General features: G+C 36.7%; 1 non-coding gene across 1 annotated transcript; it reads left to right on the top strand.

Moving 5' to 3' along the window:
- The first annotated feature begins 44,043 nt into the window (after nucleotides 1-44,043).
- On the top strand, nucleotides 44,044-44,150 carry LOC121203835 (small nucleolar RNA R71). The gene has a single exon (XR_005898770.1). It is a non-coding gene; the product is annotated as a small nucleolar RNA R71 (small nucleolar RNA).
- Nucleotides 44,151-72,089: the final 27,939 nt, after the last annotated feature.

Here is a 72,089-nt window from a genome sequence, read left to right as displayed (position 1 = left end):
TCTGGATATCATTCCTGATACTCGAATACAATTACAGCATGTTTACTAACCATACATCGATCGATTCATTAATCCCACACAAATTACATAATCCCTTTTCGTTAATCCACAAGATTCCTATAACCATTCGGCTACAAGTAAATACCTTACTTATTTATTTTACCATGTAATTCAAGTAGAATCGTCAAGTCACGAGTTAATTATTATGCTCATAGACAAATAATTGCCTTATTAAATCGTGAGCTAAATTTCATTACTCAAAGACTTACCTCGGATGTTGTCGAACGATTTCAACGGCTATTCGATCACTTTTTCCTTTCCCTTATCCAACTTTGATCCTCTAAGCTCTTGAGCTAAATCAAACAAATTTACTTCTCAATCAAACACATACATACAGCAACCATATACATTTCAAAAACCAATTCATTCGTATCATTTGTCCATATATTAGCTTTTAGCATATTTGGTCATTAGAGCGACCTATTTAACTTTCAAGCATTCATTTCTAATTTTAATTAAACAATGCCGAATGCCATTAACTACTAATGCCACACACACATATGCATAAAATTCATCCATACATAACCTATAGCTCATTCGGTCATTCATCTCTCAAACCTATCAAAGCTTCATATCAAACTTCCATGGCCGAATACACATATAAGCACATAATGCACATTTAGCATTTTTATTTACTTCATGATACATTCGACCTTGGCATAATTTCATTAAAAATCCCTATTAGCGACTTCACCAATCAATTATATCATCTACTTAATATTTCATAACTTATCATCCTAGATGAATATTATTTATTCAAGTTCATCATCTTCATATTCAGCATTAGCATCAAATATAATAGCCAATTCTTCCCACTTTGAATCTATGCATCCATTTAATCATAGTTTGTTCAAGCACTCATACAACAAGATTCATCCAATTTAACAAGAAACAAAAACTTTATTCCTCCATAGCTACAATGGCCGAAAGATCTAGACATCTCAATACCGAAATTTCTAACATGGGTTGCCTAAAGAATTTGGTAGGGAGTTCAAATTTATCTAACATTTCAAGTAACTTAACACATCCATATAGCTAACATGCTAGTAGTATCAAGGCATCAACTAAAATTTTGAAGCCTCTTAGCCGAATCCTAACTCTCCAATAACCCCAATTTCATCCATGAGATAAATAGAAGTAGGCTAACCCTCCAAAGGATGTGTAAACCTCCAAAAGCAACATTGAACATACCTTAATCTAAAGAACCACCTTGGCCGAACTTCCCCTCTTCTTCTTCCTTCAATTCACGGCAATGGAACCTAGCTAATTTTTTTGTTTCTCCCCTACTAACCACTATTATTTTATTACCCATGTTCTTTATTTTATTATTTCTAACATAAAACACTAACATAAAATGTTTATAATACATTTTAACCCATAGCATGGCCAGCCACTACTTGTCATAGGTGGAAATTTGACATGCAAACCCATTATTTTCATAACATGCACTAATAGATCCTTATAGATTAACCCATCACATTTCAAAAGTGTCACACATAAGTCCTATTAACTAAATTCACATGTAATTGACCAAATCGAAGCTCAAAACTTTCACACACTCATATTCACATATTTTAGACAATAAATATTATACTCAAATACTTCGGTGACTCGGTTTAGCGGTCCCGAAACCACTTTCCAACTAGGGTCAATTTAGGGCTGTCACAAATAATCTTAACCCTAACTTTGTCTTGGATCTTTTTGAGGTACATCCTTCATTCTAAGAGTATTTATTTTACTCTTTTTGCTCGACATTTGAATATATATTTTTCTCTCTTTTCTTTGAATCAAAATGAAGAACAGGTACATCTTTTTGAATTTTTCCTCAAAGTTTGATCATCAAGACAAGTATAATTAAGTTTGGTGCAAAAATAGGATGAAACTTAAAAAGATGTTAATATGGCTTATGATTTAGGTGAATAGTAATAAAAGAGGCTTGAAGACTCAAACTAAGGTTTGAAGGGTTAGATTTATATGGTATGCTTGAAAAACTCAAATGATCCAAAGAAAATGTGCCTAAATCATGTTTAGATTCTTATGCCTCCTAGGATTTCGCCTCAATAAAGTTACTAAATTAATTTTAAATACTTAAACCTTCATGCATGTCTATTTCCAAGGAAATTAAATTTTCATGGCAAAGATTACATAAGACCTAAGAACACATAAGCATTACATAACTTGAGATAACATAAAAAAAACTTAGATAAAATCAAAAATCATACTTGTATTTGAGCTAACTTATGAACAAATATTTTCTTTGGACATCATTTTATTTCAGCATAATTATGTGTAAACATTGAAACATACTTAAGAAAAATTAAAATTTATGCAAATATTTCCCTACCCCCTTAAGAAGAAGTACTTTCCTCATTGTGTAAACAAAGTAATGAATGAGGCCTGAACACTAGGTAGGATAGCAAGAAAAGAGAGGTAAGTTATGAAGACTGCTTAAGTACTAAGTCTTTTTTAAAAATCCAATCCTAGGCACATGTTCATTCACATTACCACATTACCTTGCATTTTATATATATATATAGAAGAGGCCTTGAGCTTAATTTATTCATATCTGCAATTTCCTACTTATTGTGCGACAGCAAAATACTAACTAAAAATATAAATGCCTAAAAAAAATACTAAGAAAAAAAATTTCCCCCCCTTTCAGTCGTGTCATCTTCCATGTCTTTCTCCTTTTCCTTATTAGTTTTACTAGATTCCACAAGTTCTTCTTGCCATGACTCGAAGATATGATCTGGAAACTCAGGAACAAAATAGTTAGAGATATTATTAAAAGTATTTCATATGGAATCATCTCTAATTTTTGCATATCTCCAATAAGTGTATTGTTGGTTATGCATGAATTTCCACATATCTATAATAACTGAAAATTTTGATTTCTTCAAAGTGTTCGAAGAAGTAGGCACTGAAATGGTCAACTCAGGATTAACACTTGGCTATATTGGTTCAGCAACATATGGTTCCATCCTCGATTTAAGGTTGTTTGGTTCTTCTCGAGATTTTGTTTCTTCTGTTTCATTTACTGAGTCAGCTTCCAGTTTAGATTTGGTTGATGACTCATTATATTTTAGTTTGTTCTATTCATTGGCTAAATCTGGTTCAATAGTTCAACATTTTTCACTAACCTCTCAAGATTATGTCTTGTTATGCAACCTTTAACATAACGGCCCGTTAGGTTTGCTTTTGATTTAACTTGGGCCCTCAAGCAAAGTGAAGTAATCAATGATGGAAAATAGGCACTTCTTGCCTTTTTCCTAGCATAATCTTAAATTTCCTTGAGTATAATTTCCCAAAATTGATAGACCTCTTTGTCATAATTGCATATAACAAAAGCATTCATTTGATCTAGATGGTGGAACTATGTGAGATAGGTATGAAATTATATTAAACAAAGTAGAACCATACCTTAGCCACTGGGTTTAAATACTCCATTCGGCAAGAATGATTACCATACTTCTTTATTATCTATCGGGATCCCGAATTTGTAACAACATTAGTACTTGTTGAAGAAAATCTTAATTGATATTCGTCATCATGGCAGAGTACTCATCTTCTTAAATATCAGGTAAGTTAAACAAATCGTTAATGGACTTAGAATTGAGGGGTACCTTCTTTTCGCAAACAAGAACTTTATTAGTATCTGATATGGTCAAATTGGCATAGAACTCTGGCACTAATTCCTCTTCAGACATTGATTGTGCATCATAGAATTAATTCTAATTTAAGGCATCAATTATTTTTTTGAATTGACAACAACATAATGATCTTGTCCAAATTGAAACCTTTTCTTCGGCATCATGGGTTGATTTTTGAAGATGGAATCAAATATTTCCCTCGCTTCCTCATCTTGAATCATTGGATTTTTAGAATAAGTTTTAAAAGATCTAGTTCTTTTGCAAGACATGGTAACTTTTCCCAAAAATTTAGGCAAGGAGAGAAGAAGAAATCTTTAACCTTTTAAGGTGACTAGGGTTTGCGATTCCAAAATGGTATGGTGACAAGAGATTTTTTATGGAAAAAAAGGGTTAGTTGTGACGGTTTCTATTGCACTAAGATTGCCTTGAATTTCGGGCCTAGAAGTATTAGGTCTTGAGCATGGGAATAGTTGGGACGCAGCACATATATGATTAGTTGTGCAGGAAGTGACACAAGTGTGCATTTGCTTCAGTGTTTAAGTGTTCTAGGAAGTGTTGGAAAAGTCCTGAGTTCAAGCCTTGCCTTGTGCAAAATTTTGTTTTTACTTGAATAAACCCTGCCTCTAGTCAGTAGGTTTCTTAAATAAATGTGGGTATTTCATGACATAAAGGGCCTACTGGTCTATGGGATAAGTGGCGTGTTACCTATGCTAGAGGACTGAGATTCGAGTCCTGGTGAGTGAAGTGGAGTGTTTTATTTTGCTGTTGGCCATGGGAGAGCTCTAGTTTGACCGAAACTTGAGTGTTTGAAGAATGTGGGGAGTTGTGGCTGAATTTTAGGAGAATCTTAAGGAATTTCAATTGTTAGGGGGATTTGGATAGTGTTTTATGGATGAAAATTTGGATAGAAGAAGTTGTCTGGAATTAAAATTGGTAGGTGGAGTGATGTAAGGAGATTTCCATGGAATGGATCAAGGGAAGAGGAGTGTGTGCTGAAATAAGGTTCTTGCTTCTCAGGTTCGACTTTGGTTGGTATGCTCATTTTCCTTTTTCGATTTCTACCAATTGTTATTTTTTGGCTTTTTGTCACTTCTTTGTTGTGTAACCGAATATCTTTTCTTCCTTTCTCTACCCTTTCTTTCCTAATCGTTTCGTTTACCATCTCTTCTCCTTGTGTTCACTGCCGATTACCCTTCTTTTCTCTTTTCTCTCAACATTCTCCTCTTGACAATCCTTCATCTTAATACTTTAACCATTTACGACATCTCTCTCAACTCTCTTCTTATTATCCATCCATCTTGATACTTGGGCTAGTTAAGGTATCTCTCCCTCTTTTCATTTTGTTTCCGATTGTTGTGCTTGTTCTTGACCAATCGGTGGGTGCATGTTTCTTCTCTGTTCTCTTTTTCTCTATATTCTAGTATTCCTGCTAACATTCTTCTTGTTGCCGTTCATGGCTAGGGTTGTATTGGCACTAGCCTCTGTCTCGGTAGTAGTGTTTGTGTTTGACTGGCGTTGGGGTAAAAGCTAATTACTCCTTTCCTAGTGTGGCACATTCGGTAAGTGTTGTGTGGTTAATACAATGTGTTGGTTATGATCATTACATGGTTTGGGTTTTTAAGCCTTGGTTGTATGGCACGATACCTCATAAAGGGATTCGGTATCAGCCTCTTGCAACAGATTAAGTGGGTCATCCTCAGTCGATCGATCTAGGCAAGTGTTAAGAAACCGTGTTAATGAATGTTATAGAAGGGATGGTTGAATCTTATTGTCAAGGGAACTAATGGTGTATTGTGTTTAAATCTAGGTTTGGAGCGCTTGTGGTCCTTTCGTACATTTTCGTAGACAAGGTGTGTAAAACACTACCTCTACTCGTAAATCGACAAAAACCGAAATAAGAGACTGCCGGTGCCACACGAATGTGTGCTCGCTCATGTCGTAGTTCGAAAAAGAAAACATGGGCATTGGATCGTAGAGGCCACCATGAGCAATTTCATGGGCTTAGGTCGTTTTGGGCAATGTTAGGCCAAATGGGTCGTGTGGGCCTCACGGGCATGTTGGCCCTACACGGGTAAACCACATGGACATGTGGAGAAGATTGGACCAGGCTGTATAGTTCACATGGCCAAGGCCATTTTTGGGCTTGTGGGCCATACGGGTTTGTGGGCCTACATGGGCCTACACTATGGGCCTTGGGCTCATTTTCACTGTTTAACTATTAAGGTTGCACATGTAACAGCCCAATTTAGACCCTAATCAGAATAGTGGTTTTAGGACCACGAATCCGAGTCTAAAAAATATTTAAAAATTATTTTTTGTGTTTATTTTGTGTGAATTTATATTTGTGAAATTTTTGTACTTTAATTTTGTCGTTTAGGTGTCTGATTAAATAAAAGGACTTAATCGTGTAAAGTACAAATTTAAGGGTTTAATGTTTAAAGGCCGAATTTCTATTGTCTTATTAAATGTGAGGTATCTAAGGTGTAATTAGACCATAGGATTATAGTGCTACGGCTATGACCTTAGTTATGTGTTTTAATTATTTATTATCAAAGGGTAAAAATGTAAATTGGTTAATAAACTTATATTAATTAAAACCAAGCTATTATATTCATTATATTCCTTTGTTCATCCACTGAATATGAAAACCAAAGAAAAGAATAAAAGAAAGCTAGGTTTGGCCAACTTCCAAGCTTGATTCAAGGTCCATTTTTACTCGGTTTTTGATCATTTCTACATTTTTGAGATCGTTGCTTCGAGTACTACAAAACCCAAGCTTTAATTTTTTATTTTGATGAATATTTTAAGTTATCCCATTGTTGATAGCCTGTGATTTTTGTTGTTTGATGAAATATGAAAGATATGCTTTAGATTAACATATTTTGTATTGGAGTTTCTGATGATTTTGAGTAATTAGGACTAAATTGAAAAAAAATAATTTGAGGGACTAAAATGTGAAATAAATGAAATATATGGGCTTGTATGAACACTAGGAATTTTCAACCAAACATGGGTATCTTGAAATTTTGAATGTTTTGTGTTTTGTGCAAAAGGGACTAAATTATAAAAAGTGTAAATGTTAAAGGTAAAATGGTAATTTGACCATTTATGTGATTTTTGACCAAATTGAATGAAAATATGATTGAATGAGCTTAATTCGAATATGTTTAGATGAAGAACCAAAGAAATCAAATTTTGATCGAGGAAAAACGAAAGTTGTCGACTAGCAACCCTGTCTCGTTTTATAATGTCCGAGGTAAGTTTATAGGTAAATAGAGGTTGTTAAATTTTCAATATATCTGATTAATAGATAGTTATATTGATTAAGAGTATATTACGAATCGATATTGAGAATGAAAATAATCTATGCTTGATGATAAGTAATGAATAAGTTTAGTATTTAAAGTGATGACATGAATTATATATGTTAAAATGTTGATTGTTTGTATATTAATTACAAGTCTATATTCGGCTAAATGAAATATGTATGTGATATTAAAATGTGAATCATGGTTAAATGTATATATATAATTGAATATTTAATGATAATGTGACTTTGGTTATAAATGATAATTTTGTTAATGAACTTATGTATAATTTGGCCGATTTTTGAAGTTGAAACCTGGAAGTATTTGTGGCATCGATATGTGACTCTGATATATGTGTGCGAGTAAGTCCACATTTTATATGTTGGCATCGATATGTGACTCTGATATATGTGTGCGAGTAAGTCCACATTTTATATGTTGGCATCGATATGTGACTCTGATATATGTGTGCGAGTAAGTCCATGTTTTATACGTTGGCATCAATATGTGACCCGATATATATGTGTGAGTAAGTCCACATTTTCTACGTTGGTATCAATATGTGACTCTGATATATATGTGTGAGTAATACCACATTTAATACGTTGGCATCGATATGTGATTCTGATATATGTGTACAAGTAAAACCCTGTATGAGATAGTGGCATCATTATGTGAATATATGTAAGACCACGTCTGGGACATCAGCATTGTTCGACATGTGTGATTGTCCGAGTATTCTATTCAATTCCAAATGGTTCAACGGACAAAGGTAAGTTATGATCGAATGTGTGAAACGGGTTAAATGATTAGGTATGAAATATTTGATTACCTAATTGAAAGTAAGGTAAGTTTATTACTTGATATTAAATGCAAATACTATATATGACGTAAATGTAAGTGGATTCATGTAGTATTTTCGATTATATGCTATGTATAAGAATGAGTTGTTAAAGTTAGATTTATGAGTATATGTAAGTTATTCTATGAATATTCTATTATATGGTGTTAATATGCCTTTGAAACCAAATGATACTTTGAGTATATATTTATGTACTTTCGGTTAATATAAGGTTTATTATAAAAGCATAGGATATATATATAATATGTTAAATGTGGGATTAAAGGTAGTTATGATAGTATATTATGGTTTGACTTACATGAATTGATAATGTCTTGAATTGTTATTTTGCTTATGACTTACTAAGCTATAAAAGCTTACTCTATGTGTAAGCTCGTTTTTGTTTTATAGATTTTGGGTCAAGTTACAAGCTCGGGGATCGTCAGCAAGTTTATCACACTATCGACCGTTTTCGGTATTTTATAAGTTGTCTTTTGGAACTATGGCATGTATAGGCTGGAACATATTTGAATATGCTAAATTTTGGTTGTGTATATAACCCATGCGAAAATGGCTAATATTTTGCCTTTAAACTTTGGTTTATGTTCACTTTGGTTTTATAATTACGAGCCATGTCTGTATAATATTTGTGTTAGATATTACGTGTACTATAAGATGGTTGCTCACTATGTCCTTATTCGGTTGGATATGCTTTGATTAAGTATTCATTGAGTTTAATGTATGGTTCAAATAATGATATTTTGTATATGTTATTAGATTTTATTAAATTATATTACATTATGACTCGACAAATGTGATTAAAATAGGCAAATTTAACAAGTTTGTATTCGATCATGGCTTGTTAAACGTTTTCATTATTATATTTTATAATATGAATATTGATTTGATTGTTTGAAGTTCTTAGGTTGTAAAATGAATAAGTCAAGTTGTAAGTGTGTAATTGTTAAACTAAATTTGCATTCGGCTACTGCATTGATTAATAACCAAATGAATAATAATTTGTGCGATAGTAAATCAAGAAATAGTATGTGTTTTGATTTGAAGTATAAGTGTCTAACTTGATATTAAATGAATATCAAATATGTTATGACTTGTTTTAAATAATTATTTGTAATAGATTTCATATATTTCATTTGTGTATAGAATATAATGTGCGATTAAAGTGTAATAAAGTTTGAATGTCTACATATTTTTATAAGTTGAATTAAAGGTATATTCTATTATGTATTATTAGTAATTGCAACAACTATTGATGTTAAATAATGGTTCTTAAAAGTTTATACAAGTGTACTCATGTGAATGTTTCGATTTGTGCTTTGAACGATGATACCTCATAACCCTAATTCGGTGATGGATAGGGGTTAGGGGTGTTACAGCACGGGTCACCCAAGACGACTATGGACCTACTGTTGGGTCGGTAAGCACACCTCGGCCCCAGATTTTATAAATGTCTATTATGCCCTATGAGGTAAAATGACTATTATGCCCTTATGAGATGTATGACTGTATTGAGCATGCCATTTTATATATGTTGCATACATGCATGATATTATGATATGTTTCATGGGGATGGGTTGTTATGATTGGAGGAAGTGTACTATACTGGTAGCCCTGCTGCAATTTCTATTTAGTGCTGCAACCGGTGCTATTTTTGGTGTGTAGGGATGGGTGGGTTGATTTTATCCCCACATGGTGTGTAGGGCTGGACAGAGTGGTGTGTAGAGGCTGGTTGGGTAGGATTTCTGAGTGCATATCTATACTGTTTCTAATGGGACAAGGCCCAAACACATGACTGTTTCTGTATTGAGATGGGCTAAAGCCCAAACTGATTTTGTCACTGTTCTAAAAAGGGCTTAGGCCCAGACTGTGTTTGTTTTCTGATTGTTTGCTTATATGGGATTACACACTGAGTTTTCGTAAACTCACCCATCTGTTTTAACTGTACAGGTAATCCCCAGTCTTAGGCGGATAAGTGCTGCGAAGGACTCAAAGGTGGTCATACAACCGCTCTTGCTCCCATATTTGATTTTTAATTATAAGTAATTTAATTTGGGTATTTGTTATGTAATAGGGCCTCTTTAAATTTTTAACTTTTAATTTGGGGTTTTATTTATTTTGATTCGTATCCCTTAGTAGTAGGATACGGGTTTCAAAAGGATAAACATTTTTCAGAGCACCATGTTTACGCAAACTATTTTAAAACCTTTCGCACAAACAATGTTTTAAAAAGTAATAACAATTTAATATGATTAACATTTTTCTAAAAGACTTGAGTTTTAACATTGAATGAGACATCCTAAATCTTTGTTAAAACCACAAAGAGGTTTAATATAGAAAGGGCTTTTCAACGAAATTATATTTTTTAAAAAACACTTCAATGTGACATCACCAGATTCGGCCATAATGTCTAGGTCAGTTTTGGGGTGTTACACAGCAACAGGAGGGTTTTGCGACAGAAAGGAAAAATTGGGGAGAACTTTTAAGATTTGAGGCTGATGACAAAAAGAAAGAAAGTAGGTGGCTAGGTTTGAAGCTAATTGCTTGAATGGTGTCAAAAATATGATGGTAAAGAGGCGTTTATATAGTAGTAGATTAAGGTAAATTTGTAGCAAAAATTTAGCTAAAAGTGGGTTACTTGTTCAGCAAGGCACGGAGGGAAGACAAAAAGGCGACAAATTTAGGGTTTTGAGGGACCTTTTGGACAAAAATAGGTGGGTAATTTCCTCCTCTTCATTGTTCCTAGCCTCGAGCCCAAACTGTACTTAAGAATTAAACTGATCATAAGAAAATAAACTGATTGGTACTTAGGCCAATTCGACCCTCTTATTAAACATAAAGAAATTAAATTAAAATTGAAAATAAAAATTCTTTTTGGGCCACTTAGAAAATTTTATTCTCGAAAAATTACATCAAATTAAATTCCTAGGAAAGGTTAAAGGGGTCACAAATGGTCCTGCTTAAGTCTCAATCTCCTTAGACAAAATTAATTTACTGCAATAATTCAAGGAAAATAGTTTCTAAATATGACATTTATTAAAAATAAAAATAAGAAAAATTAAAGGTTTTTTTAAATTGAACGAGGTTTCAACTCGCTTAACTTCACCATCCCAATAGTTATTGAGACATTGATCATTAACTATAAATGTACCCCTCTTATTGTATTATAATTCTACTAATCCACATGGATACACTTTGTGGATGTTGTAAGGTCCAGTCCATGAGGATTTGAGCTTCCCAGGAAATAACCTTAGCCCCGAATTAAACAACAAAACTTTTGACCTTCTTTGAATTCATGAGGTTGTATACGGTTGTTATGCCAACTCTTAGTCTTTTATTTATACATCTTGACATTCTCGTATGAAAATAACCTAAATTTCTCCAACTCGTCAAGATATAACATTCTTCTCTCACCGTCTTGCTTTAGGTCCAAATTTAGTTGTTTCAAAGCCCAGTGAGTTTATTTTTCAACTCAAGCGGCAAATGACATGCTTTTCCAAAGACTAACGATAAAGAGTCATTCCTAATGGTGTCTTAAATGTTGTTTGGTAGGCCTATAGAGCATCATCGAGTCTATGAGACCAATCTTTTCTATTAGGGTGCACCTCCCTCTTAAGGATTCCTTTGATCTCACAATTTACTTGTTCAACTTGCCCATTTGACTATGGATGATAGGTAGTGGGAATTTTTTGTCTCACGTTATACTTGTCAAGCAACCACTTAAGCCATTTGTTAGAGATCCTTCATCAACAATTATAGCTCTCGGAGTCCTAAACTGTGTAAACACATGCTTATGTAAGAATCGCATAACAACTTTAGCATCATTTGTTGGATATGGCTCGGCTTCAACCCACTTGGATACATAATCCATAGCTACTAAGATATACCTGTTACTATAAAAAGAAGGAAACAGGCCTAAAAAATTAATGCCCTATATGTTAAATAGTTCTACCTCTAGAATGTTTGTCAAGGGCATCTCGTTTCTTCTTGATATGTTGTCAGTCCTCTGGCATCTATCACAATTTTTCCCATATGCGTATGCATCCTTAAACATCGTAATCCTTAAAAATCTTGCTTGTAAGATATTTGTTGCAGTGCGGGAACCACCAAAGTGTCCCCCACTTGGAGATACATGGCAGTGGTATAGGATCTCGTCAATCTTACTTCTAGCTACGCGCTTCTTGATTATATTATCTGCATATTGTTTAAAGAAAAATGGATCCTCCTAGAAATAATACCTACTATCATGAAAGAATTTCTTCCTTTGTTGGTAAGTTATTCCAAAAGGTATTATTCCACATGCTAAATAATTCGCATAATCAACAAACGAAGGAATTCCATAAATTTAACTTACCTCAAAGATATGCTCATCTGGAAATTTTTCATTGATTGAAACAAGTGAATAAGTTACCTCATTTTGTTCCAACCTCGATAGACGATCAGTGTAACACCCCGAACCCGAGACCGACACCGGAGTCGAACACGAGGTGTTAACAGACTTTAAACCCCTTATAAAAAATATTTCCCAGACACTGCCAATCTGCGTACTAGTCGCTTTAAAAATCATATCTTGAGTTTCACAACTCAAAAATCAGTTTCGTGATTTTTCCCTGAAACTAGACTCATATGCCCATCTACATATTTTTTTCTAGAATTTTTGGTCAGGCCAATTAGTACAGTTTATTAGTCAAAGTCTCCCATGTTACAGTGACTACCCTGACCTTTGCGCATTACGACTTGGATATCTCCTTGTACAGGGCTCCAATACTGATGCCGTTTGTTTCTATAGAAACTAGACTAAGAGATAAATCTATACATATATGGTATGACTCCTAATTATCTCTGGTTAATTTATAATGAATTTCCAAAGTCGGAACAGGAAATCCAGAAACCATTCTGGCCCTGTCTCACGAGAACCTGAATATCTCTTAACATACTGTCCGTATGATTTTTTCGTTACTTTCCTATGAAAGTAGATTCATCAAGGTTTGTTTACATAATTTATTCACTATTTAATTCCCTTCCTACTATTTTTAGTGATTTTCCAAATCTACATCACTGCTGCTATCAGCATCTGCCTTTAAGGTAGACTTTACCTATTTCATGGTTTCCATGATTCAACTAGCCCTTTTTGCATAAATAGCACAATTTATGGAAGTGATTAACCATCCCCATGGCCAATCCTTGTCAAGCATATCCACACCAAATGATTATAACAATATACTCAAACACATATAAGCCATTTTCGCATGGCTATCCAAAATTTATACAAGTCCAAAGGGTCCACGACCCACAACAAACGGGTAGTCCTATACATGCCATTTCGAAGTTCAACCAAAATTGTACCAAAAGGGGGCTTTGATAGTGTGGGCGAATTTGACCTCAAGATCCCGAGTTCGATAGCTGGAGAACCAAATCTATAAAACAGAGGAGCAATTAAACGGAGTAAGCAATTTATGCTTAGTAAGTTTTGAGCAAGGAATTCCAGCACAACAAAAGTATAGCATTCATATAGCTAAACGGATAATTTCATATGCACAAATTTACGATATCGTACTTGCTTCACATTATCAACCCTTATGTACATACACAAAAGATCAACTCAGCCAAAGGCCGGTAGCTCGTTTATCAACTGAGCGAATACTTATTTGTAAGGGCTCAACTAAATTCAAGCACATACGAAACATACCTCAATGTTGGGATGTTTCGAGAGTATTAACTGGAATTTTACAGCAAGTTCATTCATTCCCAAATCACGTACCTTCGAAATTTAACCGGATATAGCTCCTCGTTCAAATGCCTTCGGGACATAGCCCGGTTATAGTAATTCGCACAAATGCCTTCGGGACTTAACCCGGATTTAGTAACTCGCACAAATGCCTTCGGGCTTAGCCCGGAATTAGTATCTCGCACAAATGCCTTCGGGCTTAGCCCGGAATTAGTATCTCGCACAAATGCCTTCGGGCTTAGCCCGAAATTAGTATCTCACACAAATGCCTTCGGATCTTAGTCCGGATATTGTCACTTAGCACAAGCCTTCGGGACTTAGCCCGGACAGCATTCAAATAACCATGCACATTTAACAATAAATCAAGGCCCATTCGTATTTCATTTTCGTTAGCAAAACTCAAACACAAGACATTTATCATTCTTGCAAATTCGGCTCAATAGCCACACAAAGAGCATGATTTTAATTTGCTCAAAACATGATCTAATCACATCATAATTTAAGCTCTTTTACTCAAGAACTTACCTCGGGTGTTGTCGAACGATTCCGATAGCTATTCGACCACTTTTTCCTTCCCTTTATCGGATTTAGTTCCCCTTTGCTCTTGAGCTTAATTAAACAAATAAATTGATTTAATCATTTGAGCATCGAAAAGAGGAACACAAGGCACTTAGCTCATATTTATACATTAGACATTAAAGTCACATATGTACGGAATCATGAATCAAACTCAACATTTTAGCTAATTTTTCCCCCTTGGCTGAATATGCATGTCTATTTTGGGGCCGATTTCAACACTTAATACATTCTACAAGTATGGTCACTTGTATTGACTAAACACCCTTTTGTTTCAAGTTCAAAACTTGGCTAATACACACATATACACACTAGTAAAGCATACTCTCCCTTTCCATCAATTTAACACATGCATTGCTCATTAACATGCAAAAGTTATATTCGGCCTTAGCAGACAACTTGCTAGCCGATTCTTCTCCATTTAGCAACCAATGCACATATGTGCTCACTCAAAAATGCTAAAAAGGAGGTTCAAGAATCATCAAGCCACCATCACATGCATCATTAACAAGCTTCATATTTAGCATGCAATGGCATTAACACAAACTCCACCTAGGCCGAATCTTAACTCATCCTCATGCCTCATCACCACAACATCAAACATCAACCAAGAATGATGCATCCATGGCCGAGTGTCATTTCCATCACATAGCAAGATTTAGACCATGGGCTAGGTAGAACTCAAGCTAACAACTAAAACATGCATGCATCTCATGGAACATCATCAAACATACCTTAGCCTAGCTACATGCATGGCCGAACCTCTTCAACCTTTCTTCTTCCTTCCTCCTTAAAATTTTTGGCCAAGGATGAACCAAAGGATGAGCATTTTTTTTTCTTTGTTTTTTCTTTCTAGTTTCGGCTAAATGAAGATGAGAAAGGATGAACAAAAATTTTCTCCTTTCTTTTCTTTAGCTCATGGCAATGGGGGGGGGAAAACAACTACACACATTTTTTTTTTGTATTCATCATACTCCTTTTCATTATTTTATGCCCATGCCCCTTATTTTATTTTTTTCCTACATACCTCACTAGGCCAACATGTTCCCAACATGTTTCCACCCATAGCATGGCCAACCACTAGCTCAAATTTTGGGTAATTTGACATGCAAACCCATCATTTTCACAACATGCATTAATAGACCATTTTAAATTAGCCTATCATATTTTCACCATGTCTCATATCAATCCCTATTTAATAATTTCTCATGCAATTGGCAAAATTGGAGAATGAAACTTCCACATACTCATGTACACACATAATAAGCATAGAATATGGAAATCAATTATTTTTATGACTCGGTTTTGTGGTCCCGAAACCACTTCCCGACTAGGGTCAATTTTGGGCTGTCACAACTCTCCCCCACTTAAGAAATTTTCGTCCCCGAAAATCTTACCGGTAAATAGGTTTGGGTATCGTTCTTTCATCGAGCTCTCGGTTTCCCAAGTAGCTTCCTCGATCCCGTGTTTGAGCCATAACACCTTCACTAACGGAACCCTTTTGTTTCGCAACTCCTTCACTTCACGAGCTAGGATATGCATCGGCTCTTCTTCATAACTCATATCGGCTTGAATTTCAACCTCTGATGGGCTAATTATGTGCGATGGATCAGATCGATAGCGTCGAAGCATCGAAACATGAAAGACGTCGTGAATCTTTTCAAGCTCAGGGGGCAAAATCAATCTATACGCAACCGGACCAACTCGTTCGGAGATTTCGTACGGCCCAATGAATCTCGGGCTCAACTTGCCCTTACGGCCAAACCTGAGTACCTTTTTCCAAGGCGAAACTTTAAGGAACACTTTATCTCCCACCTGATATTCAATGTCCTTTCGTTTCAAATCCGCATACGATTTTTGACGATCTGTGGCTGCTTTCAGACTTTCACGGATTACCTTTACTTTCTGTTCGGCATCCTTAATCAAATCAACTCCGAAAATTTTACTTTCACCGAGCTCGGTCCAAAACAATGGTGTACGGCATTTACGACCGTACAAAGCCTCGTAAGGTGCCATCTTAATACTTGATTGAAAACGATTATTGTAAGCGAATTCAATCAAAGGTAAATACCGTTCCCATGAACCACTGAACTCGAGGATGCAACATCTCAACATATCCTCAAGTATCTGAATTATCCGCTCAGATTGACCATCGGTTTGGGGATGAAAAGCAGTGCTAAAATGCAGCTTGGTACCCAAAGCTTCTTGCAATTTCCTCCAAAATCGCGAGGTGAATCTCGGATCTCTATCCGACACGATAGAAATAGGTACCCCGTGTAATCTCACAATCTGAGAAACGTACAATTCAACTAGTCTATCCAATGAAAAATCCATACACACGGGGACAAAGTGAGCCGACTTAGTCAGTCTATCGACAACAACCCAAATCACATCCTTCTTACTTGTTGACAATGGCAGTCCGGACACAAAGTCCATTGTGACTCGATCCCATTTCCACTCGGGTATCATGATCGGCTGAAGTAATCCTGAAGGCACTTGATGTTCCGCTTTCACTTGTCGACATATTAAACATCTCGAAACAAGGTCGGAGATGTCTCGTTTCATACCATGCCACCAAAACCAACGTTTCAAATCGTTGTACATTTTCGTACTCCCCGGGTGACTTGACATTCGGCTACAATGGGCTTCGTTCAGAATCATCAAAATGAGTTCCGAACTCCTTGGAACACACAAACGACTTCTGAACCTCAAACAATCATCATCGTCAATTTGAAACTCCGATTCCTTTTTCGGAGCACACTCAGCCCGTTTTGCAACCAATTCATCATCAACTTTCTGGACTTCACGAATTTGATGAATCAATAATGGTTTGGCTTTTAATTCAGCAACTAACACATTGTCAGGTAGAACAGACAAATGCACATTCATTGCTCGTAAAGCAACCAATGACTTCCGGCTTAAGGCGTCCGCAACCACATTAGCCTTTCCCGGGTGGTAATCAATGACAAGCTCGTAATCTTTCAACAACTCAAGCCAACGTCTTTGTCGCAGATTTAAGTCTCTTTGAGTCATCAAATATTTGAGACTTTTGTGATCCGAAAATACATGGCACTTTTCACCAAATAAGTAATGTCGCCATATTTTTAAAGCAAATACGATGGCAGCTAGTTCAAGATCATGGGTCGGATAATTTTTCTCATGTGGCTTTAATTGTCTCGACGCATAGGCCACAACTCGACCTTCTTGCATCAATACGCAACCCAACCCAAGTAGGGATGCGTCACTATAAATGACAAACTCTTTGCCTGATTCGGGTTGCACTAAAATTGGAGCCTCAGTCAAATAAGTTTTTAGTTGATCAAAACTTTTCTGACATTTCTCCGTCCATTCGAACTTAACATCCTTTTGAAGTAGCTTCGTCATTGGTGTGGCTATCATCGAGAAACCTTTGACAAATCGTCGGTAATAACCGGCGAGTCCTAGGAAGCTCCGAACTTCGGTAATATTTCTTGGAGGCTTCTAGTTAAGTATGGCTGAAATTTTGCTCGGGTCAGCTCGAATACCCGATGCGGATACCACATGACCCAAGAAGCTAACCTCTCTTAACCAGAACTCACACTTACTGAACTTAGCATATAACTGCTTATCCTGCAAAATTTGCAACACTAGCCTCAGATGCTCAGCATGTTCGGTCTCATCTCTTAAATAGACCAAGATGTCATCAATGAACACAACTACGAACCGATCCAAATATGGTCTGAAGATCCGATTCATCAAATCCATAAATACCGCAGGGGCATTTGTGAGCCCAAACGGCATCACTAAGAACTCGTAGTGACCATATCCCGTTCTGAAAGCAGTTTTGGGTAAGTTCGAATCTCGAATTCGCAACTGATAATAGCCCGATCTCAAATCTATTTTTGAGAACATTGAGGCTCCCTTCAGTTGGTCGAACAAATCATCGATACGCGGTAACGGATATTTGTTCTTTATCGTCACTTTATTCAGTTGACGATAGTCAATGCACAACCTCATGGTTCCGTCCTTCTTTTTCACGAATAATACTGGTGCACCCCAAGGTGAGAAACTTGGTCGAGCAAAACCTCTATCCGTCAATTCTTGCAACTGAGCTTTCAACTCTTTTAACTCGGTTGGTGCCATACGATACGGAGCTATCGAAATCGGCGTAGTCCCAGGTACAAGCTCAATATCAAACTCTACCTCCCGAACAGGTGGTAAACCCGGTAATCCTTCAGGAAAAACATCTGGGTATTCACAAACCACCGGCACAGATTCGGGTTTCTTGTCTAATTCTTTGTCATCCAGTACATACGCAAGGTATGCTTCGCACCCTTTTCTTACATATTTCTGGGCCAACATTGCTGATATTACAGCTGGCATCCCCTCCAAGTCCGTAGACTCAACTCGGATTACTTCGTTATTTGCGCACCTCAAATCAATAGTCTTGCTTTTGCAATTCACAACCGCATCATGCGCGGTCAACCAATCCAAACCAAGAATAACATCAAATTCATCAAACGGCAAAAGCATCAAGTCCGCCGGAAAACAGGAACCTCAAATTTCTAGGGGACATTTCTTACACACTTTGTCGACAAGCACGTAACGACCCAAGGGATTTGACACCCGAATTACGAACTCAGTAGACTCAATAGGTAAAGTCTTACTGGATGCTAAGGTTTCACATATGTAAGAATGAGTAGAACCGGGGTCAATCAAAGCAATTACATTAGTATCAAAGAGAGTAAAAGTACCGGTAATAACATCAGGCGAAGAAGCATCCTCGCGGGCACGTATAGCATAAGCTCTAGCAGGCGCACGAGCCTCGGATCTGGTCGTAGCATCTCTAGATCCTCTCTGACCACCACTAGCATTGCCCGTATTTCCAGATGGTCTACCTCGAGCAGTGGTAGCACCCGGTTTCCCACTCTGATTTTCATTCTGTTCAAACAACCTCGGGTAATCTTTAATGAAGTGGTCAACTGATCCGCACTTGTAACAGGAGCGGTCAGGGAATCTACAACTCCCCGAATGCCATTTACCGCAATATCGACATTTCGTTCTATCTCGACGTTCATTCCCAACACTGGCGACCGAAGTGCCTCGTGTACCCACAGGGGGTCGATCACGATCTCGTCTAAAAAGGCCCGAAGTGCCTCTAAACTGGCCCGCATCATCTCGAAATTTCTTCGATGCCTGTTGAAGAGACTTTCCCGAAGATCTTTTACGAAACTCTCCAGTTCCCTCATCAACTTTTTGTTTTTCTTTTCTAAGGTCTTCGGCTTTACAAGCTCGCTCGACCAGTACTACGAACTCTCGTATTTCAAGAACGCCAACGAACATTTTTATATCTTCATTCAGCCCATCCTCGAAGCGTTTACACATGATAGCCTCGGACGAAACACATTCCCGAGCGTATCTACTAAGTCTAACAAATTTTCGCTCGTAATTAGTAACTGACATGGAACCTTGCTTAAGCTCAAGAAATTCCTTCCGTTTTTGATCAACAAATCTCTGACTGATATACTTTTTCCGAAACTTAGTTTGGAAAAACTCCCCAGTTACTTGCTCTCGGGGCACAACAGAAGTCAGAGTACTCCACCAATAATAGGCAAAATCACGTAGCAAGGAGATAGTACACTTTAGGCATTCATCGGGTGTACAAGATAGCTCATCGAGTACCCAGATGGTGTTGTCCAACCAAAATTCAGCTTGCTCGGCATCGTCTCTATCCGTAGCTTTAAATTCAGTAGCCCCATGTTTTCGAATTCTGTCAACTGGGGGCTTATTTGACCTTATTTGGTCAGTTACCGGAGGTATTGTAGGTGCGGGGGTGGTATTAGTTGGGAATGGAGGTTGTGGGACAGCCGTATTAGTTCGAATGTATTGGTTGAACCAATCATTCATCACGCTATAGAAAGCTTGTCTAGCTTCATCATTCGGGTTACTAGCATTAGGTTGAGAGTCCGCCGGTGCTGTCCCTTGTGCGGGAGCAGGCGCTACACTCTCAAGATCATCAGCTACCTCTCGGTTGGGATCAGGATCCATTACTATAAATAAACACATTTACAATTGTCAGAAATCACCACACTATCAAGTAATCACATAAAATGGCATGTATAGCTAGACCCAACGCATTACGGTAGTCCTAGAATCGACTAAACCGTAGCTCTGATACCAATCAAATGTAACACCCCGAACCCGAGACCGACACCGGAGTCGAACACGAGGTGTTAACAGACTTTAAACCCCTTATAAAAAATATTTCCCAGACACTGCCAATCTGCGTACTAGTCGCTTTAAAAATAATATCCTGAGTTTCACAACTCGAAAATCAGTTTCGTGATTTTTTCCTGAAACTAGACTCGTATGCCCATCTACATATTTTTTTCTAGAATTTTTGGTCGGGCCAATTAGTACAGTTTATTAGTCAAAGTCTCCCATGTTACAGCGACCGACTACCCTGACCTTTTCGCATTACGACTTGGATATCTCCTTGTACAGTGCTCCAATACTGATGCCGTTTGTTTCTATAGAAACTAGACTCAGAGAGGAATCTATACATATATGGTATGACTCCTAATTATCTCTGGTTAATTTATAATGAATTTCCAAAGTTGGAACATGAAATCCAGAAACCGTTCTGGCCCTGTCTCACGAGAACCTGAATATCTCTTAACATACTGTCCGTATGATTGTTTCGTTACTTTCCTATGAAAGTAAATTCATCAAGGTTTGTTTACATAATTTATTCACTATTTAATTCCCTTCCTACAATTTTTAGTGATTTTCCAAATCTACATCACTGCTGCTGTCAGCATCTGCCTTTAAGGTAGACTTTACCTATTTCATGGTTTCCATGATTCAACTAGCCCTTTTTGCATAAATAGCACAATTTATGGAAGTGATTAACCATCCCCATGGCCAATCCTTGTCAAGCATATCCACACCAAATGATTATAACAATATACTCAAACACATATAAGCCATTTTCGCATGGCTATCCAAAATTTATACAAGTCCAAAGGGTCCACGACCCACAACAAACGGGTAGTCCTATACATGCCATTTCGAAGTTCAACCAAAATTGTACCAAAAGGGGGCTTTGATAGTGTGGGTGAATTTGACCTCAAGATCCCGAGTCCGATAGCTGGAGAACCAAATCTATAAAACAGAGGAGCAATGAAACGGAGTAAGCAATTTATGCTTAGTAAGTTTTGAGCAAGGAATTCCAGCACAACAAAAGTATAGCATTCATATAGCTAAACGGATAATTTCATATGCACAAATTTACGATATCGTACTTGCTTCACATTATCAACCCTTATGTACATACACAAAAGATCAACTCAGCCAAAGGCCGGTAGCTCGTTTATCAACTGAGCGAATACTTATTTGTAAGGGCTCAACTAAATTCAAGCACATACGAAACATACCTCAATGTTGGGATGTTTCGAGAGTATTAACTGGAATTTTACAGCAAGTTCATTCATTCCCAAATCACGTACCTTCGGAATTTAACCGGATATAGCTCCTCGTTCAAATGCCTTCGGGACATAACCCGGTTATAGTAATTCGCACAAATGCCTTTGGGACTTAACCCGGATTTAGTAACTCGCACAAATGCCTTCGGGCTTAGCCCGGAATTAGTATCTCGCACAAATGCCTTCGGGCTTAGCCCAGAATTAGTATCTCGCACAAATGCCTTCGGGCTTAGCCCGGAATTAGCATCTCGTACAAATGCCTTCGGATCTTAGTCCAGATATTGTCACTTAGCACAAGCCTTCGGGACTTAGCCCGGACAGCATTCAAATAACCATGCACATTTAACAATAAATCATGGCCCATTCGTATTTCATTTTCGTTAGCAAAACTCAAACACAAGACATTTATCATTCTTGCAAATTCGGCTCAATAGCCACACAAAGAGCATGATTTTAATTTGCTCAAAACATGATCTAATCACATCATAATTTAAGCTCTTTTACTCAAGAACTTACCTCGGGTGTTGTCGAACGATTCCGATAGCTATTCAACCACTTTTTCCTTCCCTTTATCGGATTTAGTTCCCCTTTGCTCTTGAGCTTAATTAAACAAATAAATTGATTTAATCATTTGAGCATCGAAAAGAGGAACACAAGGCACTTAGCCCATATTTATACATTAGACATTAAAGTCACATATGTACGGAATCATGAATCAAACTCAACATTTTAGCTAATTTTTCCCCCTTGGCCGAATATGCATGTCTATTTTGGGGCCGATTTCAACACTTAATACATTCTACAAGTATGGTCACTTGTATTGACTAAACACCCTTTTGTTTCAAGTTCAAAACTTGGCTAATACACACATATACACACTAGTAAAGCATCCTCTCCCTTTCCATCAATTTAACACATGCATTGCTCATTAACATGCAAAAGTTATATTCGGCCTTAGCACACAACTTGCTAGCCGATTCTTCTCCATTTAGCAACCAATGCACATATGTGCTCACTCAAAAATGCTAAAAAGGAGGTTCAAGAATCATCAAGCCACCATCACATGCATCATTAACAAGCTTCATATTTAGCATGCAATGGCATTAACACAAACTCCACCTAGGCCGAATCTTAACTCATCCTCATGCCTCATCACCACAACATCAAACATCAACCAAGAATGATGCATCCATGGCCGAGTGTCATTTCCATCACATAGCAAGATTTAGACCATGGGCTAGGTAGAACTCAAGCTAACAACTAAAACATGCATGCATCTCATGGAACATCATCAAACATACCTTAGCCTAGCTACATGCATGGCCGAACCTCTTCAACCTTTCTTCTTCCTTCCTCCTTAAAATTTTTGGCCAAGGATGAACCAAAGGATGAGCATTTTTTTTCTTTGTTTTTTCTTTCTAGTTTCGGCTAAATGAAGATGAGAAAGGATGAACAAAAATTTTCTCCTTTCTTTTCTTTAGCTCACGGCAATGGGGGGGGGAAACAACTACACACATTTTTTTTTGTATTCATCATACTCCTTTTCATTATTTTATGCCCATGCCCCTTATTTTATTTTTTTCCTACATACCTCACTAGGCCAACATGTTCCCAACATGTTTCCACCCATAGCATGGCCAACCACTAGCTCAAATTTTGGGTAATTTGACATGCAAACCCATCATTTTCACAACATGCATTAATAGACCATTTTAAATTAGCCTATCATATTTTCACCATGTCTCATATCAATCCCTATTTAATAATTTCTCATGCAATTGGCAAAATTGGAGAATGAAACTTCCACATACTCATGTACACACATAATAAGCATAGAATATGGAAATCAATTATTTTTATGACTCGATTTTGTGGTCCCGAAACCACTTCCCGACTAGGGTCAATTTTGGGCTGTCACAATCAGCCTCAGTTTAGCATCTTTCATTGTGAGTAAGTATTTAATGGTCACATGATTGGTAAAAACTGCAACTTTTGTACCTATGAGATAAGAACAGAGCTTTTCAAAAGTAAAAACTATAGCAAAGAGTCCATTTTTAGTTATCGTATAGTTAAGTTCAACTTCTATCAAAGTTCTGCTTGCATAGTTGATAGAATGAAACACTTTGTTTCTTCTTTGCTCCTTCACAGCTTCCACAACAAAATCTCTAGCGTCACATATGAACTCAAAAAGAGAGTACTAATCAGGTGCAACAATTATTGGAGCTAAGATTAACCTACTTTTTAATTCCTCAAAAGCTTCCAAACATGCTTTGTTAAACTTAAAAATGGTGTCTTTTTCTAATAATGAACACAAAGGCTTAGAAATTTTTGAAAAATCTTTGATAAACCTTTGGTAAAAACCGACATGGCCTAAGAAACTTCTAACTTTTTTCACACTAACTGGAGGAGGTAATTTTTCAATTACGTCCACTTTTTCTTTATCAAGGATTTTTTTGTTATAAGACAATTCCCTCTTTAACCATAAAATGACATTTCTTCCGGTTAAGGACAAGATTTTTCTCATCGCATTTCTTAAGTACCGTAGCCAAATTACTCAAATAAACATCATAAGTATTACCAAAAACAAAAAAAAAATTATCCATGAATACCTCAACAAAATTTTCTATCATATCACTAAATATTGCCATCATGTATCGTTGAAATGTGGCAAGTGTATCGCATAAACTGAAAGGCATTAACCTAAAAGCAAACGTACCGTACGGGCACGTAAAATTTGTTTTGTTCTGGTCTTCCAAGGTTACAACTATTTGGTTATATCCCAAATATCCATCTAAGAAACGGTAATATTTGTTACCTGCCAATCAGTCTAACATCCGATCCATAAAAGGTAGTGAAAAATGATCTTTCCGCTTGGCTTTGTTCAATTTTCTTTAATCTATTAAGATTCTCCAATCCGTGACCGTCCTCGTCAAGATTAACTCATTTCATTCATTCTCGACAATTTTGATTTGACCTTTTATTGGTACATACTTTATCGGACTTACTCACAAACTATCTGAGATGGGATAGATAATTCCCACATCTAACCATTTGATAACTTCCTTTCGAACTTCCTCTTTCATGATTGGATTGAGTCTCCTTTGCCTATCAATTCTACCTCTTTTTCTCTCCTCTAGGATAATTTTATGCATACAAAAGGAAGGGCTTATTCCTCAAAATATTAGCTATAGTCTAGTCGATCGCCTTTGATTAACTGATCTTCTTGGTGTTCTGTTAGTTCTATTGAAACAATCATAGGAAAAATAGAACTGTTACCCAAATAAACGTATTTCAAATAGGAAGGATGTACCTTTAGTTTTAGTTTAGGTGGTTCTTCGATTGACAATTTCAGTTTTGTGAATTCCTAAACTTCCAACTCTAATGGTTAAAACTGTGCTGGTTGAATATAGTCCCTCGGATTGGCTTTCATCAAAGCCATACTTCCATTACCTTCTTCATCTTCCAATGTTTGAGACCCTAAGGTGTTTTCCAGTGGGTCCTCTACCAAATTATTCTCCTAGAAATTAAGGTTTCTAGCTCTTCCATCACTAAACATTCGTCCGTCCGATCAGGAATTTCATCGCTTTAAGAACATTAAATGTTACCTGGTCATCTTGAACTTTCATTGTGAGATCACCTTTTCGCACATCTATTAATGTTTTTCCCATGGCTAAGAAAGGTCTCCCCAAGATGATTGACACTCTTGTATCTTCTTCAAAATCTAAAATATTAAAATCAGCTAGAAAAATAAACTTATCTACACATACTAGAACATCCTCGATCTTTCCTTCTGAGTATGCTAAAGATTGATTCGCCAGTTAAAATGTCACAGTTGAGGGCTTACTTCACCTATCCCTAATAGCTTGAAAAAAGACTAAGGCATAAAGTTGATGCTTGCTCCTAGATCGCATAAAGCTTTACCATAGTAAGATTCTTCAATATTAGAGGGTATAGTAAAGTTTACGGGGTCTTTCATTTTTAGAGGTAGCTTGTTTTGTAGGAACGTGCAACACTCCTTCATTAAAGCTATAGTCTTAAACTTACTAAGCTTCTTCTTCTTGGAAAAAAGGTCTTCATGAACTTTACATAATTGGGTATTTGTTCTAAGGCTTCTACCAATGGTATATTAATGTGAAGCTGCTTTAGAACATCCAAAAACTTCTTGAATTGCACCTCTTGTTTCTACTTATGTTTTTAGATTCTTTGAGGATATGGGGGTGATGGTACTTTGGCTTCCACTAGACAACTTTTTTGAAGAGATAAATCTGCATCTAAAGATGGCGTTAGCTTATTAAAATTCACTAGTCTATATTTTACCTCATCAGACTTCATATGTTCTGGTTCCTCTGGTGCAGGAATTTCAACTGTTGGCTAATCTTCCTCCTTCTCAAATACCCTACCTTTCTTGGGTTCCAAAGTCTCACCACTCCATAAAGCAACTACCTTACAGTGTTCCTTATCCAAATTCCTTGGATTTTTTTTATCGCTCTGTAACAACCCGTTTTTCAATGGTGTCGAAAATAGTGGTTTTAAGGCCATAAACTTGATAAGTAAGTTCGTAAATATTATTATTTAATATTTATGAGTCGAATATGGTTTTAAAAAGGGTTTTTTTATGATAATTTATGCGATATGAATTACTATTTAAGTTCAAGTGGTAAGACCCTAAGGTCAAGTGGTTTTAGAGAACGAGGTATACAACAGCCCAATTTTGGGTCTAGTCGGAACAATAGTCAGGACCACAAATCCAATGCAGAAAGACTTATATTTATTATATTTTTATGGTCTACAGTTTTATGGAATGATTTCGTGAAAATTTCGTTAAAAAATTTTGACGTTTGGGCACTCAATTTGGTCAAAAGGACTAAATTATAAAAAGTACAAAACCTGATTTCTATAAGCTTAAGCTGTCTAATTGTTATGAAATTTTAAATTGGGGTCCTTAAATGGTAATTAGACCATTGGTTAAGTTTTTGGACAAAAATGGACATGGTTAGGTATATTTCTAAAGTTTTTCATTAAGGGTATTTTGTAATTTGGTAAATAAATGAATTAAAAAGCTAATTTAAAAGACAATTTTTGTCTATCTTCTACCCCATGGCCGAATTTCACAATGGGAAACCATGGCTAGGGTTTTTCAAGCTTCCAACTCGATTGTAAGTCCGTTCTAGCCTCGTTTTTAATGATTTTTATGTTTTTGAAATCCTCGTAACATGATCTATCTATTTCTACCACTAATTTAAGAAATACTCAAGGTCTAAAATTTTAACCATGATGGATATTTGTGTATTTTGATGTTTAATGGTAGAAAATACATGTTAGTTGTTAGAGAAATAACTTTTGCTAAGTGATTTTCTGTGAAATGCCTAAAAAGACTTATTTGTAAAAGTGTTAAAATAAGTAGTAAAAGTGTGATCTAATGAAAAATGTGGGCTGGTATGAGTACAATAAAGATTTGGCTACGCTTGAGTTATGAAGCAATTTGATGAAAATCATTTTACGAGCCTAGGGACTAAATTGCAAAAATGTTAAACTTTAGGGGCAAAAATGTAATATTTCCATAATGTGATTTTGGGCTGATTTGAATAGTAAATGATTAACTAAGTTAAATGTGATATTATAGATCAAGAAAAAATGAGGTTCGGAACTAGAACGGGGAAAAAACAAGTATTTGACAATTAAGTCCTTTTTGCCATTTTTATCTCGAGGTAAGTTCGTATGTTTAATAAGCATTAAATTATATATGTATAATTGCTTAATTGGTATGATTGTTGTAATTGCCATATTATTGAAATAAAATGTGAATGTTATTGAGTACAACACTATGGAAATGACCGATATATGTTCAATATAGCGAAAGTCCCAATTGAACCTTAGGAATAGATACGATACAAATGTCATGACATTAGGGTTACTAAAATTACGTGTATGACCATATCTTGGATATGGCATCTATAAGAGATTCCGTATAAGATCATATCTGGGATATGACATTGGTACGATACTGTGAGTACGAGATTCCCAAGTATCCTTTAGTATTCCAAGTGGTTCAACGAAAAATTCAATGGGTATGTCAAAGAAGAGAAAGAGCATGTAAGTATTATGAATTTGTACAGGTATGTACATAAGTTTATAAGCATTGACCTCATCATATTATGAGTTCATGGTTTCCATGAGAATGTTTTTGTGAAAGCCTTGTGATTATTGGTCTATATTTAGGATGTATGAAATACATGGTAAATTTAGTTGGCGATTGTGTAATTGGTTTTCGAGCCAGACTAAGTTATGATAGAACATATTTCATTCGCACGAGTTGTGATTTATCAGACACGAGAAAAAGGAAAGATTGGCATAATTGACTAATAAATTAATTACAAAAGTATGAGAAGATATGGGCTTTAAACAATTGAAAAATGTTAAAATATATGCTTGAAATGTGAATACTCATAATTTAATGTGCATGTTTACTATGAGGTTTAAAATGACTTGTTAATTGCTGTGATATGTTACGAAAGAGAGATTACGGTTGTTAGGCTAATGCCAAGATATGTTAAATTATGCTTATAAGTTAATAGAGTAAACATCGTGATTGAATAAAATTATAACTATGGGATTTATAGCAATTGGTATTATTTTTTGTTTAAATTGTTAAACTTGATAAATGCTTAATAAGAGTTGCTTATTATTTTCATGTGGACTTACTAAGCTATATAGCTTACCCCTTTCCTTTCCCATGTTTTATAGTGCCGTCAAGCTAGCTCAAGTTGGAGATTGCCAGAGATCCTATCACACTATCAAGCTATCATTTTGGGTATTGATAAATTTGAGTATTTTGAGTTATGGCATGTATAGGGACTTGGTCTTTTGGTCATATGTGTTATTATGAGTTTAGCCAATGTATTGGCTTGTAAGGGTCAAAGGCTTGTTTTTCTATTTGACCATGTAAATTGGCTTATTTATCTGACATGGTTGTAAGCCTAAGTATATTCATATATATATAAATGCCTTTGGTGATATGATCATGGTTTGCTTAGTGAATGTAAAATACTTGGAAATGTGATTTATGGCATGATAAATGTTGTGTGTATGATAGATGTTAATAAGGTACTAGTATGTGAATTGTTCATGGTTCATTTTCTATATAGCCTTGGGAGTTGGTTAATGTTGGTTATGAGTATATTTGTATTAATGTCATTTGTGAATATGGAAACTTACGCAATTTGATGTAGAAAGGTTGATGTTTTAATCATGTTTAAAAATGGTATGAGAATGACATGTTATTGTCCTGGTTGTGATTATTTGGTTGCTCTTCATGCTTGAGTTTGTGCCATGTGATGTTGAGTAGATCTGTGCAAGTGAGTGTGGCAAAATGGCTTAGTAAACAGCCTTATTTTTGTCTACACAAGTAGACACACGGGCGTGTGTCTAAGCCATGTATGACTCACGGTCAACCCCATGGGCGTGTGATCCGGCCGTGTGTCCCTTGCACCTAAACTGTTGCAAAAAAATGCTTAGTATCGAGCATACGGGTATGAGACAAGGTCGTGTGTCTCAGCTGTGTGAAGGACACGGCCTAGGAACATAGGCGTGTGTCTTGGCCTTGTGACTTCAATTTGGTCTTGGGTAACAAACAGAGAGTTACACAGCTTAGGGACACGGGCGTGTGTGACCACACAGCTCGTGTGACCCCTATTTTAGCAAAAATTCTTTAAAGTTATTAGTTTAGTTCCGAACCTCTTCGAAAGCATGTTTTGGGCCGCATATGATTGTAATAGGGACTTTATGATTGAATGTAAAAAGTTTTAATTTGGTGCCAAATTTACAACTCGGAAGAATGTTTGCTTGTGTTTTCGTTCGGTAATGTATCGTACCCTGTTCCGGCATCGAATACGGGTAAGGGGTGTTACAAGGTATCGAGACCTCGGTTCTATAAACTGAGCTGTGAATATTTTTATAAATATTTATGGAATTTTATTAAGGTGGTATTAAAGTTTCGTTGAAAAATTTTAACGTTTCGATAGTTAATTAAGATAAAAAGACTAAATCATAAAAGTTGAAAAAGTCAATTGCTATTAATTTAAAGGTGTTAATAGATTAAAGAATTATAATTTGATGGCCTTATTGAGTAAATTAGCCATCCTAAAGATAGTGGGATGGTTGGATGCTTTAATTTCTAAATTAGCCATCCTAAAGATAGTGGGATGGTTGGATGCTTTAATTTCTTTTAATTTTGTTAGTTTTATAAGTTATTTTATTATTAAAGTAATGAATAAAGGTTAAAAAATAATAAAAATAAGAAAACATAAGTTTCTTCTTCATTTTTGCTTGTTCATCACCAAAATACACCATAAGAAAAGCTTCAAGCTTCGGTTCTTCTTTGGATGATGCATGGCAAGCCATTTTTCATTCGTTTTTAATAATTTTTATGTTTTTGAAATCGTTGCAACTAGGCCCAGCTAGCCCATACCTTCGATTTTGAAACTGTTAAATATTGTGAATGTTTCCATTGATGAATATAGTGACTTTTTTATGTTAAATGATGAAATTGAAATATTAGTTGTTATTTGAAAGTATTTTGTTAAGTAATTTTGATGAATTTTCTAATTAGGGACTAAATTGTTAAAATAATAAAAGTACAAGGATTTGATATGAAATTGTTGCAAAAATGGGCTGATATGGAGGTTATGAATATTCGTCCATTTTGAAATTTTAATAAAAATGGTTAATTTGCATGTTTTTGGCTTAGGAACTAAATTGAAGAAAAGTAAAACTTTAGAGGCAATTTTATAAAAATGTCAAAAATGATTAAATTGCATAAAATACATTGTTTTGCTATATAAATTAGTAGATTGACTAAAATTATCAATTTAGATCAAGATCGAGTGGAAAAATTGAGGAGAATGGAGTATTATCAAAATGCCCTTATACTTTAACGTTTCTGCAATTTAGCCAGGTAAGTTTGTATGAACTGAATTTTGTATAATGTGTGACTTTATTGTGATTAAATCAATACATATATGTTATTATGCAATCTATCATGTCATGAGATGATGGAAATTTAACGATGTACAACGACTATCAAGCCCCGTTTGAACCTTAGGAATTCGTAGGATACAAACGACATGTCATTAGGGTTTACATGTTTTGGGTGCTAGTCTTGAATGTCCTATCGGTGACTGAGTTCCTATATGTGTTGCGGACACTCCACAGCTCGTGTGAGCAGCATCGTGTAGCTATGTTCTGACCCATAGCTCATGTGAGCAAGCCTATTTTCACAACTCGTGTAAGCATAAATGTAAAGGAATTGAAAAATTATGATTATGTTTAGCACACTTCGTGTCAGCTATCCTGCGTATCCAATGACATTCTAAATAGTTGAACAGGTATGAAAAAAATGAAAGGAAAGGTATGTGTTCATTATGCACCAAGACATGTATGTATGAAATACATTGAAATTGTGAACTACATGAAAAGCGTGTTATGTTATGATGGATGATAAATCCAATTGAATCATGCTCAGGTATAAAGGTTATCCATGTTAAATTCACATGAATTATGTTTAAATGAACTAGTATGTGTTGTTGATGTGCTTAGGCTTATGCGAAGTTTATGATTGGATTATATCATGCTTAGTCTTAATGAAATATATTGAGATGGTAAGTGTTCAATTGGTAATATGTTGATGTACATGAAAAGGTGGTATAAATTAAAGTATGTAATTTCTTATGTAATGGTTTATCATGTGGGTGATTCCAAAAGAGCTATGTTAAATGCACTAGCTCGTACCCGTGGTTGATGTTATGCTTATGTCTTTTATTATGCAAAAGGAATGAGTATGAAAAGGTAATGAAAAATGGTAAGTTCATAGTTGAAATGAAATATGATGAAATAGAAAGGAATGATGAGTTGAAAGATGTACTTGTATGTGAGAAGTTTACGTATGTTATGGATGAATATACCTAGTTCATGAATAAATATGCTACTTAATGAATTGATGTTGTTATTTAAGCTAAAGTAAGTAAATGCAATGGAAAGTAAATAAATGGAAAGGTTCAACTTTTATGAAATCCTACTATGCTAGGAATGATAAGTATATATGGTGTTGATAGACTTATTCCATTATGAGTTGATGATTATGGTTCTGTAAATATTGAGGTATTGGTATAGATTTATACTTAACCTATAATGTTCATTATTTAAATGGAATGTTATGTTTAAAGTTTATACAAGCTTACTAAGCATTCATTGCTTATGTGGTTATCTTTCTCTTACTTTACAGATTATTGGAAGCTCGATCGGGTTGGAAGCTAGTTGGAGATCCATCACACTATCCATCAATTTTATCAGTAGATTTTGATGCCTTGGTCGTGGTTATAATGGCATGTATAGGTGACTATGTCTAATGTTTAGATAATGATATTGGCATGTAATGTTGCTTTGAATTTGTGAAAATTCTTTTATTTTGATGGTTTGATGATTAATGTGTCTTTGCCACTTTGATGCTTAATGGTTGGTGTTTATATGATCAAATTGATGCATGATTTTATAGCCAATGTGGTAAGTGGTGGCATGTTTGCAAAATGATCATTTAAGCCATGATTTGATATGGAATTTAGTCAAGTATAATTGGTTGAATTATGACCCAGTTGATATGTTTGAGTGTGAATTTGACTTGTGGTCAATTATGGTATAACTTGGTATGGAATTAAGCTAAATATATATGGATGGAATATAGCTTACTTTTGAAAGGTATTGAACTAGATGTGCATAATGTAAATATGGTATATAAATGTCGGTTGTTTGGTACGATTTGGAAATGGTTAGTTTGTGTTATTTAGGTGGTTTGGTACATGTGAGGAATGGTCAAAAGGGTAATGTTATTTTGATATGGCATGAATCTAATATGGTGTGGTAGATATGTATCAATTGTGGTATGTTTTGGCATGGAAACAGATTAGTTGATAAATGGTAAATGTGCACATGTTTATGTTGACTTGATGATTTATGTTTGGGGTGCCTTTTAGCATATTTGTTGTATGGATAAATGACCTATTGAATTGGTCTTTAAAATGCATGTTTTGGTTATATTTTGATGCTTGAAATAGGTGCAAATTGCTTGAATGTGTAGGCATGTATTGGGTGGGAGGGATGGCTTGAAAATGGCCTATTTCTTGTCCCCACGACCTAAGATACAGGCGTGTGTCTTAGCCGTGTATGACACAAGGACATGCGGCACAACTGAGTGTCCCCTGTAGGTTTTTAAGATGGCCATTTTGAAAGTTAAATGGCCTGGCACATGTGACCCAAGTTAAAGAGTTACACGAGTTGGGAGACAGTCGTGTGTCCCTACTTTGAATGTCTACATGGCCTGAGACACGGGAGTGTGTCTCAGCCGTGTGACCCTTGTAGTATGAATTCTTCTAAATTTTTCCATGAATTTCTAAATGTTTTTGATTTAGTCCCAAATCATTTCTAAAGTATTTCTAAGGCTTCGAGGGCTCGTAAAAGGGATATTATGCATGTGTTTGATTGGATTTTGTAGTGATTATGAAATGTTGGAAGTGAATGATTTGTGTTACGTTTTTACGGTAATGCTCTGTAACCCTATTTCAGCGATAAATACGGGTTAGGGGTGTTAGAAGCTTAACAAGGCTCCCTGCGATCTATTACAAAGCTCTGTAGCTAACTGACCCATTTGGTTCTCCAAATTTTTCAGTGTTGTTGCTTGGGTTTAGAATAAGGCGTCATTCTTCGCCATGTACGTCTTCAACAAATTCTCCAAAATATTAGAAGATTCAGATTGCGGTAGCTTTCGAACTTTTTGATTAAACCCTTGAGGTTGATTTGGTCCATGCTACATGTAAGTGTTCTTTGGTCCATTTCCTTAGTTACTGTAATAGCCCGATTTAGGGCCAAAACGGAATAGTGGTTTCGAAACCACGAATCCGAGGTTGAAAATTTTATGATTAGGTGTTTAATTTGATGTTTATGACTAAATTGAAATAGGTGAAAATGTGTATTCTAGTTCATAAAGTACTTGACTGAAATGGGGGTTTTAAGTAGAGGTCCTTAAATGGAATTAGACCATTATACTTTATATGGACAAAAATGGGCATGAATAGGACAAAATTTTAAAGAAAGGCCTTAAGGGTATTTTTGTCATTTGGTAATTAAAAGAAATAAAATGGGAAAAATAAGCCAAAATTTTGTCCATCCATCTTCTTCCTTGGCTGAAACTTGTATGTTCACCATAGTTAGGGTTTTTTCCAAGCTTTCAAGCTCAATAGTAAGTGCATTCAAGCCTCGTTTTTAATGTTCTTTACATTTTTAAAATCCTCGTAGCTCGGTCTACCTATTTGAACCATTATTTCGAGTTAGGGTTTATGTTTAAAAATTTACCCATGAATGATATGCATGTATTTTGATGTTTGATGGTAGAATACGAATGTTTGAAGATAGGAGAACGATCTTTTCTAACCGATTTTTAGCGAAAACGAGCAAAAAGGCATAATCGGTAAAAATACTTAATGTTCATAAGTACATGTTAGAGCGAAAATTTGATGTTGTGAAAGAAGAGAAAAATGTTCAGCATGTCATAAAACAAAAGAATAAGGGCTGAAATTAAATTTCCGAGCCAAAGGACAAAATCATAATTTTGTAAAAGTTAAGGGGCAAAAATGTAATTTTTCTATAATGTGATTTTTGGATTGAAATAGATAGTATGAGTGTTAAATGAGCTAAATGTGTTGTTATAGATCAAGAAAGGCATGGAATCGACCTCGAATGGGGGAAGGAAAAGATTTTGAACTAAATTGCAAAATTTCCATATTTTGCACCGAGGTAAGTTTGTATGTAAATAATACATTATATTTATTTACGTTTTTATATTTCAGCATATTTTATATATTGTAGCTGATTTTGAATCATAATCAACTATTGGAAGAATGGAAATAAGTATTAGAAAGTGAAATACTTCCTGGTTGAACCTTTGGAATCGAAAGATAGAGATGGTATGTAGCTAGGTCACATGTATGGTGTTAAGTGCACATCATGTGTACAAGAGAGCTACGAGATACTATGTGGTAGCTAGGTCACATGTGTGATATGAGATGTATACCATGTAGACAAGAGAGCTACGGGATAAATGTAGCTAGGTCGCATGTGTGGTTCCAGGTGAAGGACACCATGTAGACGAGAGAGCTACGAGATAAAGTGGCTAGGTCGGATGGGCGGTACTAAGTGTTCATGTTCACCATGTGTACAAGAGAGCTGAACTATGTGATGGTTGGAACTACGTGCTGAAACCACGAAGCATCGGGGACTCGATCTAAAGTGTTCAACATGAAAACCGAATAAATGAAATTATGTATGACCATGTAATCATGGGCCTATACTTGTGATGTATGAAATGTGATGAAAATGATTTGTGATATGTATGTTAAAATGTGGTTAATACAAAGAAAGTGTGAAAGAGTGAATTAGCAAGAAAACTGTTTTGGACAGTAGCAGTGATGTGAATTTGAAAAATCACCAAAAATAGTAAGAATTTAATTAGAGGCTGAATGAGATATGAAATTAAAGCTTAATTAGTCTATTTCATATAAAAGAAATATAGCAAGCAAAGGAATTCTATATTTTGAGATATTTATATTTTTGTGAGACTTGTTAAGAATGACTACGTGATCCCCTATTCTGACTTTGAAAAATCATTAAAAATTGTACAAACATAATTAAGAAATATAGTTTATATGCATAGATTCCTTCTTGAGTATAGTTTTAAATGAAACAAATTTCATGGTTATTTGACTTTTGTACATGGATAAAATGAATTCGTAGTGAACAGAGGTCAGATCAGTCGAGCTGTATAACAGGGGAAACTTTAACTAATAAACTGTACTAATTGACTAGACCAAAAATTCTAGAAAAATTTTAGTAAGAAGTAATGTGAGTCTAGTTTCAGTAAAATTTTATGGATTTGAATTTTGAGTTTCGTAACTCGAGTTATGATTTATTCAGTGAACATTATGCAGGAGGGACAGCTTGATCAAATTGAAGTAAATAGTGAAATTAAAAATAGATAAAATTGAGTTATTTTGTAAACATATTATATTCCTTATTTACTATTTATACACTTACTTACTAAGCAATAAGCTTACTTTCTTTTCCCTCTTTTGTCTTATAGTATCATCCAGCTAGCACAGGAGTTAGAGATCGTTGAAGATCTGCCCGCACTATCAATACTTTTGGTATTTGAACTAAACATTTTGAATTATGGCATGTATAGTAGGCTTAGTTATTTTGTTACGTGTCATAATTGCCTAGGTTTAAAATATTAGTTACAGTATTTGACTGATTATTTTGTACAAAGCCATTGAAGTTGGCTAATATTGTTAAAGGCATATGTTATATTGATTCATGATCTAATTGGATGCCATATTTTTGTCTCGGTTTTGTTTAATGGTATGTGTTATGTTCTGGTAATACCTCGTACCCTGCTTCGGTGTTGAATGCGGGTAAGGGGTGTTACATTTAATGGTATCAAAGCCAGGTTTAGTCGGTTCTCGGACTAATATAGTGTGTGTAAAAGTCTAGCTATACATGCCATAAATATACTGTGATAGTGTGGTGACTCCTGATCATTCTAAACTGTGTTTTGTTTTAATATAGTAATGGATCCCGACGGAACTGCGGCTGATGATGCTGCTAGTAATGCGCCAGCTCCCGCACAAGGGACCGTGCCTGTAGAAAGTAGACATGAGACATTGAGACAGGGAGATGAGGCTCGGGATGCCTTTCTCCAAATGATGAACAATTGGTATACTGATTTTATTCGAGCAAACCCAAATGCTCAACCTCTTCCACCCCCTCCCATACCTCAGACGGTTCCTGTAGCTGCTCAAGGCATAGATTTGGTAAGAATGAACAAGCCTCCGGTCGACAAGATTCGAAAACAAGGGGCCGAAGAGTTTAGAGAAAAGATCGATGATGATCCCGAGAAAGCGGAGTTCTGGCTCGAAAATTCTACCCGTGTATTTGATGAGCTCTCATGTACACCCGAGGAGTGCTTAAAGTGTGCTATATCACTTTTGAGAGATTCGGCCTACCATTGGTGGAAGACTTTGGTAGCAGTGGTGCCAAAAGAAAGGGTTACTTAGGATTTCTTCCAGGAAGAATTCAAAAAGAAATACATAATTCAGTGATTTATTGATCAAAAATGGAAGGAGTTCATTGAATTGAAGCAGGGCAAGATGTCTGTGACAGAGTATGAACGCGAATTTGTAAGATTCAGCAAGTATGCCCAGGAATGTGTGTCCACCGAGGCTATTATATGCAAAAGATTTGAGGATGGGCTTAATGAGGACATTAAAGTGCTTGTGGGAATTCTGGAGCTGAAAGAATTTGTAGTATTGGTTGACCGAGCTCTTAGAGCCGAAGAATTGAACAAAGAAAGAAGAAAAGCTACTATTGAGGCCCGAGATGCCAGAAAAAGCCGATAAGCAAGTCATTTCAATCCCAATCAAAGAGGTCCAAAGAGACAAACCCTCGAATGACAGTTTCAGCTGGAGATTCACACAGAGATCGTGGTAAGGCATATTCGAGGTCTAAAGCTCAAGCTACTTCAGTGGCAAGTGTGGGTAATGTGCAGTCTAGAAAGCTCGAATGTTAGCAATGTGGCAGGCAACATTTTGGTGAGTGTTGGGGAAACGAGCGAGCTTGTTTCAGGTGTGGTTCTAGCGAGCATTTTATCAGAGACTGTCCGGAGAAAGTTAGAGAAGAAAAATTTCAGAGTGCTAGACAGAGTACTACCGCTAGTAGAGGTAGACGATTGAGAAATACTGGAAGTGGAGCTAGTAGTAAAAATGTGATGAAAGATTTAGCGGCAAGATCAGAAGCTAGAGCGCCTACTAGAGCTTATACCATACGTGCCCAAGAGGATGCATCATCTCCTGATGTGATTACTGGTACATTTTTTCTCTAAGATACTATTGTTATTGCATTGATTGATCCCGGGTCTACTCATTCCTATATTTGTGTGAATCTAGTATCTAATAAGAAGTTTCCTGTTGAGTTTACTGAGTTTGCGATTAAAGTGACGAACCCCTTAGGCCAATATGTGCTAGTCGATAAGGTTTGCAAGAATTGCCCATTAATGATTCAAGGTCACTGTTTTCCAGCTAATCTGATGCTGTAACCATTTGATGAGTTTGACGTTATCTTGGGAATGGACTGGTTGACATTGTATGATGCCAAGGTAAATTGTAAAAAGATGAATCAAATTAATTGCCTATGGTGATTTCGCACATGTCTGCACAGAAATACATAAGGAAAGGGTGTGAAGCTTATCTTGAATATGTAATGAATACTAAGATGTCTGAATTGAAGCTTGAATCAGTGCCAATAGTCTATGAATTTCCAGATGTATTTCTAAAGGAATCGCCTGGGTTGCCTCCGAACAGAGAGATAGAGTTTGCCATTGATTTGTTGCCGAGGACTGCATTGATCTCGATTGCTCCATATAGAATGGCTCCGACTGAATTAAAAGAATTGAAGGCTCAGTTGCAAGAGTTAATAGACAAGGGATTTGTGAGACTGAGTTTCTCTCCCTGGAGTGCTCCTGTATTGTTCGTAAAGAAGAAAGATGGCTCAATGATGCTTTGCATTGATTACCGTCGGCTCAATAAGGTGACTATAAAGAACAAGTACCCGTTACCGAGGTTGACGATTTATTCGATCAGTTGAAGGGGGCAACAGTGTTTTCAAAAATCGATTTGAGGTCCGGTTACTACTAGTTGAGATTTAAGGAGTCAGATGTGCCAAAAACCGCCTTTAGGACAAGGTATGGGGATTATGAGTTCCTTGTGATGCCTTTCAGCTTAATAATGCTCCAGTTATATTCATGGACTTGATGAACCGAATCTTTCAACCATATTTGGATAAGTTTGTAGTAGTGTTCATAGATGACATCCTAATCTATTCTCGGGATGAGTCTGAGCAGGCCGAACACTTGAGAACCATATTGCAGATCTTGAGAGAAAAGAAACTGTTTGCTAAGTTTAGTAAAAGTGAGTTTTGGCTTCGTGAAGTCAGATTTTTGGGACATATAGCCTCAGGTGATGGTATTCAGGTGGATCCGAGCAAAATTTTCGCGATCGTTGATTGGAAACCGCCAAAGAATGTATTCGAGGTTAGATGCTTTTTAGGCTTGGTCGGGTATTATAGACATTTTGTCGAGGGATTTTCGATAATTGCTCTCCTATGACTAAGTTGCTGCAAAAGAATGTTCAGTTTGAATGGATTGATAAATGTCAGCAGAGTTTTGAAAAGCTGAAAGCACGATTGATTGAAGCACCAATTTTAGTACAGCCCGAGCCAGGGAAGGAGTTCGTAATTTATAGTGATGCATCATTGACAGGCATTGGATGTGTGCTGATGCAAGAGGGTAAAGTGGTAGCTTATGCCTCGAGACAGTTAAAACCGCATGAGAGGAACTATCCTACACATGATTTGGAATTGGCCGCTATTGTCTTTGCCTTGAAGATCTGGCGTCATTATTTGTATGGTGAAAAATGCTGAATTTTTACTGATCACAAAAGTTTGAAGTACTTGATGAATCAAAAGGATTTGAAGCTGCGACAATGGATATGGCTTGAATTATTGAAAGATTATGAGCTAGTGATTGATTATCATCCACGGAAAGCGAATGTAGTTGCTGACGCCTTAAGTAGGAAATCTCTTTTTACTTTGAGAGCCATGAATACGAGGTTAGCATTGTCTGATGATGGGTCAATCTTGGCAGAGATGAGGGCTAAACCGTTATTTCTCCAGCTAATTTGTGATGCTCAAAAGAACGATAGTGAGTTGCTAACCAAGAGAACTCAGTGCGAATCGGGTTACGACTCAGATTTTCGAGTTGGACCAGATGACTGTTTGATGTTTCGAGACAGGATATGTGTACCAAAAAATGATGAATTGATTCAGAAAATATTACGTAAGGCACACAGTGGCTATTTGTCAGTTCACCCTGGTAGCATAATGATTTAAAGAAGTTATATTGGTGGCTAGGCATGAAAAGGGACATTCCTGAATTTGTAACCAAGTGTTTGATATGTCAATAAGTAAAAGCTAAGCATCAAGAGCCTTCAGGATTTCTCCAACCGGTGATGGTACCTGAGTGGAAATGGGATAGGATTACCATGGATTTTGTAACCGGTTTGCCTTTGACTCCTAAAAAGAAGGATGTTGTCTGGGTAGTGGTTGATAGGTTAACAAAGTCGGCTCACTTTATACCAGTACGTACCGATTACTCACTTTATAAATTAGCTGAATTATATATTGCTGAAATTGTGAGGTTGCATGGGGTACCTATGTCTATAATATCAGATAAATATCTAAGGTTTACCTCGAAATTCTGGAAAAAGTTACAAGAAGCTTTGGGTACAAAATTGAATTTTAGTACCGCGTTTCATCCACAAACAGATGGTCAGTCAGAAAGAGTAATCCAGGTACTCGAAGATATGCTTAGATGCTATGTTTTAGAATTTGAAAGCAGTTGGGAGAAATATCTACCTTTGGTTGAATTTGCCTACAATAACAGTTTTCAGTTGAGTATACAGATGGCACCATACGAAGCCTTGTATGGTCGCAAGTGTCAGAATCATTTATATTAGACCAAACGTAGTGAGAAACAGATTCACGGAGTTGATTTAGTTAAAGAAACCAAAGAGAAAGTAAAAGTAATTCGTGATTGCTTGAAAGCTGCTTCAAATTGACAAAAGTCATATGCAGATTTAAAAAGAAAAGAGATTGAATTTCAGGTGGGTGATAAAGTGTTCTTAAAGGTGTCACCATGGAAGAAGATTCTGAGATTTGGTCGAAAAGGCAAGTTGAGTCCGCGTTTTATTGGGTCGTACGAGATTATTGAAAGGATTGGACCAGTGGCATATTGGTTGGTTTTACCGGCAGAGTTAGAACGAATTCATAACGTGTTTCATGTATCAATGTTACGATGTTATCGTTCTGATCCTTCACATGTGATTTCTACAACAGAAATTGAGATTCGATCGAACTTGACCTATGATGAGGAACCGGTTAAGATTTTGGCTCAAGAAGTGAAACAATTGAGAAAGAAAAGCATAGCTTTAGTGAAAGTGTTATGGCAAAGACATGGTGTAGAAGAAGCTACATGGGAACCGGAGGAAGCCATTAGAAAACAGTACCCAAATCTCTTTACCAGAAAGATTTTTAGGGACAAAAATCCCTAAAGGGGGAGAGTTGTAACAGCCCGATTTAAGGCCAAGACGGAACAGTGGTTTCGAAACCACGAATCCGAGGTTGAAAATTTTATGACTGGGTGTTTAATTTGATGTTTAGGAATAAATTGAACTAGGTGAAAAATGTGTGTTCTAGTTCATAAAGTACTTGATTGAAATGGGGGTTTTAAGTAGAGGCCCTTAAATGGAAATTAGACCATTATACTTTATATGGACAAAAATGGGCATGAATAGGACAAAATTTTAAAGAAAGGCCTTAAGGGTATTTTTTGTCAGTTGGTAATTAAAAGAAATAAAATGGGAAAAATAAGCCAAAATTTTGCCCATCCATCTTCCTCCTTGGCCGAAACTTGTATGTTCACCATAGCTAGGGTTTTTTCCTAGCTTTCAAGGTCAATATTAAGTGCATTCAAGCCCCGTTTTTAATGTTCTGTACATTTTTAAAATCCTCGTAGCTAAGTCTACCTATTTCTACGATTATTTCGAGTTAGGGTTTATGTTTAAAAATTTACCCATGAATGATATACATGTATTTTGGTGTTTTATGGTAGAATATGAATGTTTGAAGTTAGGAGAACGATATTTTCTAAGCGGTTTTTAGCGAAAACGAGCAAAATGACATAATCGGTAAAAATACCTAATGTTCATAAGTACATATTAGAGTGAAAATTTGATGTTGTCAAAGAAGAGAAAAATGTTCAGCATGTCATAAAACATAAGAATAAGGGATAAAATTAAATTTCTGAGACTAGAGACAAAATCTTAATTTTGTAAAAGTTAGGGGGCAAAAACGTAATTTTTTCATAATGTGATTTTTGGATTGAAATAGATAGTATGAGTGTTAAATGAGCTAAATGTGTTGTTATAGATCAAGAAAGGCGTGGAATCGACCTCGAACGTGGGAAGGAAAAGATTTTGAACTAAATTGCAAAATTTCCATATTTTGCACCGAGGTAAGTTTGTATGTAAATAATACATTATATTTATTTACGTTTTTATATTTCAGCATATTTTATATATTGTAGCTGATTTTGAATCATAATTGACTATTGGAAGAATGGAAATAAGAATTAGAAAGTGAAATACTTCCTGGTTGAACTTTCGGAATCAAAAGATATAGATGGTATGTAGCTAGGTCACATGTATGGTGTTAAGTACACATCATGTGTATAAGAGAGCTACGAGATACTATGTGGTAGCTAGGTCACATGTGTGATACAGGATGTATACCATGTAGACAAGAGAGCTACGGAATAAATGTAGCTAGGTCGCATGTGTGGTTCCAGGTGAAGGACACCATGTAGACAAGAGAGCTATGAGATAAAGTGGCTAGGTCACATGGGTGCTACTAAGTGTTCATGTTCACCATATGTACAAGAGAGCCGAACTATGTGATGGTTGGAACTACGTGCTGAAATCACCAAGCATCGGGGACTCGATCTAAAGTGTTCAACGGGAAAATTGACTAAATGAAATTATGTATGACCTTGTAATCATGGGCCTATACTTGTGATGTATGAAATATGGTGAAAATGATTTGTGATATGTATGTTAAAATGAGGTTAATACAAAGAAAGTGTGAAAGAGTGAATTAGCAATAAAACTGTTTTGGACAGTAGCAGTGACGTGACTTTGAAAAATCACCAAAAATAGTAGGAATTTAACTAGAGGCTGAATGATATATGCAGTTAAAGCTTAATTAGTCTATTTGCATATAAAAGAAACAGATAAAGAAAAGGAATTCTATATTTGGAGATATTTATATTTTTGTGGGAGTTGTTCACAATGACTACGTGATCTCCTGTTCTGACTTTGAAAAATCATTAAAAATTGTACAAAACTAATTAAGAAATATAGTTTAAATTCATAGATTCCTTATTGAGTCTAGTTTTAAATGAAATAAATTTCATGGCTATTTGACTTTTGTAAAGGGCTAAAATAAATTCGTAGTGAACAGAGGTCAGATCAGTCGAGCTGTATAACAGGGGAAACTTTAACTAATCAACTGTACTAATTGGCTGGACCAAAAATTCTAGAAATATTTTAGTAGGAAGTAATATGAGTCTAGTTTCAGTAAAATTTCAAATATTTGAATTTCGAATTTCGTAACTCGAGTTATGATTTATTCAGTGACCATGACGCAAGAGGGGCAACTTGATCAAATTGAAGTAAATAGTGAAATTAAAAATAGATATAATTCAGTTATTTTGTAAACATATTAGATTCCTTATTTATTATTTATACACTTACTTACTAAGCTATAAGCTTACTTTCTTTTCCCTCTTTTGTCTTATAGTGTCATCCAGCTAGCACAAGAGTTAGAGATCGTTGAAGATCTGCCCGCACTATCAATACTTTTGGTATTTGAACTAAACATTTTGAATTATGGCATGTATAGTAGGCTTAGTTATTTTGTTACGTGTCATAATTGCCTAGGTTTAAAATATTAGTTACAGTATTTGACTGATTATTTTGTACAAAGCCATTGAAGTTGGCTAATATTGTTAAAGGCATATGTTATATTGATTCATGATCTAATTGGATGCCATATTTTTGTCTCGGTTTTATTTAATGGTATGTGTTATGTTCTGGTAATACCTCGTACCCTGCTTTGATGTTGAATGCGGGTAAGGGGCGTTACAGTTACTCCAACAAAAGTTTGATGATTTTTCTATGAAGAATTGTAGAAGTTGGAATGTGGTCCTTGTCCACTACTATTTTTCTTTTGATTTCCTACGTAATAAATTGACTCAGGATTTGATGGACAATTCTTGAAAGAATGTCTATCCACATAATATACGCAGGAAGCAATATCAAATTGACTAGGTGGCTGAGCTGTAGTATGATTAAAACTGTTAATAATAAACTGTTTCAATATTGAAGAGATAGAAGATACCTAAGCTAAGAGTGAAGTAAGGGCATATACTTCATGCTCTCCGACTCCTCGTCTTTCTAAAGTTGTTCAATTTATTGGCCACTGGTAATTGTTACTAGCTATTCTCTTGAATATCTCATAAGCGTCATTATAAGACTTTGATAAGGGATCATCATTTGTAGAAGCATCTACCACCAACCTTGGGTGTGCATCGAGACCATTATAAAATGTCTCCAATTGGATTCAATGTGGAATATCATGGTAAGGGCATCTATGAAGTAACTCCTTGAATCTTTCCCATGCCTCGTATAAGGATTCAACATCCAATTGTTGAAAAGTGGTGATCTCATTCCGCAGCTTAGCATTTTTGCTAGGTGGGAAATACTTTACCAGAAAGCGTTCAGTTAATTCTTGCCAAGCTCAAATTGAATGTTGCAGAAATGAATTAAGCCATGCTTATGCTCAATCTCACAACAAGTATGGAAACAAATTCAACCTTAATGCGTTTTCAGTTACACCAACTATCTTAAAGGAATCACTCACCTCTATGAATAGTCAAAGGTGAAGGTTTGGTCTGTGGGCATTCCGCTAAATTGGCCCATGGTTTTAACCATTTGAAACATCATAGGCTTCAGTTCAAACTATAGTGCCGCAATCTCTGGTCTCCTAATCCTTGGATTTAACACATTGAAAAGTGGCACAATGTATTTCCATATAGCTCGAGCCTTATTGTCAGCAATAAGGATTCAATTACGAACATTAGCGGCTCCATTCCCTTGAACATCATTTTAATTTTAAAGGTCTATCTCAGCAGCTTGTCTCTGGACTAGTCTTTCTTGTCTTCTTTGTCGAAATGTACGTTTGATTTCAGGATCTACAGGGAGTAGATCGATGATTCTATTTATGTTCATAAACACCTGGAAATAAATCACAAAAAATAAAGAATAAAGAATAAGAAATTAATTAAACAAAAATAAACCAAATTGCAAGAAATAATTTCACAAATAATGATTAAATTAACAATCTATGACAATGGCCCTATAAACTTGTAATGTTAGGGTTTGTGTAAGTACACATAATCATTATCAAGTAATAAGTAAGTATAAGAGTTATCGTCTCCACAGAGACTTTATATGTTAATCAACTAATTGTAAAATTAAAAATTACAAATTGGTAAGAAAAAATACAATGATTTCGAGTGATTGATGTAAAAATAAATAACTAGATGCAAAATTATCCTAAATGGAAATTAACCTAAGTGTGATCAATAATTAAAATGTATGAGGGGGGTTTAGTAGCAAATTCACAAGGTTTAACAATAATAACATGAAAAGACTAGAATAATTACAACATTTGACTTGGTTCATTTTCAACGTGTTCACAATGTTCCAGAAAACATTTGATGACAACTCGATCTTTCATTAACCTTGAAACTAGTATTAAGCCCTTGATAATCTTTTACTTAGAAAAACATGCATACTACCATGATCATATTTAACTAAGGATTCTTAGAGTTTATGTGAAGTAATAGGGATAGATTAGGTTTGAAACAATTTAATCACACAAACCTAAAAGTTATTCAATTAATAAGATCTCTCGAGTTATTATGAACCATTAATTTAATCGGGCTAGGATCTAAATTAAGCATGCACCTTTCAACTATTGTAACACCCCTAACCTGTATCTGTCGTCAGAGTAAGGGTACGAGGTATTACTGATCAATTCACAACATTTAACATACATAACTCATACATAAAGCATTCATTCTCCTAAATCGTTCAACACAATCACTTTGTCCCTTATAAGGGCCTACGAGGCCTAAAACATGCTTTAGAAGTAGTTCGGGACTAAACCGATAACTTATGAAAATTTTGAAAACTTAGAAAAATATCAACCATACAGGGGTCACACACCCGTGTAAACAGGCCGTGTGCCTCACACAGCTCCAAACACACCCGTGTCTCAGGTAGTGTGGAAACAGGGCATACATACTGACTTGGGTTACACGGCCAACCACATGCCAGTGTGTCTAGCCTGTGTGCCCTTCGAAGAGGCCACACACATCTGTGTGTCAGGCTGTGTGCTAGGCCGTGCCAAAACTGTAAGGTATACTGACTTATGTAACATAGCCAAGTCACACGCCCGTGTGCTAGGCCGTGTGCCAATTAGAGAGTATACTGATTTGTACCACACGGCCACTCACACGCCCGTGTGTGAGATCGTCTGGAGCATACTGACTTTAATTCAATTTCATCACCAGGAGACATGTAACACCCCTTACCCGTATCCGTCGCCAGAACAGGGTACGAGGTATTAACAAATTATAGTATATACTATTAAATAAAACCCAAACAAAAATATGGCGTGCAATTTGATCATGAATCATTATAACATATGCCATTAACAATACAAACCAATTTCAAAGACTTCGTACAAAAGGATTAGTTTGATACTATAATTAATATTTTAAACCTAGACAATTATGACATGTAACAAAATAACTAAGTCTACTATACATGCCATATTTCAAAATGTTGAGTTCAAATACCAAGAGTATTGATAGTGCGGCCGGATCTTCAACGATCTCTAACTCTTGTGCTAGCTGGATGACACTATAAGACAAAAGAGAGAAAAGAAAGTAAGCTTATAGCTTAGTAAGTAAGTATATAAATAACAAATAAGGAATCTAATATGTTTACAACATAACTCAATTATATCATATTTTTAATTTTACTATTTACTCCGATTTGATCAAGCTATCCCTCCTGCGTCATGATCACTAAATAAATCATAACTCGAGTTACGAAACTCAAAATTCAAATCCGTAAAATTTTCCTCAATCTAGACTCATAAAAATTATTACTAATTGTTTTCTAGAATTTTTGGTTTAGCCAATTAGTACAGTTTATTAGTTAAATTTTCTCCTGTTACACAGCTCAACTGATCTGACCTCTGTTCACTACAAATTGAATTTCTCTTAGTACACAATTAAAATAACTATGAAACCTATTTCATTTAAAACTAGACTCAATAAGGAATTTAGTCATATAAACTATACTTCTTAATTTATTTTGTACAAATTTTAATGATTTTTCAAAGTTGGAATAAGGGGATCACATAGTCATCCTGAGCAAGTCACACACAATTGTAAATATATCAAAATATAGAATTCGTTTGCTTGATCTATTTTTTTTATATGAAAATAGACTCATTAAGATTTAATTTCAAATCTCATTCAAGCTCTAATTAAATTCCTTCTATTTTTGGTGATTTTTCAAAATCACGTCACTGCTACTGTCCAAAATAGTTTTAATGCTAATTTCACTCTTTCACACATTCTTTGTACTAACCTCATTTTAACTTATATATATATATCACAAATCATTTTCACCGCATTTCATACATCACGAGTATAGGCCCATGATTACAATGTCGCCACAAAGCCATCCCGTTGAACAATTCGGATTAATTCTCTATACTTGATGGTTTCAGCACACAGCCCCACCATCATATTTCATTTAATTCGGCTCTCTTGTACACATGGTGAACACTTAGTACCACTCATGTGACCTAGCCAATTTGTCTCGTAGCTCTCTTGTCTACATGGTGTCCTTCACTTGGAATCACGCATGCGACCTAGCAACATTTATCTCTCCCGTAGCTCTCTTGTCTACATGGGATACATCCCGTATCACACATGTGACCTAGCTACTACATAGTATCTCGTAGCTTTCTTGTACACATGATGTGCACTCAGCACCATACATGTGACCTAGCTACGCTCCATCTATTTTATTCGACCTTTCCGAATGTTCAACCGGGATTTCTCTCTCTATTACTTATTTTCATTCTTCCAATAGTCTATTTATACTTCAACATCAGCTAGTATATATATAATAGGTTGAAATATAAAAATGTAAATGAAATTAATGTATTATTTACATACAAACTTACCTCGATGCAAAAATATGGAAATTTTGCAATTTAGTCCAAAACTTTTTCCTTCCCCCGTTCGAGGTCGATTCCACGCCTTTCTTGATCTATAACAACCTATCTAGCTCATTTAAAACTCGAACTATTTATTTTAATCCAAAAATCACATTATACAAAAATTACATTTTTGCCCCCTAACTTTTACAAAATTATGATTTTCCCCAAGGCTCGGAAATTTAATTTCAGCCCTTATTCTTATGTTTAATGACCTGCTGATCATTTTTCTCTTCTATGGCAACATCAAATTCTCACTCTAACACATAGTTATGAACAATAGGTATTTTTATCGATTATGCCGTTTTGCTCGTTTTCCCTAAAAATCGCTTAGAAAAGATCGTTCTTCTAATTTCAAACATTCATATTCTACCATCAAACAACAAAATACATGCCTATCATTCATGGGTAAATTTTTAAACATAAACCCTAACTCGAAATAATGGTAGAAATAGGTAAACCGAGCTACGAGGATTTCAAAAATGTGAAGAACATTAAAAACGGGGCTTGAAATCACTTACTATGAAGCTTGAAAGTTGAAGAAACCCTAGCTATGGAGGAGAGCAAATTTCGGCAACAACTAGTGAAGATGATGACCAATTTTGTGTTATTTTTCCCATTTTATTTCATTTAATATACAAATGACCAAAATGCCCTTACTACTAAACTTTTAAAAAAATTCCCTCCATGTCCAACTTTTGTCCATAACTTAGGAATTGGTCAAATTGCTATTTAAACCTCCTAGTTAATATCTCAAAGCAATTTCATACTAAAAACTTCTAAAACACGAGTTTTACAATTTATTCGGTTTAGTCCCTAATCTCAACTTAAGTGCTCAATGCATAGAATTTCATCACGAAATTTTTACGAAATCGTGAAATCATATCATAAACCCCAAAATAATTATAAAACAATTATTTCTAACTCGGATTTGTGGTCACAAAACCACTATTCCGATTAGGCCCTAATTCGGGTTATCACAGGACACATGGCCATGTAACATGACCGTGTGTCATACATGAATGAGACACACGCCCGTGTCTCTGCTCGTGTGGATAGAAATAGGCCATTTGCAAGGCCAATTTTCCACCCTTATTCATGCTCACCAAAACAACCAAAATGGTACCATTTCATCACTACAATTAGGTAGCCAAAATCATCAACCAAATGCACAATTCATACCATTATAATTTCATCTATTCCATATCTCAAATCACTACCATTTACTTAACCAAATACATGCCAAAACAATATCAATCTATTTAGTTCATTTACCATCATTCACACACACATAACTCCCTTATAAATAACCAACACAACACCTAAAATCATACCTCATCAAGGCTGTAACACCCCAAACCTGGCCTAGACATTATGGCCGAATCTGGTGATGTCACATTGAAGTGTTTTTCGCAAAGAGTGATATCGTTGAAATTTTTTTTTCATATTTACCTTTGTTATGTGTTCTTAACGAAGATTTACGATGTCTCGTTCATTTTCAAAATCTAAGTCGTTTGTCAAAAGTTAATCATATTAAATTGTTATTAATTTTAAAACATTATTTCTTGCGGAAGTATTTAAAACATGTTGCGTGAGCGTGGTATTTTGAAAAACATTTGTCTTTTTAAAAAATCGTGTCCCACTACTAGCAGATATAAATCAAAATAAACTAAACCCCAGAATTAAAGATTAAAAATTTAAAGAGGCCTTATTACATTGAAAATACCCAAAATTTAACTACTTAAGTTTTTAACCCAATGAGAAAGTCCGTGCAGTTATATGGCCACATTTGAGTCCCTCGCAGCACCGACCCGCCTAAGCCTAGGGATTAACTGTACAATGAACAGATGGGTGAATTATGAAAACTCAGTGTGTACTCCAATAACAAATAACTAGTCAGCAAGCATAAACAGTTTGGGCCTAAGCCTAATTCAATAAAAGTTTAGTTTCAATTAGGCCTTAGCCCATTACATTATCAGTATCGGTGTGGGCCTGAGCCCATCTCAGTAACAGTACAATACAGATATACAATCAATAGATCCTACCCAACCATCCTCTACATTCCATCTCCGTCCAACCCTACACTCCATGTGGGGATAAAATCAACCCACCCATCTGTACACTCCAAGTAGTACCGGTTGCAGCACTAAACAGTATTTGCAGTAGAGCTGCCAGTACAGTACACTTCTTCCAATCATAATAAAACCCATCCCCATGCAACATATCATGCAGCATGTCATAATATCATACATGTGATCACTATATTTAATATGACATGTTCAAACATAATCATACATCTCCTAGGGGCATAGTAGTCATTTTATCATGTAGGGGCATTTCAGTCATTTTATTAATTAGGGGTCTAGGTACACTTACCAACCCAATAGTAGGTCCACAGTTGTCTCGGGTGACCCGTGCAACCTTAGCAGTCAAACAGTAAAGATGGGCCCACGACCCATATTGTAGGCCTATGTGGGCCCACATGCCCATGTGGCTCACATAGCCCAAAAATGGCCTTGGCCATGTGAACTACACAGCCTGGCCTAATATTCTCCACACGTCCATGTGGTTTACCCGTGTGGGGCCCACGTGCCCATAGGGTGTTTAGCCCAAAATAGCCCAATATGGCCTCGGCCCATGAAATCGCTTATGACCGGCCTCCAAGATAATAAGCACATGTTTAGGCTTACGGACTACCACACGACTGAGCACACGCCCGTGTAGTGTCCTCGGTCGCTTATTTCAGCTTTTGCTGATTTACGAATAAAGGCAGTGTTTTTACACACCCACACAACTAGTTTCGATTCGTCACGCACAGACGCTTGGGCCCTCACAAAACCTAAATTAGACCATTCAGACCCCATAATCAGTCCTACTTTACAATTTAAATGAAACCCAAAACCAATAATCCAACGATGAACATTTTAGAGTTACCTTCAATCGAACCATTGTGATTCTCGCGGATTTAACCTTGCGATTGGCTCCTTTTACTATTTCGTCCACAACTTGGTATTTTCCCCATTTTAGCCCGAATTTTAGTTTTCCTTGCTCTATCATTTAAAATATAGTCTAATTAGGACTCGCATTATTCAAATTGACCCAAACTCATATTTTGCAAAATTACAGTTTTGCCCCTAAACTTTCACATATTTACACTTTTACCCCAAAGCTCGTAAATTAAACTTCAGCCTATTTTCTTATGTTTTATGACATGCTGATCATTTTTCCCTTCTATTGCAACATCAAATTCTCACTCTAACATGTACTTATGACTATTAGGTATTTTTACCGATTAAGCCATTTTGCTCGTTTTCGCTTAAAACCGAGTAGTACAAGTTGTCTAACATAATTTAAAACCTCATATTCTATCATAAAACACCAAAATACGCAAATTTCACCTATGGGTATTTTTCCAAATATGAACCCTAGGTTGAATTATTGCTAGCATAAGCTTAATCGAGCTACTGGGACTCAAAAAACGTAAAAATCATTAAAAACGAGGCTAGAACGGACTTACAATCGAGCTTGGAAGCTTGAAAAACCCTAGCCATGGTTTCTCCTTGCTACATTCGGCCATGGGGTTGAAGATGAGCAAAATTGGCTTTTAATTTTGTATTTTAATTCATTTTACCCCTAAATGACCAAAATACCCTTACTACTAAACTTTCCAAAAATTCCATCAATGTCCAATTTTTGTCCATAGACTTAGAAATTGGTAAAATTTCTATTTAAGACCTCCTAATTAATATTTCAAAACAATTTCATACTAGAAACTTCTAGAATGCAAGTTTTGCAAATTATTCGATTTAGTCCCTAATTTCAATTTAAGCACTTTATGCATAAAATTTCTTCACGAAATTTTCACACAATCATGCAATCATATCATAGACCTCAAAATAATTATAAAATCATTATTTCTATCTCAGATTTTTTGGTCACGAAACCACTATTTCGACTAGGCCCAAAATCAGGATATTACACTTTTGCACATGAGTATATTGCCCAACATCCATTGAAATTTCAATAGTTCAACAGAAAAGACTCTTGAAGTGTGGTAAGGTGCAATTAATGGATACTGATAATGTGATGAGCACATCTATGTTTACTTGATTCTTATATGAGGTTATGTGATTAACTTGTTTGATTAAGTGTTTTTGTTAAGGTAAACTCACCCAAAATTTATGGGAAGTATGACTATGAATGCTTGTATTGATAAATATGACTGGTAAGTTTATTTTCTACTATATGGACTTACTAAGCATAAAATGCTTACTCCGTTTAATTTTCCATGTTTTATAGTGCTTAAAAGCTCGCTATACACTATCACATTTTGGTATACATAGAAATCTCTTTTGGTATAATGGCATGTATAAGCTTATTTGGCCAATGATGGCTCGTAATTGTTTTTTTGTAAATGTAACACTCCTAACCCGTATCCATCACCGGAATAGGGTTACAAGGTATTATCGGATATTACACATTAATCACATGCATTTATGAAATCATTATCGTAAACTATTCACAGACATTCACATTTACCCTTTACAAGGTAATACGAAACCTTAAAACATGTATAAAGTGGTTCGGGACTAAACCAATCACATATAAAAGATTTCGAACACTTAAGAAAAATTTTGCAACCACATGTCACATGCCCGTGTGAATAGGCTGTGTGACTCACATAGTTATCAAACACGCCCGTGTCATAGGTCGTTTGAAACAAGGAATACATACTAACTTGTACCACACGGTCGGAGACATGCCCGTGTGCCTTGCCATGGTCAAAACCGACTTGGGTCACACGGCTAACCACACGCCCATGTGTCTAGCCTGTGTACCTTTTGAAATGGCCACACACGCCCATATGCCAAGGCTGTGTGCCTCACACGGCCACCAGACACATCCGTGTGTCTAAGTCGTGCTCAAGACTAACTTTTAATTGTAGGACTACCCCAAGGGACACACGGCTGTGTAACATGACCGTGTGTCGCACACGACTGAGACACACACCCATATCTATGCCCATGTGGACAAAAATAGGCCATTTACAAAGCCAAATTGCCACCCTAATCTTAAGCACACAAAGCAACCAAAATAGCATCATTTCAATACTCTTATAGGCAGCCAAATTCACCTAAACATACACATATCATGCCGTCTAAACACAACGATTTCAACATCACATAAACAAGCCACACATAAGACATCAAATACATCACATTATTAACCTTTCAAGCGCATATCATAAGCCAAATTAAATGGCTAAAACATACCAATATTTACAATCGAAAGTAAGTGAAATCTCATGGCTATAATCTTAACACAAAATTTATCATATACTCACTAGCCTATACATGCCATACATTAATATTTACAGCTTTAAAAGTACCAAAATATCATTCGATCATGTGAAAATGATCCTTGATGATCCTCGAGCTCACAGTAGCTTCGATAATCTAAAAAAACAATTGAAAACACACACACAAAGTAAGCTTTTGAAAGCTTAGTAAGCTATATACAAATAAATACAACTCACGAATCAAGTATAATTTAATAAATTCATTTAGGATTTATAACCATTTCACATATACATTTTATGAAGCACATCATACTCATTTGCTCATATACAAATCAAATAATCCCAATTCACTTCACTTACACATATAGTATATTTCACTTTCATGAACATTACATATCATCTTTTAATCACAATTAAACATATACTTACTTCTCATTCTCAACTTTACACACATTTTAAACATACCTGAATCGGATACACATTTCATATATTCATTCATTTCTCAGAATGCCTGTTGAACCTTACGGAATCAAATAGGATACGCGGATAGGTCAGAAAGCTCGTACAATGCCAACGTCCCAGACGTGGTCTTACATGTAATCAAATATCGATGCCACTGTTCTAGAAAGGGTCTTACACGAAATCAAATACGATGCCGGTGTCCCAGACATGGTCTTACATGCAAATATAAAATCGATGCCAACATCCCAGACATGGTCTTACATGAAATCACATATCAGAATCCTATGTCATGACATATGTATCTTAACTATTCTTATGGTTCGTACGAGACTTTTCGGATGTCGTCATATTATCAAAACCTTCTCGAATTTCTCATATTCAACTCAAATAGCCATTCATCACTATTCATTAACATATAAGCAGTAATAATTCAATTCAAACATATTTATTTGTATATCGACTTACGTCGTACGAGAATAAATAGAACGAATGGCTACCTAACTACTTTTGTTTTCCCCCGGTCTAATTCTGTTTTCTTTGGTTCTTGATCTAAACACATTCAAATTTAACTCTTTTATTCACCATATCATTCACTTAAATCCATTTACACATATTTAGGGCATTTTACAAATTAGCCCTCATATTTTCACATTTTAACACTTTAGTCCTTAATCACAAAAATCACAAAATATAAAAAAATTTCTATATACACATGCTAAACTGAATTTTCCCTTCGCTCATATAAGCCCACATATTTCATTTATTTCACATTTTAGCCCCTCAATTTCTCATTTTCACAAATTAGTCCAAAATACTCAAATTCATTAAAAATTCAAATAAAAAACATATTAACCCAACACATATCTTTCATTTTCCATCAACTAACATTACAAAGCTTTCATAATGCACCATTTAAGAACACAAAACTCATGGATTCATCCATGGCACATCTCAAAATCATCATCAAATTTAGAAATTCAAGCATGGGTTAGCTAGAGCAAGATGCAACAATCACAAAAACATAGAAATCATCTAAAACGGATCAAAAACATATAACTAATTGATTCTTGAGCTTGTCGAACCCTAAATAGCTCTTTTTCTTTTCTTTTTCTTCTATTTTCAGTTGATGAACAAAGAATAATGAATATTATTGTGACAGCCCAAAGTTGACCCTAGTCGGGAAGTGGTTTCGGGACCGCTAAACCGAGTCACCGAAATGTTTGAATGTGATACTTATTGTCTAGAATATGTAATTATGAATGTGTGAAAATTTCAAGCTTCAATTTGGTTGATTTCATGTGAATTTAGTCAATAGGACTTATGTGAGAAAATTCAAAAATGTGATAGGTCAATGTGTGAGGACCTATTAGTGCATGTGGACAAAGGGGGGGACTTGCATGTCAAATTTCCCCCCTAATGAGTAGTGGCCGGCCATGACAAAGAATGATGGGAAAAACATGTCATGAAACATGTTTTGTTAGTGGAAGAATAAAATAAGAAGTATGGGTAATAAAGAAATGGAAAACAAAAGAAAAAAAAATGTGTGTGTAGTGTTTGTCCCCCCCCTTTGCCGTGAGCTCAAGAGAAGAAAGGAGAAAAGTTTGTGTTCATCCTTTCTCACCTCCATTTTAGCCTAAATTAGAAAGAAAAACAAAGAAAAAAATTTCTCATCCTTTGGTTCATCCTTGGCCAAAAATTTTAAGGAGGAAAGAAGAAGAAAGGTGAAGAGATTCGGCCATGCATGTAGCTAGGCCAAGGTATGTTTGATGATGTTCCATGAGATGCATGCATGTTTTAGTTGTTAGCTTGAGTTCTACCTAGCCCATGGTCTAAATCTTGCTATGTGATGGGAATGGCACTTGACCATGGATGAATCATTCTTGGTTGATGTTTGATGTTGTGGTGATGAGGCATGAGGATGAGTTAAGATTCGGCCTAGGTGGAGGTTGTGTTAATGCCATTGCATGCAAAATATGAAGCTTGTTAATGATGCATGTGATGATGGCTTGATGATTCTTGAACCTCCTTTTTAGCATTTTTTGTTGTGTGAGCACATATGTGCATTGGTTGCTAAATGGAGAAGAATCGGCTAGCAAGATGTGTGCTAAGGCCGAATGTAACTTTGCATGTTAATGAGCAATGCATGTGTTAAATTGATGAAAAGGGGGAGGATGCTTTACTAGTGTGTACATGTGTGTATTAAGTGTTGAAATCGACCCCAAAAATGGACATGCATATTCGGGCAAGGGCAAGAAATTAGCTAATATGTGGTGTTGATGCATGATTTTTTGCATGTATGAGACTTTAATGTCTAAGGTATAAATATGGGCTAAGTGCCTTGTGTTCATCTTTTGATGCCTAAAATGATGAAATCAATTTATTTGTTTGATTAAGCTCAAGAGCAAAGGGGAAATAAAACCGATAAAGGGAAGGAAAAAGTGGTCGAATAGTTAGCGGGATCGTTCGACAACACCCGAGGTAAGTTCTTGAGTAAGAGAGCTTAAATTTCGATGTGATTAAATCATGCTCTATGTGTGGCTATTGAGCCGAATGTGCAAGGACAATATGTGCCTTGTGTTTGAGTTTCGTAAACGAAAATGAAATATGAATGTGCTATGAATTATTGTTAGATGTGCATGATTAAGTGAATGCTGTCCGGGCTAAGTCCCGAAGGCTTTGTGCTAAGTGAATATATCCGGATTAAGATCCGAAGGCCTTTGTGCGAGATACTAAATCCGGGTTAAGTCCCGAAGGCATTCGTGCGAGTTGTTAAATCCGGGTTAAGTCCCGAAGGCATTCGTGCGAGTTATTAAATCTGGGTTAAGTCCCGAAGGCATTCGTGCGAGTTGTTAAATCCGGGTTATGTCCCGAAGGCATTGTGTGAGTTACTAAAACCGGGCTATGTCCCGAAGGCATTTGAACGAGGAGCTATATCCGGTTAAATCCCGAAGGTACGTGATTTGGTAATGAATGAGCTTGCTGTAAAATTCCAGCGAATACTCGAAAAACATCCCAATATGGGGATATGTTACGTATGTGTTGAATTTAATCGAGCCCTTACAAATAAATGTTCGCTCAGTTGATAAACGAGCTACCGGCCTTCGGCCAAGTTAGTTTATTGTGTATGTACATAAGGGTTGTTAATGTTGTGAAGCAAGTTTGATATCGGTAAATTGCGTATTATGAAATATTCCGTTTAGCTAAACGTGTGCTATTCTTTGTGCATGCTGGAATTCCTTGCTCAAACTTACTAAGCATAAATTGCTTACTCGTTACATTGCTCCTCTGTTTTATAGATTTTTGGTTCTCCAGCTATCGGACTCGGGATCTTGAAGTCGAAGTCGCCCACACTATCAAAGGCTCTTTTGGGTACTATTTTGGTTGAATTTTGTTATGGCATGTATAGGACTACCCATTGTTGTCTTTCGAGTACTTTATGAAATGTATAAGTGTACAGCCATGCGAAAATGGCTTGTAGAAGTGGAGTATGGCATTAGACCATTCGTATTTATGAATGTATAGATGGTTTCATGATGTAACTATGTTGGAATGGAAGTGTTGAGCAAATGATCAGCCACTAGAATGGCTAAGTATGATCATATGTGGGCTTATGTATGACAAGGCCCTAGTTGGTCCATGAAACCCCAAATTAGGTAAGGTTCACTTTGAAAACAGAAGCTAATAGCAGCAGTGGTGTGGATTGGAAAAATCACAAGAATTCGTAGGAGTGGAATTAAATATTGAATAAATTATGTAATCGAACCTTGATGAATCTACTTTCATATGGAAGTAACGAAACAATTATAGGAACAGTACAGAAAGAGATATTCGGGTTCTTGTGGAACAGGGCCAGAACAGTTTCTGGATTCACTGTTCCGCCTTTGGAAATTCACTATAAATTGACCAGAGATAATTAGGGATCATACCATATATGTATGGATTCCTCTCTGAGTCTAGTTTCCATAGAAACAAACGGCATCAGTATTGAAGCTCTGTGTAGAGAGATATCCCAGTCGTAATGGGAAAAGGTCAGTGTAGTCGACCCCTGTAACATGGGAGACTTTGACTAATAAACTGTACTAATTGGCCCAACCAAAAATTCTAGAAAAAAATCCATAGGTGGGGACATGAGTCTAGTTTCAGGGAAAAATCACAAAACTGATTTTTGAGTTGTTAAACTCAAGATATGATTTTTGAAGCGACTAGTACTCGGACTGGGCAGTGTCTGGAAAAAAAAATTTCAAAGTTTGTTAACATCTCGTGTCCGACTCCGGTGTCGGTCTCGGGTTCGGGGTGTTACATTTTATTGGTATCAGAGCTACGATTTAGTCGATTCTAGGACTACCGTAATGTTTTGGGTCTAGCTATACATGCCATTTTATGTGATTACTTGATAGTGTGGTGATTTCCGACAATCGTAAATGTGTTTATTTATAGTAATGGATCCCGATCGTGACCGAGAAGTAGCTGATGATCTTGAGAGTGTAGCGCCTGCTCCCGCACAAGGGACAGTGCCGGCGGACTCTCAACCTAATGCTAGTAATCAGAATGATGAAGCTAGACAAGCATTCTATAGTGTGATGAATGATTGGTTTAACCAATACATTCGAACTAATATGGCTGTTCCACAACCTCCATTCCCGACAAATACTACCCCCGCACCTACAATACCACCGGTAACGGACCAAATAAGGTCAAATAAGCCCCAGTTGACAGAATCCGAAAACATGGGGCTACTGAATTTAAGGCTATGGATAGCGATGATGCCGAGCAAGCTGAATTTTGGCTGGACAACACTATCCGGGTACTCGATGAGCTATCTTGTACACCCGATGAATGCCTAAAGTGTGCTATCTCCTTGCTACGTGATTCTGCCTACTATTGGTGGAGTACTCTGACTTCTATTGTGCCCCGAGAGCAAGTAACTTGGGAGTTTTTCCAAACTGAGTTTCGGAAAAAGTATATCAGTCAGAGATTTGTTGATCAAAAACGGAAGGAATTTCTTGAGCTTAAGCAAGGCTCCATGTCGGTTACTGATTACGAGCGAAAATTTGTTAGACTTAGCAAATACGCTCGGGAATGTGTTTCGTCTGAAGCTATTATGTGTAAACGCTTCGAGGATGGGCTGAATGAAGATATAAAGATGTTCGTTGGCGTTCTTGAAATACGAGAGTTCGTGGTACTTGTTGAACGAGCTTGTAAAGCCGAAGAGCTTAGAAAAGAAAAGCAAAGAGTTGATGAGGGAACTGGAGAGTTTCGTAAAAGATCCTCGGGAAGGTCTCTTCAACAGACATCGAAGAGATTTCGAGATGATGCGGGCCAGTTTAGAGGCACTTCGGGCCTTTTTGGACGAGATCGTGATCGACCCCTGTGGGTACACGAGGCACTTCGGTCGCCAGTGTTGGGAATGAACGTCGAGACAGGACGAAATGCCGATATTGCGGTAAATGGCATTCGGGGAGTTGTAGATTTCCTGACCGCTCCTGTTACAAATGCGGATCAGTGGACCACTTCATTAAAGATTGCCCGAGGTTGTCGGGGCAGAATGCAAATCAGAGTGGGAGACCGGGTGCTACCACTGCTCGAGGTAGACCATCTGGAAATATGGGCAATGTTGGTGGTGGTCAGAGAGGATCTAGAGATGATATAACCAGATTCGAAGCCCGTGCGCCTGCTAGAGCTTATGCTATACGTGCCCGCGAGGATGCTTCTTCGCCTGATGTTATTACCGGTACATTCACCCTCTTTGATACTAATGTAATTGCTTTGATTGACCCCGGTTCTACCCATTCTTACATATGTGAAACCTTAGCATCCAGTAAGACTTTACCTATTGAGTCTACTGAGTTTGTAATTCGGGTGTCAAATCCCTTGGGTCGTTACGTGCTTGTCGACAAAGTGTGTAAGAAATATCCCCTGGAAATTCGAGGTTCCTGTTTTCCAGCGGACTTGATGCTTTTGCCGTTTGATGAATTTGATGTTATCCTTGGGTTGGATTGGTTGACCGCGCATGATACGATTGTGAATTGCAAGAGCAAGACTATTGATTTGAGGTGCGCAAATAACGAAGTAGTCCGAATTGAGTCTGCGGACTTGGAGGGGATGCCAGCTGTAATATCAGCAATGTTGGCACAGAAATATGTAAGAAAAGGGTGCGAAGCATACCTTGCATATGTGCTTGATGACAAAGAATTAGAAAAGAAACCCGAATCTGTGCCGGTGGTTTGTGAATACCCGGATGTTTTTCCGGAAGAATTACCGGGTTTACCACCTGTTCGGGAGGTAGAGTTTGGTATTGAGCTTGTACCTGGGACTACGCCGATTTCGATAGCTCCGTATCGTATGGCACCAACCGAGTTAAAGGAGTTGAAAGCTCAGTTGCAAGAACTGACGGATAGAGGTTTCGCTCGACCAAGTTTCTCACCTTGGGGTGCACCAGTATTGTTCGTGAAAAAGAAGGACGGAACCATGAGGTTGTGCATTGACTATCGTCAGCTGAATAAAGTGACGATAAAGAACAAATATCCGTTGCCGCGCATCGATGATTTGTTCGACCAACTGAAGGGAGCCTCAGTGTTCTCAAAAATAGATTTGAGATCGGGCTATTATCAGTTGCGAATCCGAGATTCAGATATTCCCAAAACTGCCTTCAGAACGAGATATGGTCACTACGAATTCTTAGTGATGCCGTTTGGGCTCACTAATGCCCCTGCAGTATTTATGGATTTGATGAATCGGATCTTCAGACCGTATTTGGATCGGTTCGTAGTGGTGTTCATTGATGACATTTTGGTCTATTCAAGAGACGAGACCGAACATGCTGAGCATCTGAGGCTAGTGCTGCAAATTTTGCGGGATAAGTAGTTATATGCTAAGTTCAGTAAGTGTGAGTTCTGGTTAAGAGAGGTTAGCTTCTTGGGTCATGTGGTATCCGCGTCGGGTATTCGAGTTGACCCGAATAAAATTTCAGCCATACTTGACTGGAAACCTCCGAGAAATGTTACTGAAGTTCGGAGCTTTTTGGGGCTCGCCGGTTATTACCTACGATTTGTGAAAGGTTTCTCGATGATAGCCACACCAATGACGAAGCTACTTCAAAAGGATGTTAAGTTCGAGTGGACGGAGAAATGTCAGAAAAGTTTCAACCAACTGAAAACTCATTTGACTGAAGCTCCAATTTTGGTGCAACCCGAATCAGGTAAAGAGTTTGTCATTTATAGTGACGCATCCCTACTTGGGTTGGGTTGCGTATTGATGCAAGAAGGTCGAGTCGTGGCCTATGCGTCGAGACAATTGAAGCCACACGAGAGGAATTATCCGACCCATGATCTCGAACTAGCTGCCATCGTGTTCGCTTTAAAAATATGGCGACATTATCTGTTTGGTGAGAAGTGCCATGTATTTTCGGATCACAAAAGTCTCAAATATTTGATGACTCAACGAGACTTGAATCTGCGACAAAGACGTTGGTTTGAGTTGTTGAAAGATTACGAGCTTGTCATTGATTACCACCCGGGAAAGGCTAACGTGGTTGCGGACGCCTTAAGCCGGAAGTCATTGTTTGCTTTACGAGCGATGAACGTGCATTTGTCTGTTTTACCAGACAGTGTGTTAGTAGCTGAATTAAAAGCTAAACCATTATTGACTCACCAAATTCGTGAAGCTCAGAAAGTCGATGATGAATTGGTTGCAAAACGGTCTAAGTGTTTTCCGAACGAGGAATCGGAGTTTCAAATTGATGATGATGATTGTTTGAGGTTCAAAATCATTTGTGTGTTCCAAGGAATTCGGAACTCATTTCGATGATTCTGAACGAAGCCCATTGTAGCCGAATGTCAATTCACCCGGGGAGTACGAAAATGTACAACGATTTGAAACGTCAATTTTGGTGGCATGGTATGAAACGGGACATCTCTGACTTTGTTTCGAGATGTTTAATATGTCAACAAGTGAACGCGGAACATCAAGTGTCTTCAGGATTACTCCAGCCAATCATGATACCCGAGTGGAAATGGGATCGAGTCACAATGGACTTTGTGTCCGGACTGCCTTTGTCAGCAAGTAAGAAGGATGCAATATGGGTTATTGTTGATAGACTGACTAAGTCGGCTCATTTCATCCCCGTACGTACGGATTTTTCATTGGAGAAACTAGCTGAATTGTACGTTTATCAAATTGTGAGATTACACGGGGTACCTGTTTCTATCGTGTCGGATAGAGATCCGAGATTCACCTCACGATTTTGGAAGAAATTGCAAGAAGCTCTGGGTACCAAGTTGCATTTTAGCACTGCTTTTCACCCCCAAACCGATGGTCAATCCGAGCGGATAATTCAGATACTTGAGGATATGTTGAGATGTTGCATCCTCGAGTTCAGTAGTTCATGGGAACGGTATTTACCTTTGATTGAATTCGCTTACAACAATAGTTTTCAATCAAGTATTAAGATGGCACCTTACGAGGCTTTGTACGGTCGTAAATGCCGTACACCATTGTTTTGGACCGAGCTCGGTGAAAGTAAAATTTTCGGAGTTGATTTGATTAAAGATGCTGAGCAGAAAGTAAAGGTAATCCGTGAAAGTCTGAAGGTAGCCACGGATCGTCAGAAGTCGTACGCAGATTTGAAACGAAAAGACATCGAGTATCAGGTGGGAGACAAAGTGTTCCTTAAGGTTTCACCTTGGAAAAAGATACTCAGGTTCGGCCGTAAGGGCAAGTTGAGCCCAAGATTCATTGGGCCGTACGAAATCTCCGAACGAGTTGGTCCGGTTGCGTATAGATTGATTTTGCCCCCGGAGCTTGAAAAGATTCATGATGTCTTTCATGTTTCGATGCTTCGACGCTATCGATCTGATCCATCGCATATAATTAGCCCATCAGAGGTTGAAATTCAAGTCGACATGAGCTATGAAGAAGAACCGATGCGTATCCTAGCTCGTGAAGTGAAGGAGTTGCGAAACAAAAGAGTTCCGCTAGTAAAGGTGTTATGGCTCAAACACGGGATCGAGGAAGCTACTTGGGAGACCGAGAACTCGATGAAAGAATGATACCCAAACCTATTTACCGGTAAGATTTTCGGGGACGAAAATTTCTTAAGTGGGGGAGAGTTGTGACAGCCCAAAGTTGACCCTAGTCGGGAAGTGGTTTCGGGACCGCTAAACCGAGTCACCGAAATGTTTGAATGTGATACTTATTGTCTAGAATATGTAATTATGAATGTGTGAAAATTTCAAGCTTCAATTTGGTTGATTTCATGTGAATTTAGTCAATAGGACTTATGTGAGAAAATTCAAAAATGTGATAGGTCAATGTGTGAGGACCTATTAGTGCATGTGGACAAAGGGGGGGACTTGCATGTCAAATTTCCCCCCCTAATGAGTAGTGGCCGGCCATGACAAAGAATGATGGGCAAAACATGTCATGAAACATGTTTTGTTAGTGGAAGAATAAAATAAGAAGTATGGGTAATAAAGAAATGGAAAACAAAAGAAAAAAAAATGTGTGTGTAGTGTTTGTCCCCCCCCTTTGCCGTGAGCTCAAGAGAAGAAAGGAGAAAAGTTTGTGTTCATCCTTTCTCACCTCCATTTTAGCCTAAATTAGAAAGAAAAACAAAGAAAAAAATTTCTCATCCTTTGGTTCATCCTTGGCCAAAAATTTTAAGGAGGAAAGAAGAAGAAAGGTGAAGAGATTCGGCCATGCATGTAGCTAGGCCAAGGTATGTTTGATGATGTTCCATGAGATGCATGCATGTTTTAGTTGTTAGCTTGAGTTCTACCTAGCCCATGGTCTAAATCTTGCTATGTGATGGGAATGGCACTTGACCATGGATGAATCATTCTTGGTTGATGTTTGATGTTGTGGTGATGAGGCATGAGGATGAGTTAAGATTCGGCCTAGGTGGAGGTTGTGTTAATGCCATTGCATGCAAAATATGAAGCTTGTTAATGATGCATGTGATGATGGCTTGATGATTCTTGAACCTCCTTTTTAGCATTTTTTGTTGTGTGAGCACATATGTGCATTGGTTGCTAAATGGAGAAGAATCGGCTAGCAAGATGTGTGCTAAGGCCGAATGTAACTTTGCATGTTAATGAGCAATGCATGTGTTAAATTGATGAAAAGGGGGAGGATGCTTTACTAGTGTGTACATGTGTGTATTAAGTGTTGAAATCGACCCCAAAAATGGACATGCATATTCGGTCAAGGGCAAGAAATTAGCTAATATGTGGTGTTGATGCATGATTTTTTGCATGTATGAGACTTTAATGTCTAAGGTATAAATATGGGCTAAGTGCCTTGTGTTCATCTTTTGATGCCTAAAATGATGAAATCAATTTATTTGTTTGATTAAGCTCAAGAGCAAAGGGGAAATAAAACCGATAAAGGGAAGGAAAAAGTGGTCGAATAGTTAGCGGGATCGTTCGACAACACCCGAGGTAAGTTCTTGAGTAAGAGAGCTTAAATTTCGATGTGATTAAATCATGCTCTATGTGTGGCTATTGAGCCGAATGTGCAAGGACAATATGTGCCTTGTGTTTGAGTTTCGTAAATGAAAATGAAATATGAATGTGCTATGAATTATTGTTAGATGTGCATGATTAAGTGAATGCTGTCTGGGCTAAGTCCCGAAGGCTTTGTGCTAAGTGAATATATCCGGATTAAGATCCGAAGGCCTTTGTGCGAGATACTAAATCCGGGTTAAGTCCCGAAGGCATTCGTGCGAGTTGTTAAATCCGGGTTAAGTCCCGAAGGCATTCGTGCGAGTTATTAAATCCGGGTTAAGTCCCGAAGGCATTCGTGCGAGTTGTTAAATCCGGGTTATGTCCCGAAGGCATTGTGTGAGTTACTAAAACCGGGCTATGTCCCGAAGGCATTTGAACGAGGAGCTATATCCGGTTAAATCCCAAAGGTACGTGATTTGGTAATGAATGAGCTTGCTGTAAAATTCCAGCGAATACTCGAAAAACATCCCAATATGGGGATATGTTACGTATGTGTTGAATTTAATCGAGCCCTTACAAATAAATGTTCGCTCAGTTGATAAACGAGCTACCGGCCTTCGGCCAAGTTAGTTTATTGTGTATGTACATAAGGGTTGTTAATGTTGTGAAGCAAGTTTGATATCGGTAAATTGCGTATTATGAAATATTCCGTTTAGCTAAACGTGTGCTATTCTTTGTGCATGCTGGAATTCCTTGCTCAAACTTACTAAGCATAAATTGCTTACTCGTTACATTGCTCCTCTGTTTTATAGATTTTTGGTTCTCCAGCTATCGGACTCGGGATCTTGAAGTCGAAGTCGCCCACACTATCAAAGGCTCTTTTGGGTACTATTTTGGTTGAATTTTGTTATGGCATGTATAGGACTACCCATTGTTGTCTTTCGAGTACTTTATGAAATGTATAAGTGTATAGCCATGCGAAAATGGCTTGTAGAAGTGGAGTATGGCATTAGACCATTCGTATTTATGAATGTATAGATGGTTTCATGATGTAACTATGTTGGAATGGAAGTGTTGAGCAAATGATCAGCCACTAGAATGGCTAAGTATGATCATATGTGGGCTTATGTATGACAAGGCCCTAGTTGGTCCATGAAACCCCAAATTAGGTAAGGTTCACTTTGAAAACAGAAGCTGATAGCAGCAGTGGTGTGGATTGGAAAAATCACAAGAATTCGTAGGAGTGGAATTAAATATTGAATAAATTATGTAATCGAACCTTGATGAATCTACTTTCATATGGAAGTAACGAAACAATTATAGGAACAGTACAGAAAGAGATATTCGGGTTCTTGTGGAACAGGGCCAGAACAGTTTCTGGATTCACTGTTCCGCCTTTGGAAATTCACTATAAATTGACCAGAGATAATTAGGGATCATACCATATATGTATGGATTCCTCTCTGAGTCTAGTTTCCATAGAAACAAACGGCATCAGTATTGAAGCTCTGTGTAGAGAGATATCCCAGTCGTAATGGGAAAAGGTCAGTGTAGTCGACCCCTGTAACATGGGAGACTTTGACTAATAAACTGTACTAATTGGCCCAACCAAAAATTCTAGAAAAAAATCCATAGGTGGGGACATGAATCTAGTTTCAGGGAAAAATCACAAAACTGATTTTTGAGTTGTGAAACTCAAGATATGATTTTTGAAGCGACTAATACTCGGACTGGGCAGTGTCTAGAAAAAAAAATTTTCAAAGTTTGTTAACATCTCGTGTCCGACTCCGGTGTCGGTCTCGGGTTCGGGGTGTTACAATTATGGCTTTTGTTTTTCTTTAATTAACAAATATTTAACAATTGCCAAATTAACCATCATTAAAACATTAAAAACCCACTAATAGGCACCTATTTTTGTCCATCCATTAACCACGTGGTTTAATAACAACATAAGGACCTCACACTCAATAAGATATAGCAATTCAGCACTTTAACAAGTAGCAAGCCACTTTTACAAATTCTGCGATTTGGTCCTTCTTATCAAATCGAACACACAAACGGTAAAATTTTCATAGGAAGTTTTCACACATATCATATATCATGTTGTAAACACGAAATTTATTATTAAAAATACTTTTTTGACTCGAATTTGTGGTCTCAAAATTACTATTCTGACTAGGGTCTAAACCGGGCTGTTACAATAAACTTTCCATTAGAGTGGCTAATGATAATCTAATATGGTTATCTTAAAAGTTATGTTTTGGTAATTACACAAATGCTTATTGTGTGTTGGTTTGATGCAATTATGTTAGCATATTTGATGCATGAGATAATACCATATGATTGATGACTAATTTTATGTGAATATGATGTTGGATTGGTGGATATATGCTTGTGAGTTTTGATGCAAGAAAATGGTAAGTTTTGAGTGACAAATGAGACTAGGAAATGGCTATATTTTATCCACACGGGTAGAGATACGGGCGTGGCATGTGGTCCGACTATGTGTCCCCTATATCTTAAAAATAAGAAACAGAATGCTAAGAATTGCACACACGGGCAGAGCCACGGCGTATGTCTCAACCGTATGGTTGACACGGCCTTAAACACAGGCATGTTAGACGGCCTTGTGAAAACTACACCTAAATTTTGAAAATAAAATTCGCCACACAACCTAACACATAGGCATGTGACTTCAATTTCTTTATGCCTTATAAGTCAGAGAGTTACACGGGTTAGGGACACAAGAGTGTGTAATCACATGGCCTGACCACATGGGCGTGTCACTAGACCAAACGGGCGTGTCGGTACTGTTCATAAGAAAAACTTTTAAAATTTTGAGGAAAATTTTATAAGATCCCGATTGAGTCCCGATTTGTTTCTAATGTTCGTATTGGGCCTTGAGGGTCCATTTAAGGGACGTTATGATTGATCTCGAAAAATGTTTAGTAACTAGTATAAATTATCTATAAATGTTCTATAAACTCTGGTAATACTCTGTAACCCTGTTTTGATGATGGATACAGGTTAAGGGTGTTACATTTAGTGGTATCAGAGCTACGATTTAGCTTATTCTCAAAAAAACATAGCAAGTATGAGTCTAGCTATACATGACATTATATAAATTATGGTAGTGTGATATCTCTTGTCCACTTTTAAATGTATTTTCATATAGTAATGTCTTCCATCCAAGCTAGAGCTGAGACTGAAGAAGCTGAGAGTGCCGCTCAAGCTTTTGTGCAACGAGCTACATCTAGTGGTAGTAGAAGGCCCGTATATGAGGGCCAAAGTGAGGTGGAAAAAGCAGCCTTCTTTGAATTGATGGATGAATGGTTTAATGAATATATGAGAACAAAACCAGCTATTCAACGACCTTCCCCACCTGCTTCACAACATGATGAAATGCCACAGGATGATAGACCTGTTGAATTGGTAAGGCTCCAATAGATAAAATAAAAAAAACATGGGGCAGAAGAATTTAGGGCTACGATCGATGACGATCCAAAGAGGGTCGAGTTTTGGCTAGAAAATACTATTTGGGTTCTAGATGAGTTATCATGTAAACCAGCCGAATGTCTGAAATATGCGGTATCTTTGTTGAAAGACACAACCTTCCATTGGTGGAAAACCATATCTTCTGTACAACCAAAGGAAAATATTACATGAGAATTCTTCCAAACAGAGTTAAAAAGAAGTATATTAGTCAGGGATTCCTAGACTAGAAAAAGAAGGAATTTCTAGAGCTCAAACAAGGAAATATAACAGTGTCCGAGTATGAACGAGAATTTGTTAGATTGAGCAAGTATGCTACTGAATGGGCTCAGGCTGAAGCCAAAATGTGGAAACAATTTGAAGAAGGGCTAAAAAAAATATCAAACTATTGATTGGAATTCTGGAATTAAAAGAATTCGTGGTGTTGGTTGAACGAGCACACAAGGTCGAGGAATTCAGTAAAGAAAAGAGGCAAGTGAAAAGGGAAGCTCGAGTTACGAGAAAAAGATTTATGAACAAGACGCAATCATCTGATTCAAATAAATCAAAGAATTATCATGAGCATTTTGCTACATCAAGGGAGTATTCGCGAAAGGAACGAAGTTCTAAATGCACCAACCCGATGTCTTCATCTCCCTTAACAACCAGTGTTAAGAGTGTTGGAAACCCCAAACCACGATGCAATATCTGTAATAAATTGCATTTTGGAGAGTGTCAGATGAGAAGTGGGGCTTGCTTTAAGTGTGGTTCTCCCGACCATTTTCTTAAAGATTGCTCGAAAAGGGTTGAGAAAGAGATTGAACAGACCTCGAAGCCAAATAATCCTATATCGAGGGGTAGACCACCACGATATTCCAAAAATGTCGGTGGTAGTCGCACTGCTGCAAAAGATTCAAAAGCTAAATTCGAGGCTTGAGCTCCGGCAAGAATGTAACACCCTGAATTTGGCCCTAGAAGTTTTGGGCCTTGAGCATGGGAGCGATTGAAGGCAGCTTATAATATTCTGTTGTGCTTGAAAATTTCGTAGTTGAAGGCTTGTTTTAGTGGTTAATTGTGCTGAGAAGTGTTGGAGAAGTCCTGGGTTCAAAGCTGGACTCTAACAAAAATTTTGGTTTAAGGTGAACCAAACCTTGGGTGTAGTAGGTAGGCCTTAAGAATATTGTTGGAAAAATTGTGACACAAAAAGCCTTATGGCTTAGTGGCAAGTAGCGTGTGGAGCATTTAAGGGGAGGCATGGGTTCGAATCCCATGGCAAGCAAAGAGCATTTATTTTGCTAACAGGGGGCGGCAAGAGTTGGTGTTGAATTTAAACTCTGATGATGGAGGGATCCGACATCGGGAAGCTAACATAAGAGTGGATATGAAGCTGGCTTTAAATAGAGAGAACCATGAGGAGAGTAAGTTACCTTTCTTGGCTGATCCCTTTTGCTTTATGGCGTGCTAGTTTGGGTTGGGTGTCAGCTAAGAGTGCTCGGAGCATGGATTAACTCTAGTCTCCAATCAAGTGTGTATTTCTTACAACTCTAGCTGTAGGATGGCTACTTCGGGCCGCGATGGGCCGAAAGGGGCCATGTGGGCCTAATGGGCCTACGGGCCCAATTGGATAAGTTGTTTGATTATGTAGTAAATATTGGGTTGGACTATGTGAATCTCATATCTGTAGGCTAGCATTACTGAAATACCCTTGCAGGGTAGAATTACTGAAATGCCCCTGTAGGGTAGAATTGCCAAAATACCCTTGGTTTATAAAATTTCCAAAATACCCCTAGTTTGTAAAATTACTAAAATACCTTTTGTTTATAAAATTACCAAAATACCCCTGGTTTGTAAAATTACCAAAATACCCTTGGTTTGTAAAATTATCAAAATACCCCTAGTTTGTAAAATTACCAAAATACCCCTGATTTGTGAAATTATTAAAATACCCCCGACCTGTAAAATTATTGAAATACCCTCGACTTGTAAAATTACCAAAGTACCCCTGATTTACAGAATTACCATTTTACCCTTGATTTACAAAATTACCGAAATACCCTTGTAGGGTAGAAATACCGAAATACCCTTGTAGGGTAGAAATACTGAAATACCCCTGTAGGGTAGAAATACCGAAATACCCTTGTAGGGTAGAATTACTAAAATACCCCTGTAGGGTAGAATTACAGAAATACCCCTGTAGGGTAGAATTACCGAGATACCCTTGTGGGCTAAAATTACCATTTTGCCTCTAGGGTGTTAAATGACTGTTTTGCCCTTGTGGGCAAGTGACTGACTTGGACTGTGTGGTTGACAAATTTGATTGTGAATATATGTTGGTGATATGAATGACTTGACTGTGACTGTTTGATTCAAATATGGGCATGATATTCTGATTTTGTATGTTGTATGCCATGACATTTATATCTGTTGCATGGGTTATGGGTTATATTGATGGAGGAAGTACTGAAAGTGGCTTGCCCACGTACTGGAGGCTTTGCCTCAACTTATTGATAACTGAGCAGCAATGCTGCAACTGTGGAGTGTAGGGCTGGTACGAGTGGAGTGTAGCGGTTGGTTATAGGCTGGATTAGGTTGGGATTGCATTCACATTCTAATTTTTATTTTGTTACCTGATACTAATTATGATTTTGATTCTGTTACCTGATACTGATTCTGATTCTGATTCTGTCACCTAATTCTGATTCTGATTCTAATTCTAGTGCTGATAATGTTTCTTATTCTGTAATGGGTTAAAGCCCATCTGGTACTATCTGTTATAATGGGCTAAGGCCCAATTGGTATTGAAACTATAAGTAAGGTTGGGGCCAGACTTTTAATTCTTTTATATGACTGACTGTTCTTTTATAGTAGGGGATTTCACACTGAGTTTTCGTAAACTCACCCGTTTATTAACCTTTCAGGTAATTTCCAGCCTTAGACGGATCGGGGCTGCGAGGGGCTCGGAGGAAGCCACATACACTGTTTATGTTACAATTTTGATTATTACTTTTAAATGTTTTATGTGGGTTGTAGTAAAGCCGTTGCAATTTTCTGGATTTCAAATTTGGAATTTTATTTATTGTTCTTATAATTGCTAGTATTAGAACACGGTTTTCCAAAGCAACTACTATTGTTCAAAACATCACGTAACCGCAATTATTTTTAAATTAAGCTTCCGCAACTGCCAGTATTTTTACAAAGTTCTTAAGAATGTTATTCAGCTAAGGTTTTCTAACAAGGTTTAAAAAGGGTATAAGTTTTTAATTATTAAGAAGGGTTTTTAATGGAAACAGGGTTTTTAATGGAAACATGGTTTTCAAAAAACACTTCAATGTAACACACCAGATTCGAGCCAAACTTCCAGGCCGGGTTTGGGGTGTTACAAAGAACATATGCAATATGTGTAAGAGATGATGCCTCGACACCAGATGTTATCACTAGTACATTCTCTCTACTTGACACTGATATTATTACTTTAATTGATCTTAGTTCCACACATTCATATATATGCACAAAGTTTGTGTCTGTTAAAAAATGATTGTTGAATTCACCAAATTTGTGGTTAAAGTTTCAAACCCCTTGGCTCAGCATGTTATGGGGGATAAGATTTGTAAAAATTGCCCATTGATGATAGAGGGTTACTGTTTTCTGGCTAATTTGATGTTGTTGCCCTTTGATGAATTTAATGTAATATTGGGAATGGATTGGTTAACCCAACATGATGCAGTGGTAAGTTGTAAGCATAAATACATTGTATTCAAGTGTTAGAATGGTGAGTTACTCCGAGTTGAATCTGACAAATTGGATGGGTTATCTAATGTGATTTCAGCAATATCAGCACAGAGATATAGTAAAAAGGGGTATGAGGCTTATTTTGCTATTGTACTTGATACCAAAGTATCAGAGTTGAAAATCCAGTCAGTGCCGGTTGTGTATGAGTTTCCTAAGGTATTTCCAGAAGAACTACCTGGTTTACCTCCAACTAGAGAGGTGGAATTTTAATAGTCCTTGTGCTAGAGACGACGCCTATATCTATAGAACCATATAGAATGGGTCCTGTTGAATTGAAAGAGTTGAAGGTACAGTTGCAAGAGTTGATTGATAGAGGATTTTCCCGACCCAGCTTTTCACCATGGGGTGCACCAGTATTATTTGTAAAGAATAAGATGGATCATTGAGATTATGCATTGATTACAGATAGCTTAATAAAGTCACATTAGAGAATAAGTACTCGTTGCCTCATATAGATGACTTGTTTGATCAATTAAAAGGTGCCACACTATTTTCGAAAATTGACCTACGATCTGGTTACTATCAACTATGGGTAAAAGATTTAGATGTGCCGCAGATAGATTTCAGAACCATATATGGGCATTATGAGTTTTTGAAGATGCCATTCGGATTAGTGAATGCCCCGGTAGTATTTATGGATTTAATGAACAGAATTTTTAGACCATACTTAGACAGGTTCGTGGTTGTTTTTATTGATGATATTTTGGTTTACTCTCAGGATGTGAATAAACATGCTGAGCATTTGAGAATTGTATTGCAAACTCTTCGTGAAAAATAGTTGTATGCTAAATTCAGGAAATCTGAATTCTGGCTACGGGAAGTTAGTTTCCTTGGACATGTTGCATTTGC

This window comes from Gossypium hirsutum, chromosome A07 (assembly GCF_007990345.1).
Source record: "Gossypium hirsutum isolate 1008001.06 chromosome A07, Gossypium_hirsutum_v2.1, whole genome shotgun sequence".
Taxonomy (NCBI): Eukaryota; Viridiplantae; Streptophyta; class Magnoliopsida; order Malvales; family Malvaceae; genus Gossypium; species Gossypium hirsutum.
The sequence above is the reverse complement of the archived record's forward strand: the minus strand, read 5'-3'. Positions and strand labels throughout refer to the sequence as shown.